The 70577-nt window shown below is 48.2% G+C and overlaps 2 protein-coding genes across 6 annotated transcripts in view; one reads left to right on the top strand and one right to left on the bottom strand.

The window, feature by feature from the left end:
* The first annotated feature begins 389 nt into the window (after positions 1–389).
* On the top strand, positions 390–51226 carry BCL2L1 (BCL2 like 1). 4 transcript variants are annotated; one of them, XM_032858945.1, is made up of 3 exons: positions 390–501; positions 2050–2725; positions 49567–51226. In XM_032858945.1, the coding sequence occupies exons 2-3, from the start codon at positions 2162–2164 to the stop codon at positions 49702–49704; spliced, it is 702 nt and encodes a 233-aa protein (XP_032714836.1). In that variant the 5' UTR covers positions 390–501; positions 2050–2161; the 3' UTR covers positions 49705–51226. The 4 variants fall into 4 exon arrangements, with proteins under 4 accessions (XP_032714836.1, XP_032714835.1, XP_032714837.1 ...); XM_032858944.1 differs by lacking the exon at positions 390–501 and adding an exon at positions 508–615; XM_032858946.1 differs by lacking the exons at positions 390–501; positions 49567–51226 and adding exons at positions 792–1746; positions 12113–12757.
* Positions 51227–66742: 15516 nt separating this feature from the next.
* Positions 66743–70577, bottom strand: part of LOC116868537 — a 6004-nt gene continuing 2169 nt past the window's right edge. For both annotated transcript variants that reach the window (XM_032858947.1, XM_032858948.1), the window contains exons 3-5: positions 70037–70201; positions 68672–68803; positions 66743–66984 (exon numbers count right to left, since the gene is read on the bottom strand). In XM_032858947.1, the coding sequence (XP_032714838.1) occupies positions 66848–66984; positions 68672–68803; positions 70037–70201 (434 nt within the window). In that variant the 3' untranslated portion in view covers positions 66743–66847. The remainder of the gene's footprint in view (positions 66985–68671; positions 68804–70036; positions 70202–70577) is intronic.

A 70577-nucleotide genomic window follows, 5' to 3' on the forward strand; every position in this document is an offset into this window, starting at 1 on the left:
ATGCAACATATACTATGGACCACACACTGTGCTACAGATTTCATAAATAACAACTCTTTCAGTCCTCGCAATAACTGAATGAGGGAGATTGGTTTTTTACCTACTTTACAGTTAGGGAAATTGAGGCACGGAGCCGTTGAGGAACTGGCCCAACTGACAGAGTTGGCATCCAAGACACAAGATTCTTAGCTACAACGCGACGCTTTTTAGATATATAAACTCACAGATGGATAAAATTGATTAAATGAATGAACTCAAGGAAAAATGAATATAAACGTTGGGGTTTTTTTTTTTGCGTCTCCAGAGTCCCCAGATCTGCCGCAAGGGGGCGCTCTCTCCCAGGTCTTGACGCCAGTCCTCAAGGCGCGCACTCCCTTTGCGTCTCGGGCTCGCGCGCGCTGCCGCGGCACCGGAAGTGACTGAGCTTGCAAGTTCCCCCGGTCTCTTCAGGGGAAACTGAGGCCGGCTCGTTCGGAAGAGACAGCGCGAGCCGTCAGCCAGGTAGGCCGGCCCGGGTCCGTGGCGCGGAACTTGGCCACGAAGAGCCCTCGCGTCTGGAAACGACCTGGCCGATGAAGGGGGGATGTGGCCCCCCACGGCTCGCGGGGCTCGCAGGTGAGAGCACCGCCTCCCCTGTGCGTGGCAGGCCCTACGCCCAATGGGAGCCCTCGCCGTCCCGCTTCATTGCCGACTGGGCTCGCTGATTGGCCACGCCGGGGCGGGCCGCCGGGGGCGAGACCCCTCCTCCCTGAAAGGACTAGGGGGCGCCCCTGAGGGAGAGCGGTTGCCTGGCAACGGGGCGGTGGCCCGGCGGGTACCCGGCCTAGTACGCGGGAGAAGCCGCCAGGCCGCAGCCCACCCGCTCCGGGCCCCGGAGAGGTGCAGCCGCCGGCCCCCAAGCCCTCCCGGGGGGCGCCAGGAAGCCGCCTTGGGCCTGTCCTCAGGAAAACGTGGTCTTAGCTGTTGTGGGTGGCGGGGGGGAGGCTCGAACAGGCCTCAGTCCCTCTCCCTGACCCGAGGAGAGGCCCGACGCCTCACCCTCACCCGGTCTTTGTGCAGGGCGCCGGCGGCCATTGTGTCTATGCAGGGAATGGAGGACCCGGCATTTCCCCCCCACCGCCGCCACGTCCAGGGCCGTTGGGGAAGTCAAAGAAAATCAGCGGTGTTTCTGGGGGGTCCCCGGCCGTCAGCTTCCCGGAAAGGCCCGGGGATGGCCTTTCCGAAGTCAGACCGCAGATCCGAGGCAGTTTCCCCCTCCCTCTGTCCCTTCTCGAAACCTTGAGCCCCATTGAGAAGTCCCTTCAGGGTTTCGGAAGCCTTACCCTGAGCTGGTACTTAAATAGAAACAACAACAACAAAAAACCTAAACCCCACAACCAGCCACCTCCGGGAGAGTTCTCCTGGCTCCCAGCAGGAGGCGGAGAGCCAAGGGGCGTGCAAGAGCGAGGGGGCTGGGCTCCCGGGTGGCAGGAGGCCGCTGCCGAGTGGCCGCCCTCGATCCGGGCGATGGAGGAGGAAGCAAGCGAGGGGGCCGGTTCCTGAGCTTCGTAATTCCTGTGTCGCCTTCTGGGCTCCCAGCCTGCCGGGTCGCATGATCCTTCCAGCCGGAGCTCCTTTTTTTTGCCAGCCGCCGTGAGGCCGGCTGACTTGCCGGCATCCCGACTGCCACCTCTTCTCCCGACCTATGTTACAAAAGATCTTCCGGGGGTTGCACCTGCCTGCGGCTGCCTGAGACGGATTTTGAATGTAGGTGGTGCGGAGGTGGGGGTGGAGAGGCAGACTACCCGTGGGGGTGACTTTCTGAGGAAAGCATTTCAGAGAAAAGGGGATGGTTGGGGTGAAAACAAAAAAGCCGGTATAGTGATTCAGAAACAGCCCACGGGTGCTTTCAATTTGACTTCATTGAAGTCTTTTGGAAGCTAGACCCAGACCTTCCTAAGAGCCACAAAGAAACCAGTTCTGGTATCTGAAAGAGGAATAGGATATTGTAGGGTAAAGGGCATGCATATTAATTTTTTTTTTTTCCTAAAACTCTTTCTCTCCCATCAGAACCCTATCTTGGCTTCGGCTCTCAGAAGAGAAGCACTAAGCAGAGACCAGACTCAGTGAGTGAGCAGGTGTTTTGGACAATGGACTGGTGGAGCCCATCCCTATTATAAAGATGTCTCAGAGCAACCGGGAGCTGGTGGTTGACTTTCTCTCCTACAAGCTTTCCCAGAAAGGATACAGCTGGAGTCAGTTTAGTGATGCAGAAGAGAACAGAACTGAGGCCCCAGAAGGGACTGAATCAGACATGGAGACCCCCAGTGCCATCAATGGCAACCCATCCTGGCACTTGGCGGACAGCCCTGCGGTGAATGGAGCCACTGGCCACAGCAGCAGCTTGGATGCCCGGGAGGTGATCCCCATGGCGGCGGTAAAGCAAGCGCTGAGGGAGGCTGGGGATGAGTTTGAACTGAGGTACCGGCGGGCATTCAGCGACCTGACATCTCAGCTTCACATCACCCCGGGGACAGCGTATCAGAGCTTTGAGCAGGTGGTGAACGAACTCTTCCGGGATGGGGTGAACTGGGGTCGCATTGTGGCCTTTTTCTCCTTCGGTGGGGCTCTGTGCGTGGAGAGCGTAGACAAGGAGATGCAGGCATTGGTGAGTCGGATCGCAACTTGGATGGCCACTTACCTGAACGACCACCTAGAGCCTTGGATCCAGGAGAACGGCGGCTGGGTAAGGACCACGCCCCTTGTGTGTACCCTTGGTCTCCCATCCGGGAGATGTCTAACAGCCTCTCCCCCATATCTCTTTCTATTGTGCTGGGTGGTTATTGGAGACTGTTAAGGAGATGTGACCAGCCTCATTGCACTACAAGAGGTTAACTGTTGTCAGACACAGATGACCTAGTTCTTGAAGGACCGGGCATCTTTCATTCTGGTCACCCTCATGACCCCACTCTTTCATACTTGTGCTCCAGTTTCTCATTAGAGGAAAACACAGCCTGTATGTTCATTTGGGCCCAAATCTTTGCAAGTGGGAAGTTATTCCAGGGCTCCCCCTCACCCTGACAAAATGGCTCACCACAGAAAGGGCTGATGAGTGTAATGCCTCTGAACCCCTCCATTCTTACTCCCCCGGGGATGTCAATCTTGTCGTGGGCTTCCCTCCCACAAATCAAGTTCCCTTTATTTCAGAGTTTGCATACATGTTCCTCTCATCTCAGAACAGGGTACGGCCCGGCAGAAGTTCCCTCTGGCTTGGATGGCTGAGGGTTGTCAGATCTTAGGGCAGTGTAAGCTGTGCCAGTGGGCCGGTTGTGTCTGTGCCGCACCCCTCTGTTCATTTGCTCTGAAGGGTGCAACTTTCTGCAACGGTTGGCCTGTTTGTGGAGCTCTTGCTGTGTCACGCATTAAGCCCGGGGACTTTGCACCTCACTGCCTGGGGTCGGTTGGGGAGCTCCAGCTGTTCTGCCTGTTGCTTTCCGGCCAGGGCCCTAGGGCCTCTTCAGGGAGCACTGTTGGCTGGCAAAGCAAGAACCTGGTCTGTGGGGCCCTTTGGGATATGGAGATTCAGTGACAGACTTCAGAAACAAGCTGACATAGGTGTGAGTGCCAGCCCTGTCATCCAACCAGCTGTGTGACCTTGGACAGGCCGGTTTACCTTGAGCCTCAGCCCCCCCTCCCAAAAAAAGGTGGCAAGCCCTCTTTGCCTGGCAGAGCATTGTAAATCTGGGAGCTAATGCGAGCAGTGACTGGAGCTGACTACAGAAACAACAAGTTTCTGTAGTAGTTGTTATTGGTTCCAGACGCAGGAGTCGCGCCGTGCCCCCATTCCTTTCCCAGGGAGGGAGAATTCCCTCGCCCATCACCAACTTAGGAGCAGATAGTGGTGAGAGTTCTTTACCAGTGGTCATTGTAGGCAGTTTTTGCTCTTCTACAGTGTACTCAGTCCTAATTGTCTTGCTGATCTCCCTGCCTAGAGGAGATGCAGGGCTTATGAGACCTATTCGGTCCCCTAAGCACACCCAGAAAATTGAGCAGACTGGGCAAAATAAGTCATCTATTGAAGGAGCCGAGATGGAAGGGGCCTTGCACCACGGACTCAGGAATGTCAAGAATGCAAATTATCCATAGGCGGGCCTAGGGCGTGGCACTTCAGTTTACCTCCGAGCCGGAGACCGCCTAGTTTGCCCTTACCCCTGTCTTATTTCCCATTTCTTTGCAACTTCATTAACTCTTCTTGCTGCCAGTTCTTGTAAAATACAAAGGGGTCAAGTCAGTGGAGGTCAGATGACTGGGGTGGGGTTGGGGGAGGTAAAGGTGGAGAGCTCTCGAGCTAAGGCTGACCGGACTTGAAAGCCGTTCTGTAAATGAACTCCCTGGGGGGATAAATGATTAAATAGTTCCTGTTGGTTTGTGTGATGACCTCGCCTATTCCCTCCTGCTTTGATTCTCTTTGGGGGCAAATATTTGTTCAGCTGATTACAGGAGGGACAGGATTCCAGCACTTCAGACCCAGCCTCTGAGGCATCTGCTAGTAGAGACGTGGGCCTTGTGCCCACCTTGCCTGACTATTGTCCTTGGCTAGGGGTGCTAATACCAGGTGGGTTATTGCCAGCTATTAACAAAAGGCAGTCTGGGAAAGGTGCCTGTTCTGTCCAGCAGCCTCTGCAGAGGGCTGCCTGGATCAGAGACTTCCCAGTCGCCCAGTATTATATCCAGAAAGAGATTTTAGACACAGCGACACTGGGCAAGTTCATTAGATCACCCCTGGATTGAAATTCCATCTTCTGTGTCTTTGCTTAAGAATTTTCAGAGCCCGTTAGACAACATACCATATGTTACTTCCTATTGGTGAACAGAGGGGATGTGTGCAGAAGCCAGTTATATCCGCACCATTTTGGGGCACACATGCTCCTTGAGGCCAGAAGGTAAAGAATATTAAAGTAGAGATCCTTTGGATAGAAGCTACCCACACACATCCCTGTCAAGTACCATCGTGTTTGAGCTGCACTGACTGGCTCCTGCAGTGGCATCTCAAAACCCTCCGGGAGGCTGTGGCAGATCCACGAGTGTAGGACTTGCGGGCCATTACTACCCTGGGATAATGCTTTAAATTTAGCATCCCTGCAGAAAAGGGGAAGGAAATAAGCGTTTACTGAGTACATCCCATGTCTGAGGCCTTGTGTTGGTCCTTTACTCACGTAACCAAAATTGACCGAGCATCTACTCTGAGGCAGGCCCTGTGCTAGGCGCTGGCAGTAAGCCTCACATGATACCTTCCCTCATGGAAATGATGTGTTATTTCATATATCCCACAAAGTAAGTTTTCAAGGTAGGTGCGTTTCTTCCCAGTTTATATGTGAAGCTCCGGGTAGCTCAGTGACTGGCTCCAGGTAGCCCTCAGCCAGTTAAGTGACTTGAGTGGGAATTTACACCTAGGTCGGCCTGAGTCTGAAGCCTAAAGTCTTTTCCATCCACATCAGGTTGTCGTAGGAGTAGTAAAGTGACCCGGATATCCTGGCACAGAAAGGCAGAAATGCTGTTGGGCCACACAGACATGCGCATGGAGGTGCTCGCTCTGGTCTGTGATCATGACATGGTTCAGGAAGCCACAGGTAGAACAGTTCCTTTGTTGGCAGTAGCAGGTTCCCCAAGGTATGTATGTAGTAGGCTCAGATTCTGGCGTTGGTAAAGGCATCAGGGTTTTGCCCAGTCAGAGAGACCTTCTTGTCAGTTCTTTCGTTGTTAAACCCTCTCAGGCCCGGCCAGTAGATAAGAATCATGTGCGTGTGGGGGGAAGGTGGCCTGCTTTGGCTATATCTTTTTGATTGTGGGTGAGCTCCAAGGACTGGAATTCCACATGTAGCCACACCACTGCCTGCCCAGAGTTACCTAGCAAGATGCTGAACCTGTTTGTGTCTCGTCCATCCATCTCTCCTACCTGTAAAATAGAATAATGACAGCCACCTGCCAGAGCTTGACTCTAAGAATCTAGAACAAAAGCCCTTCCTCGGCCTTAATTGTAGGGTGGAAGCACTTCTTTTAATGAGTGGACCATCTGCCTCAGAAGACTGAACTTTGGCCCCAGAGTCTCTCAAGAAACAAAGCCAACTCCTGAGATACTCATCTAGAATGGAATATGATACGATCTTCTATGTAGGGACAGAGTGTTTGGGGGCTTTCCAATGGGAATGTGGACAATTTTAGGGTGAGGACCCAGGTGGCAAGGCATTTTGGGATCGCAGCCCCTGGGAAACCCCTTAGCTTGATGGAAAACCATTGTCGAGAGCAATGAACTGTTGTGTGGAGAGAGGAAACATAATTTGGCCTTTCCCAGGCTGCATGGTTCTGTGGTCTTCTAGATCTTGTAGGTTTCTTCTTTCCTATTCTGGCTTCTTATATGCTGGCTGAAGCACCTCAGTGACCTTTGTAGATCTCAGCAGCTGTTGGCAATTCTGTGGTTTTCTTGGGGAAACCCCATTAGAAACCCCAAACGTGGAAATTTTTAGTAATCTCATTCAGGTCCCAAAGTGAGGTAGAAATGTCTCAGGGACTCCACCTCAAACACTCAGTTCTTCTGCATGTACATTTGAGGTTGCTCTTGAAACTCTGTCACCATCACAGGATTTTCCAAATGTCCTGGGACTAATTTCCCCAGTGGCCCCATAGAGCCCTTCAGCTTCTGGTAGAAAATTACCCAGGTGTTTTTTCAGGGGGTCCCAACAGAACCCAGAGGGTTTTCTTGACTTTTGTGCGGGCAGTCACCAGATTTGTTTGGGCTACAGGAAGCAGTGGTTGTCAGCTGTCCTTTCCCCTGCAGGTATCTGTCCTGAGGCCAGTGGGCTTCAGCATTTTCCAGCGTCCTCAGCCTTCCATCATGGGGCTTTCGTTCAGCAACCGTGGTCTTGTCTGGGTTCGGCATGGATGGATTTAGGAGTAATTCTCAGTGAGCTGCTCTTCAACAGAAGTATAATCTCCTACTACCTTAATTAGCAGGGCCCTCTCCCTCCCCCCACGCCCAACCTAATTCCACAGAGTCCTCCCTAGGGACGCCTCCTTTCTTGTTGAAGGAGTCACTCTGCTCCTGGAGCAGCTTCTGTTCTGTCCCTCTAGCCGACAGTCTTTCTTCCCCATTCCCAGTTGGCAGACCTGAGTCAGACAATCCACTGGGTCTTTTTGTTCAGCCTGGGGAAGAGAAGACTCAAGAGATTAAGATCACCAGTTTCAAATATCTGGAGGAAGAGGGGCTGTGCCTTTTTTATTGGTAGAGAACCCAACAGAACTTGGATAAATGAAAGTAACGTTGGTAGCATGAACTTAGTATAAAGAAGATATTTTTCACACTATTATATCTCTACCAGATTTAGGAATTTCCTGAAGGTGGAGTCCACATTTGTCCACACTTGCTTCCTCAGCACAGAGCAGAGGTCTTGGGCATAGCAGGTACCTAATGAAAGAGATGCCCACCAAATTTCTGAAGAAACAGACAGTTATCACACCAGAATAACAGTAATGGGAATTTTCACTGACCTGATCATTCAGTCATTGAGTCAAACGATATTTTTTGAGTTCCTGTGTCCAGGCTGTCCTAGGTATTAAGGGTACTATTGCCTTAAATAAAATTAAGATTCCGTCCTTGTGAAGCTCACAGTCCAGTGGGGAGAAATAGACAATAAGCATGTAATTACATATATAAAACATCAGGTGATAGTAAGCACTCTGAAGAAAATAAAGTGGGTTAAGGTCATGCCTTGCAAGGGAGGTGGGACTGCAGTTTTGAGAGATGGGTATCACCGGAAGATGGTGTTTGAGCCAAGACCTAAAGAATGTGCAAGAGGAAAAGTGGTTGGGACTGAGAGGGGAGAGGTGGCCAAAGGCCAGATAGCGTAGGGCTTTATAGACCATGCTGAGGACTTGGCTGTGGATGAACAAGAGAGAGGCCTGGAGAGATTGCAGCAGGGGTGAAGTGATCTGAATTCTGCAAGGGCTGCAGCCAGGAGGAACCCGTGGCAAGGCTGGTGCACCTGCCAGGTGAGAAAGAAGAGTGGTTGTAACCAGGAGGCTGAGGTGGAAGTAGTGAGAAGTGACTAGAGAATACAGCCAGGCTTACACATGGTGTATTGATGGAAGCCACATTTTTTAACCACTTAGAGGTTATGAAATCAAGTCTAAATAAGCTAAATGTTCTTTAGGGATAGTTCTCTTGGAATTTGGTATCCTGAATGGTCCTCCATTCTAACAGTAGTTCGGTCTGAGTAACTGCAGCTTGTCAGGCCTAGGTCCTAGCTCACCCACATCTAGCTGTGTGACCTTGGGCAAGCTCCTTGAATTCTCTGAACCTTGGGGCAAATAATACTTGCTTCATCGGGTCATGGCAAAGACCTAATGAGGCATGCCTGTGATGTGTAGAGCCTGGTGTATGTTGGTATCATAATTCTTAACCATCTTCATCACAGAACTCATATCAGAAACTCATTCAACATCCATTCTCCTTTTTTGGACTGCGTGCCCCTCCAACACATCCTCAAGGCAGACAGGTCCTAGCAGTGTTCGTCATGGCAGGAGCTCTTGGTGTTCCTATGTCATAGTGGTACAAGCACTGGTCTTGGGATTCCTGTTCTGCTGTCAGTCTGCTCAGACTCTCTGTCTTGCCTTAGCTGACTCACTTCACCCCCAGGCCAGTTCCTCCATTAAGGCCCAATTTCACATTAGTTACATTTAAGGATGTCTCTTTTCTATCAACAGCTATACTTTAACTACAAAAATTAAATAATCCCAGTGTAAACGTAGGGTGGTTTACTATTACCCTTCAGTAATAGTAAACCACATTTATGTAGTACTTTACAGCTCAGAAAGCACTTTCCTATCCATCATGCCTTTTTTTTTTTTTTTTAATTTTTATGTATTTATTTGACAGACAGAGATCACAAGTATACAGGGAGGCAGGCAGAGAGAGAGGAGGAAGCAGACTCTCCGTGGAGCAGAGAGCCCAATGTGGGGCTCGATCCCAGGACCCTGGGATCATGACCTGAGCCGAAGGCAGAGGCTTCAACCCACTGAGCCACCCAGGCGCCCCTCCATCATGCCTTTTTGATGCCTACAGCCTCCCAGGGAGGTGTGCAGGAGGGAAGGCAGGCTCAGAAAGGTGAAATGGCTCGCCAAGGCCACACATCAGGGGGAAGATGCAGGGCTTGGATTTTCGGATCTGCACTTGATCCCTTTTTTTGCTGTGTGACCTTGGGCAAGTCTTTTAACTTGTAAATGGCCGTCATAATAGTGCCTTGTTCTGAGGACTCGGTGAGTTAATCCATGTCTCAAGGCTTTCAGAACAGTGACTTTGCATATCAGCAGTAAACTGTAGCCCCGTCCTAGGGCTCCTTCTGGCTTCCCGTTTATTACATACTGATTTTTGCAAATAGTGTTTTTGCAGAAAGAAACTGCCTTTGGGACCTTCTGGTACTTGGTTCCATCCCTGATGAGACTCCCAGTCCAAGCTGGAGCCTTACAAGCTAGCTCTAAGCTACAGGGCTTTTTGGGAAGACTCCAGAGCTCCCCTCGGAACTAGAGGTTTTTCTCTCGCTCTTCAGGAAATGCCATTGCAATGACTTCCATGGACTGCTTCCTGTCCCAGCCCTGCAGCCGATTCCTGCTGGCAAGAGTGTAGAAACTGGAAAGTCATGTCCCTAAAGGCTCCCCCCTCCCCACAAACTGCTTTTTTTGGACATGTCCCTCCCTTTCCTCTTGTCAGTTACTTTCTTTCCTCCCTCCCTGTTGACCCTTCACCTAGCTTCTCTCTCCCCTTGATCATCCCTTTAAGATTTGAAAATACATTTCCACTTAATTCTGTCAGGCTTTTCCCCCCCATCCCGTGCTGGGGGGCTGGTCAGAACTCCTGAGCTCTCTTCATGGCTCCATCACTCAGTAGCAGTTTGTCTGGGACTCCCCCTAGAGGAACATTAAGCTTGTCACTTGCAGTGCCTTGTATCATCCATTAACCCTGAGTTCCCTCAGAGGTCCCCACCCCCCCGCACAGGATGGAGACTCCTAAGGGAGATCTTGGAGGTTTGGCACATGTAAATCCTGCCTCTTGGAGACTGTTGACAGAGGATAGAGTGAAGTGGGGCTGCCCCTCCCCCCTTCACCTTTCTGGAGGAAGCTAGAAAGGTTGAAAACCTTGTTGGACAATCATCTGAGGAATGGGAGCTAGCTTGGGAGGGGATTGGAACGCATTCAACTATGCCTCAGATCCTTTGTTCCGCTCTTGAAAGGGAAACATTCCCCTCCCTCCTCCCTGGCCACACACACGTGCCTTTGTTCCCCGGTCAGGCCAGGCGGAGCCAGGAACACAGTGTCCCTTCCAAGGAGCCTGACTTGCCTCCCTAGAGGCTGGCCTCCTGGTCAGCAGGACTGGGATTTTAGCTCAGGAACCCCCCAGTCTCCTGTCCTTTCCATGGAAGAGCCTTTCTCTCAGAGGCTGAAAACTTGCCTACAAACAGCTGTCCAAGCGCTTCCCTGGAATTGCTCCGTGGGATGCCCACATCCCAGGATTAAACAGTCCCTCCCTCTTATTCCACTTGGTGATTAATATTATTGTTAACATTACTATTAATAGTACCTAACATTTATCAAGGGCTTACTCTATGCCAGGCATTGTTCAAAGTGCTTTACATGTATTTATTTATTCCATTCACCTAGCAGCACTTTGAAGTTATCCCCATTTTGCAAATGAGGAAACTGAGGTAGAGGTTAAACAACTTATGCAAGGTAGCACCGTTAGTAAGCGGCATAGCCACTTACAGGCTCCCACTTTCAAATACTGCGCTCTGCCCCTTCCCCTTCACGGTACCAGCTAGGTGATGGTGAGTGTTTATCCAGGGCCACTTACATGACAGGCCTTTTACCAACATGATCTCTGTGTTACCATCCCAACAATTTGATCATTATAGGACACGAGATTTGGAGGGCTTAGTTAGCTGGAGGCAGGGTCAGTATTTGAAACCAAGACTGCCTTACTCCAAAGCCTGTGTTCTTTATCTCTACCCTCCTTTAAAACCTACAAGGTTATCATCATTCTACGGTTGAGAAAACTGAGGCTCAGAGAAAAATGACATGTGCTCAGGGCCTTGTAAGCTAATTAATACCAAGGCAATCTGGGATTCAGATTCAAGATGACACCTTCAACACTTTACTGCCTTAGTCTGTAGCATGATGATAGTAGCTTTTATGTGAGTGTGGACGCCTTTTTATAATTTGCCAGACTCCTTCGTATTCATCATTTCAAGTAGGTGAGGTGGGTACATTCAGTCCCATTTCAGGGAGGAAACTAAGGCGAGCGGGCTTGTCCCACAGTAAATGGCAGAGTCAGACTTAGGATCCGTGTTCTGACTTTGAGCCCAGTGTTATTGACCATGCCTGTCTTCCCTAAGGCTGTTCATCGCTTAGAGCTGTCCTCAAGAGTTGTGTTTCATTTGTTAAATCAGCAAATACTGGTGCAAGCTTTGTATGTGCTAAGTGCTGGGTATACTGTGGATACTGTGGTGAGTGGATCTGGGTCCTGTCCCTCAGTGGTCTGTTTCCATGCCACATACCTTGGGCCTTAGTGGTATCCTTCTGCCATCTGAATCAGGCTATGTGTGTCACCCCTCCACTCCCTCTGTTGCAAGACACACCAGGCAAGGTTCATTATGGTTGGTGTGTATTGATCGCCTTCCATACACCCATGGGTAAAAGTCTGGACTCAGATTTGAAGTTTAGCTTGTTTGCTTGCTTGTGGTGTAGTACTAGGCATATCAGCTTCAAATTCTCACCCTTAAATGAGAGAAGAATATCAGCCCATCAGCGTAAACAAGAAAGTGAAATGCAGAAGTATTTTCTAGTAATGATAACAGATACTGTGTGTTGAGTGTTTGCTTTGTGCCAAGTGCTGTGTTTATGCCCTTGACAGAATCATCTTGTTTGATCCTCACAGCTGTGTCAAGACAGAGAATCCAGAGCTTCCAGAGGCTCTCTAACATGTCTACACTAACATACCTTACAAGAGGCAGGTCTGGGTCTTGCACTCAGATGTATTTGGTGCCAAAGCCTAACCTCAAGCCACTGTGTCATTGCTTCTTCGCAGGTCCGGACTGGCTTATTTTACCCCGAGTTCCTGGCACACTGCCTGAGGTTGGGTAAGGGCTCAGCCTGCATCTGCTCAATGAACATGAAGGGTTATTATTAGATGCAGGTTAGGTAACAAAAATGTCTCTGTCCCTAAGGAAGCAGACTCATTTGCAGCAGGAGGAATAGACCTGAAACACTCCAGGCAAACTGTGCCATGTCTGTGGTGTAGTTTCCAGAAGTAAGAAGACAGACGTGCTGGCTGCATCCCACAGGTGCCCTGGACCTCTGCCAAACCAGCCCACTTCCACCATCAGCTCTCCAGTTGATGACTCTGTCTCAAGGCCTCTGTCTCAGGCTGCATCGTCAGTATGCACCTTCTCCCCTGCCAACTGCATCACCAGCCCAGATACTTTTCTGTGCCAGTAGTGGAAAGTGTCAGGAAAGGGAAAGATCACCAAAGGCTTGAATAATAGCTTTCTCAGCAGTGTAGCTTTGTGCAGTTCACACTGAGTCCTTAGTTTCCCCATCTGTAAAAGGAAGATAATAGTCATCCCTTAACAAAGATGATAGTGATCTCTTTCTCATAGGCATGCTGTGTTTCTTCAGCCTGGATCACTGTTCTCTAGATTTGATCAGGACCGTCATCTTACCATTTAGGTCTCAATTTAAGTATCACCTCTCGGGGTGCCTGACTGGGTCAGTGGATTGGGCCTCTGCCTTCAGCTCAGGTCATGATCTCAGGGTCCTGGGATCCAGCCCTGCCTCAGGCTCTCTGCTCCGTGGGGAGCCTGCTTCTCCCCACCCCCTCTGCCTACTTGTGATCTCTGTCTGTCAAATAAATAAAATCTTTTTTAAAATAAATAAATAAATATCACCTCTCAAGAGGCCACCCATGTTTACATGTTTACTGTCTGTCTCCTCTAGTAAAATCTAAGCTCCCAGAGTATAGGGGTTTTGTCTCATTTTTTCCTTCATCCCTAGCATCTAGCAGAGTGCTTGGCACATAGGAGACACATAGGAGCAAATATTGAATGAATGAGAGAGTGACCCTGTAGCCCACCTAGCACAGTGCCTGATACAGTATACTCAGTCAGCGTTAGGCATCAGTATTATTAGGAAGATATGGACCATTGGAAGGTTTTCGGTAGGTAGAAAGAGTGTGACAAGGGCAGCCTCGGGAGGTAAGAACCACCCAGGCAGATCTGGTGGGTAGGAAGTGTATGATGCATTAGGAGGTAGTGAGAAGGCAGACTGGCTGAAAAGGGTCTGAGTTGTCAGTAATGCTGGTCAGGAAAAAGGGCGCAGTGACTAATGGTAGAGGCTTCAGGGCAGAGGGATGGGGATAGATGACAGTACAGGTGGGGCCAGTGAGGAGAGGCCCAACTCTGGAGGGATGCCTCCAGGTCTCCCGTAACTTCTGGGAAAGAGAATCCCTTTCCAGCTGGGGCACAGCAGGCAGAACAGCATGGAGATAAAAGCCAGAGGCACCTGCGACCTGGGGATCAGGTAGACTGCCCTGGTTGTTATTTTGGGGCTCTGGGCCAGGTGCAGATTCAAAGGCTTGATTGAAGCCTTTTGGCAAGTCTTGTCTCAGCAGGGTAAACATCACCTGTCTCCTGCCACCTGTGGCAACAATGCCAGGAAGGTACCCTAGGCAGGCCCAAAGGGGCCCAACTTTCTTGCTGCCCTCATGGAGCAAGAAATACCACCAGGAGAGGCCACTCCTTTCCTGTCCTACAGCTCCCTTTCTGGAGGGCTCAGGTGGCAATAAGATACCTCCCGTCCAAGCGGCCCCTGTGGTTCTGGCCCAGGGAAGGCAGGGGCAGGGCTTTGGGAACCGTTGACAGCTGGGCCCAGCTGGGGGAAGGGGTCAGTTTGGAAGCAGGTGCAGATTTCAGAGGGGGCGGGGCCTGAAGGGAAGTAGGGATCTTGGTAGACTACAAAATTTCCCTCCCCATCCCCCAGCCACAGCTGGCTTCTCTAGGAACCTGATGACCTAGTTACAGTGCTTAGAAATTGTTAGCTTAGCGTGCAGTTTAGGGCTGTACTGGTCTCTTCTCTCTGAGGCTTCCTGGGTCCAAAAGGTGTCCTGGCATTCCCCCACGTGGGTTCCATGTGAAGGACATGTACCATATCACATGTACAGGCTTCTTGCCCAGTCAGGCTTCTCCCTTGTTCTCTGATGTGCCCCTCACCTACCCAGTCCCAGGCAGAAAAGAGTGCCCCGCCCCCATCCATGCCTACCTCTGTCTGTCTGGGGGGGGGCGGGGGTTGATGGGTGACAAATAGAGGTCACAGACTTCTTCCCTGGAGGTTTAGTGGGGAGAGAGAGAAAACTCCTATTGTCTTAGAAATAGCTTGAGGATACCTACCCATTTCCTCTTTACCTTCTCATCTGTATGATCTTCAGACTTGATAGAAGGCAGTGAGGAAGAATCTTTTTGGGGGCTCTGGAGGCTCCAGCCCTTCCAGAGAGTAGCTGTTCCTGGTATTCCTGGTGTCTGCCTCTTCATGGCCTCCCTAGGATAAATTCCATCAGTTAAGAGTTAGGTACAAAATTTGCCAAACCAATTACTGAATCCTACTTGCTCTGTAGTTATCCTTGGACAAATTACTTAGTCTCCCCTAGCCTTAGTTTCCTCTTCTATAAAAAAGAGATAATATTGTGTGTGTGTGTGTGTGTGTGTGTGTGTGTGTGTGTGTGTGTGTAAAGGTGGTTTTATTAAAGCCCTGGGACAGGGCCCATAGGCAGAAAAGGCTGTCTTTCGTTCTTTTCTTGAAAGATTCTTGGGAGCATGAAAGTAACTGGTAGGATATATGTAACACTTAGCATGGAGCCTGGTATATAGTAGTTACTCAGTAGATGGCTACTATTACTGCTGTTGTTATCAGTGTCTTCACAGGTGACCAAGTTGCTGTGATAGCTATTGGAGCTACTCTCTAAGAGCAAACTTTTAGGCTCAGAGAGTATGCGGATACCCTTTGAACCAAGAGCTTGGAGATTTTAGGATTCCTGAAGCTGAGCCCTGTGGCCCATAACCTTGTCCTCCACCTCCTCCACAAGTGCCCCAAGTCATGCTTTGTACACAGTGAGTGTTGCTGACCCGGCCTTTGGCAATAGGGCATATTTTCTTCGATCTTTGCCAAGTGCCTCCAAGAAGGCAGAGATGATCTCCTCTGCTTTATTTACTGCTGTGTCCCTAGAACCTGCCACAGAACCTGGAACATACAAAGCACTCAGTCATTATTGTCAACTAACTGGAAGACTGAGTGAGTTGAACATTAAAACACACGACTTGGGGCGCCTGGCTGGCTTAGTTGGTAGAGCATGTGATTCTTCATCTCAGGGTTGTAAGTTCGATCCCCGTGTTGGATGTAGAGATTACTTAAAAATAAAATCTTTAGGGGGTGCCTGGGTGGCACAGTCAGTTAAGTATCCGACTCTTGGTTTCGGCTCTGGTCATGATCTCATGGTCATGAGATTGAGCCCCACATCAGGCTGTGATGAGTTCAGCGCGGAGGCTACTTGAGATTTCTTTCTTCTCCCCCCCCCCTCCTCCCCCTGCTCTGTCTGTCTCTGTCTCTCTCACACACACACAAATAAAATCTTTAAAAAAATAAAATAAAATCTTTAAAAAATAATAAAAATAAAGTACATGGGAGCACAGCTACACTTAGTAGGTGCATGCCACGTGCTTGAATGATTAAACGAGGTATTCTGAGGACTGAGTTTCTCCGGAATGGCTTCACTCCTTGTTTGCTGTGTGGCCATAAGCCTCTTGCCCAAGCTCTGCCTGTTGCCTCATCTGTTGTAGAAAGATAACACCCGCCTTGCCTCCCTCGTGGGCTAGCTGTGAGACTCAGGGAGATGATAGATGAAAAAGCACTTTGAGAACTATAAATATTTGGTTTTGTTGCAGCTCCTTGACTGAGGAGGTCACAGTCATAGCTGTGTCATTCATTCATTCATTCATTCATTCAACCAACATTTTTTGAGTGGAAGTGATAGGTAGTTCTCTCACTTATCTGGCTTCATGAATTTGGACAGTTACTTTAGTTTTTTAAGTCTCAACATCTGTCAAATGGAAATAATATTCTTTTCACAGAATTGTTGGGAGAAGGACTAAAGTAAGGTACTCTGAGCTTATTGAGGCTGAAAACTGTCTCATTCACTGTTATCAACTACTGTTCAGCCTCACAGTTGGTGGCTGAGTGTTAAGTGACATTAAGCCATTGGTTGCCTTCAGTAGTCAAATTACCAGACAAGGCCAGAATTCTGAGTGTGATTCAGATGGGAAGTAGAAATGAGTATTAATTAACTCCTAATCTCAGATGTCCTTGCCGACCTAGGCTGGACTGCTGAGTGGGAAGCCTGACCCAGCTAGGATGAGCGCTGCCTCAACATAAAACTGTGAGGCACAGCGGGCCTCACCCCACGCTCACCTCTGATTCAGAACAAGAACAACACCCCTTCCTTGTTCAACCCACTCTCCGTCTGCTACTCAGCTAGAAAAATTTCCCTTTGCTCATAGCACCCACATTCACATGGAATCCTGGGGGTTACCATATCAAAGAAATCTTCAGGGAGTCATCAGAAATGGCCCTTTGGGGCAAGGTCAAGGGAGGGAGCCCGAGTCTAAGGCTCAGGGTCTCCTGGGACCAGGTCAGTCAGCAGGTGCAGGCATGAGGCCCCAGGCTGGTGGCTAAGTGATGAAACTGAGAGATGTATAGGGCCAGACAAGAAGTCAACTCAGAGGAAACTGCCTGCCTGTCCACACAGGTGTCTGGGCACCTGGGGGCAGTTTCTGGTCTGATTTAGTGGTGGAAGTTGGCATTCCAAATTAGTACCCCAAGCCTCAGTGAGGAAACCCATGGAACTCCAGAGCAAAGCCTGTAGTTCACACCCAGGTTAGTATCTTTGAACACCCAGCAGACCCCCTTCAGGTTGAAAGAAGCCCTAACTCTGGGCTCCACAGCACTCCTACTGGAAAATTTCCAAGGGCAATGTAATAATAGTCATAGCTCCTTTATGGGGCCCCTGCTGTGGGTTGAGCACTATGGTGGGAGCTTTTTAAGAAAATGAGATCATTTTGTTATTGGAAGTATGGGCTATGGAGTCACAGCTGAGTTTGAATCTGGGCTCCATCATGTACCAGCTGTTTGATCTTGGGCACCTTCCCCTCCCCCCCCTTCTTTGAGCCTCTGAAAAATGGAGACAGTAATATGTGCCTCATAGGGTTTCCTCATACATGTGATACTCAGCACAGATGTTAGCGTAACTTTAACAACAGTTAACATTTCTTGTGCAATTACACTTAAAGTGTTTCATATATATTAATTCTTTGAATTCTCAAAACAATACTATTGAGGTAGGTACTCTTTTTTTTTTTTTAAGCTTTTTTTTTTTTTTTAAGATTTTATTTATTTGACACAGAGAGAGAGATTACAAGTAGGCAGAGAGGCAGGCAGAGAGAGAGGCGGAAGCAGGCTCCCTGCCCAGCAGAGAGCCCGATGCGGGGCCCGATCCCAGGACCCCGAGATCATGACCTGAGCCGAAGGCAGAGGACTAACCCACTGAGCCACCCAGGCGCCCCGAGGTAGGTACTCTTAATGTTCTCATTTTACAGAGGAGAAAGGGGAGGCATAGGGAAGTTTAAGGGATTTGCCGAAAGATGCACAGCTACTAATTGGTGAAGTTGTGATTTGAGCCCAGGCCTGCCAGCTCCAAAGCCCCCACGTTCCCCTGCTGCATGAGGACCCAGTAAATGTTGCTGCTGTTACTCTTGTATCCAACATTGTAGCTATCTGTGGTTTTTGGTCTGTCTACTGAATTCTGACCTCACTGAAGGCCAGAAACCCATCTTAATCACTTTGCCTCCCCAAAGACCAACATAGAACTCATTAATATTTGCTTAATGGCCGAGAATATTCCCTGTCTTCATTAATCAATCAGTAGCTCTTTATCGACCATTTCCTGTAGGGTAGATTTGAGCTAAATCCTGGGAGGAATGCAAAGTACAACTGTGCCTCTGTAAACGGAAGACTGGGTGTGTGTATGGTTGGGGGGGGGGCATTCCAGAGCTCTGTGTCATTGGCAGAAACTTCCACAGAGGAGGCAGAAACAATACAGGTGGCTTGGGGATGTTTTCCAAACTGGGATTCCCACCCATCCCTCACTGGGCCACTCCCTCCATCTCCTGCAGAACAAGGTGGTACAGGTTCCCTACTTCTGCCCTAGGCAGAAACCACTCGTCTTCGTGCCCTCTGGAGTAAGTAGGGTGCATCTTTCTTGATCTTGGAACCGGTTTGTGGGTGCCTGGAATGAAGGGAAGGAATCAGAAGTTGGAGCTGGGAAGGGACCTTAAAAAATCACTACTGCCCCAGCACTGCAGCCAAAGTGGTCTTTTAAAAACCAGGTTCATGGGGTACCTGGGTGGCTAAGTCAGTTAAGCGTCTGCCTTTGGCTCAGGTCACGATCCCAGGGTCCTGGGATTGAACCCTCCATCGGGCTCCTGCAAGGAGATGGCTTCTCCCTCTCCTCCCTGCTCATTCTCTCTCTCACTATCTCTGTCTGTCTGTCTCTCTCAAATAAATAAGATCTTAAAAAAAATTAAAAAATAAAATAAAAACCAGGTTCAGATCTTACCACATTTTTGCTTACAGCTCTCCACCCACTTGGAATAAAACCCTGAGTCCTTACCAAGTCCTTTAAGGCCTGCGTGATCTGGTCCTGGCTGCCTCTCCATCCTCCATCCACTCTACCGCTCCTCCTCTGTACTCTGGCAGGGGCTTCTGCTGTTCTGGTTTCTGTGACACTTGTCCCTGCCTGAGGGCCTTTGTAGTTGGTGTTCCCACTACCTAGAATGCTCGCCCTGTTGTATGCCTTGCTGATTCTTTCCCTTGAGCTCTCAGGTCACCTCCTCTGAGAGGTTCTGTTTGACCTTTGGTCTAACGTAGCTGAGCTACTTTTAAATCATTCTCTAGTCATTTGCCTGCTTGTATTTTTTGTCATAGCACTGACCTCTATCTGACATGTTCCTTTTGTGTGTTTACTTGATTTTTGTCTATCTCTTCTACTGGAATACAAGCCTCATGATTATAAGGACTTTGGTTTGTTCATCATTTTATCTGTAGTTCCTAAAATTATTCCTTGCAGGTAGTAAATACTATTCAGCGCATGATTTTGGAATGCATGATTGAATAAATGAATAAACCTGAGATATTGTTTTCATTTTACATATGAAAAAACTGAGGCCCAGAGAAATGAAGCCATTAAGAATTGAGTGTTGTTTCAGTTCACTTTTTGAATTGTCACTACGTGCCAAGCACTGTATTCAGTGATTCACATGCATTATTTTTGTCACTTATCTTTAATTGGTATAATGAGTTGTTTGGAACACCATTTTTTGTATACCACTGCAGCATTTATTTATTCATTTGTTTACTGCTATTTATTATTATTATTCATTTATTTGACAGTGAGACAGCAAGAGAGGGAACACAAGCAGGGGGAGTAGGAGAGGGAGAAGCAGGCTTCCTGAGGAACAGGGAGCCTGTCACGGGGCTCTATCCCAGGCATGACCTGAGCAGAAGGCACACATTTAATGACTGAGCCACCCAGACGCCACCCTGCCACATTGTAGCATTTAAAAGAGAACTAAACCAACTCTTATTTTTTATTGGAACCTCATTCTGTTCTACAGAGCTGGAGGCAACTGAAGAAAATTCATGTAACTAGAAGGATTTAGCTAGGGGTCTCAGGTGAAAGAAAAGTGTAGGTAAGAAAACAAGATCCAGAACTAAAATAAGTCCACAAGAATGGATACATGAGTCATTTTGAACTGAGCAGAGTTTTTCTACTATTGCTATGCTTGATAACTAAATTATGTCCAGATTCTTGAAAATGTTTTTTGTCCCTTTTTTAAAAATCTAACCACAGGGTGCCTGGCTGGCTCAGTTGGTGGAGATGCAGCCCTTGATCTTGGGGTTGTGAGTTCAAGCCCCACTTTGGGGGTGGAGCCTACTTAAAATAATAATAAAATAAAATCCAAGCACACACATGACCTTGGGGTTGTCCCAGACTGCATATAATAGTCCAGGGTTTGTTGGCTCCCTCACCACCTCATCAGCTGGGCTCCTGGACTAAGGCAGCATGATCTCTTCTTTCTCATTTACTAAAAGAGCCAGTCCAGTAGGGAGCCTGGCTCTTGCCCCAACCCCTCAATGGACCCAGCCAACTTTGTTTCAGAGAGCCTCTTCCCCAGAAGATTTATTCACTGAGATATTGCCATTGAAGACCCATTTCTTCTCTCAAGACACTTTGAACTGAATTAGAAAGCTACAACATAATGCACATGAAAAGAGATCTTGTGAAACCCACCAATAAATGCTAAATGCCAAGTAAGAGAAACACATCACAGCAGAGGGACCATTAGAGCTGGGGCTTAGCATAGTCCGAGAAAAGGAGGGCTGGTGCACCCAGCAAGGGGTCCATATTAGCTAAGATGCGCCAGCTGAGATGGACTCTGAAAAAGAGACCCAGAAGCAGCAGTGGTCCAGTTTGGAGTATGTGTGGAAGGGCCCCTCTTGGGTGATAAAGCCAGAAAGGTCAACTGGAGCCAGATCTGCGGGAGCCTTGAGTGCCAAGGAAAGATTCCGAGGCCCTCCTCGGCAGCCCTGGTATCCCAGGAGATGAGTCATCGCCCGACATGGATGCCCATCCTGACCACCTGTTGGTCCACTGATTCCCAGGTAGCAGTGCCAGCATCTGAGATGGGAGCCAGGACCTTGAACTGACAGCAGAAGAGTAAGTGTGGGGCATTTGTCAGTTCAGACTTTGGCCATCCCATGTGCATTCATTCATTTTGGTGATTCAGCAAATGTTTATTGGGCACCATTTACATGCCAAGGCCTTGTGCTAAGTGCTGGGGGTGCTGTGATGAATAAGACAGTCACGGACACTGCTGTCACAGAACTCTTACATTAGTGGGGGAGATAGCTAGCCTGAAAAACAAGATGATTTTAAACAGAAGCTTAAACAATGTAAAGAAAATGAGACTGAGTAATGGAGTATCTAGGGAAACAACTTTATATAGGGAGATCAAGGAAAGCCTCTCCAAGGAGGTGACATTTGACCTGAGAGTAGATTAAGGAGAAAAAGCCAGCCTGGGAAGATTTGAAGCAAAGATTTTGCAAACCGAAAAAGCAAGGCAGGGTTGAACTTGGCTTGTCCAAGCTTTGGGCCAATACAGATACTTAGCTCTGACACTGGCAAGCCAGTCTGGGCCTTTGTTTTCCCTTGGAAATGTTGGAGATGAAGATGATAACTTCCATTTACTGGCGCACGTAGCCCATGTCAGGTACGCTATGCATTTTCTCATTTTATTCTCCTACCCAGCCTATGTGGTAAGTGGTCTGTTGGCCCCAGTTTTTTTTTCCAGTGAGGAAGTGAGTTTGGAGTGGTGAAGTTCTGTGCCCAGGATCCTGCAGCTTGTACACAGGAGAATCTGGATTCACATCCATATTGGTCTGACTCTAAAACTAGAATTCTTTCCGTTGCCCCACCTTTAGAATAAATGAAGCATTGTTAGTTCAGGATGTACAGAAAGTTGCTTAGCAAAAGGAGAGTTGGGGAAGCATCTTGGAATAAGGGTCTTAAAAGATACTAACACTATCCTTGCCAACTGAGAAGACTCTCTTAGCTTATCTTCAGGAGGATGCCCCCAAAGCCTGGGGTTACTTTCGGCCTTTGCCAGAGGCATGTTTGGACTTAACCAGCTGAGTATCCCCCAGTTTCCTGCTTTTACCATCTCAGCTGCTGGTCAGGAGGTTTGGGAAGGTGACATCATCTAGCTGAATCAGCTGCCGCTTCTAGACACATTAACAGGAACTGAAAGTCATTGCCCCTTCCTTTTGGCTCTGCAAGTCTCCCCAGAATGAACATGGAGTACAGGTGGTCCACCTGTCCGCAGGAGCTTGGCTGGAACAGTGCTCCCTACTTCTAGAGAGCTGGAAGGCTCATCTTCTTGGGGAAAGCTGTCTGGAGAGCTGCTCAAGCGAAAGGATCAGAGGGTCCTTAAGAGAGAGGGATTCACAGGAGAGCCCCAGTGCCTCTCTTCCACCTTCATTTAGCCCTGTGACCTCGGCAAGAACTCCTGACCCTTCTGATCTCTTCTGCTTAAGTCTGAGGCCCAGGCCCAGCACTATAGGATGAGTAAACAGAAATGTTATTTGTGGACTTTGGCCTTATGGCATTTAGAGTCTGGTCAAGGGGACAAAAAAAAACTTAGATTTCCATGCAGAGCATCCACCACACTGTGCTCTATTGGATACCAGCCTCTGCCCTGTGACCCAGTGACCGTAAAGGAAAAAAATAAATGAAATACATTTAAAAAAATCAGAAGAAAATAATAAAAAAAGATGGCTCAGTGCCAAGTGAGTAGGACAACAGATGGCTTATTTGCTCTGTGACTCTGCTTCTCTCAGCTTCACTGTTTTCACAGGTAAAACGGATTTCACCAGGGCAATGGCTCCCTGGGTCATTAGAATATTACATAACACACTAGAGCATTTGGCAGCCGGGGAGTGTTCAATAAATGGTAGCCCTATAGATAGGCTCTCAAAAGAAGGCCAGGCCATTGGATAAGGTTAGGGAGGGCTTCCTGGAAAAGGTGGGCTTGGAACTGGACTTTGGAGCCTGGATACACTGTGGATAGATGCTAATAGTCTGCTGTGTAATCTTTGACAGCTGACTTCACTTCTCATAACCTCGGTTTTCTCTGTAAAATGTGGGTCCTGTTAGAACCCACTTCACAGGGCTACTGAGGGGGTTAATAAGGTGCTATATTAATAACGGAAACCACTGGGGTGCCTGGGTGACTCAGTGGGTTAAGCCTCTGCCTTCAGCACAGGTCATGATCTCAGGGTCCTGGGATCGAGCCCCACATTGGGCTCTCTGCTCGGCGGGGAGCCTGCTTCCCTCTCTCTCTCTGCCTGCCTTTCTGCCTGCTTGAGATCTGTCAAATAAATAAATAAAATCTTTAAAAAATAATAATAATGGAAACTACTGAATAGAGCCCCTCTCCAGCATGTGCTATTGTTGTTTCTTAATTTGGCAGGGGAACTAGCCTGGGTAAAGCCTGAAAGTGGGATGTGGAAAGGCCTAGCTGTTGCTTATTCCTTCTCTACGTCTTGATCAGCTCTCTCTGTTTCTTTCAACCCTTGCCCGCCTCTAATCTCTTACCCATGTAGCAACCAGTGATCTTTGTAAAACAGAAGTTAGATCCTGTCTTTCTTCAGTTCAAGACCCTCCAGTGACTCATCATTCGCAGCAATAAAAGTGGATACAGTGCAGAGACAGATGGAGGACAGTTCCCTAGAAATAAGTGCCCTAGGCTTATGCCTTCTCAGAAGCCGCCCGGCTCCCATGTCCCTGTGTGTGTGCATGTGTGCAGGCACAAGTGGATGACACAGTGATGATGCTGTGTACCCAGGACATTTCACAATACGGAAGGACATTGATCACTGCCTTGGGACTGTTGAAGGTCATCAGGGCTAAGAAAGCCGAGGGCACTCAGGAAGGCCTTCCTCCCCTCTGTATCTGAGTCATTTCCTGAAAAATATTGGTCATTCATTCATTTGTTCATTAACCAATATTAAGTGCCTGCCATGCATTAGGCACTGCACTATAGGTTGGGCATACAGTGTGAACTAACCAAAGCCCCTGTTTTCACTGTACAAGTGAGGGCAGAAGCAGGCCACGTAAAAAAAAAAAAAAAAAAAAAAAAAATTGGGTGGGTAAGCAAGGGCAGGAGCAAGAGACCAGTAAGAAGCTGGGCAGGTCGGGGCGCCTGGGTGGCTCAGTGGTTAAAGCCTCTGCCTTCGGCTCAAGTCATGATCCCAGGGTCCTGGGATCGAGCCTCACATCGGGCTCTCTGCTCAGCAGGGAGCCTGCTTCCTCCTTCTCCTCCTCCTCCTCTCTCTCTGCCTGCCTCTCTGCCTACTTGTGATCTGTCTGTCAAATAAATAAAAATCTTTAAGAACCTTGAAGTTCAAAAGAAAAAAAGAAGAAGAAGAAGCTGGGCGGGTGATAGTGCTAGTTTGTATCAGGGTGGAGGTGTGGCAGAAGTGGGGAGCAGTGGTCAGAGCTTCGATACAATTTAAAGGTTGGGCTAACTGGGTTTGCTGATGGCTAACTGGGTTTGCTGATGATTGGATAAGAGGTGTGAGACAGGAGTCCCCAGATTTTTGGCCTGAGCAACTGGAAGGAGCTTCCTTCCATTTAATGAGAATGGGAAGATGTCATGACCAGTAGTAGTTTCCTGAAAGGACTATGGAGTCAGATTGCCTGCATTCAAGTCCTAGTTTGGTTGCTGTTTGACTTACGGCAAGTGTTTGATTTCTCCAAACCTCAGTTTCCTCAAATGTAAACCTACTTTCTGGGCCACTGGCATTTAGGTGCTGTGAAAACTAAATGGGGCTGATTTTTCTGAAGGGCTTAGGACACTGCCTGGCATATACTACGTCCTCAGTAAGAGTTAGCTCTTATTGTTATTGTAGAAGGCAGGGAATCCCATGACCAAGCAGGGAGCAGGTCCCACCCCACCTCCACCACCCTCTCAAGGAGCCCACCCTCCAAGAGGCAGCTCAGACACCATCTGTCCAGCAGAGAAAAGCCACAGGGAGACAGCTTTCAGGGGGCATTAGATAGATGAGCCCTTCCCAAGAAACTTAATCTCATTCTCAGCAGGTGCTAATCCCAGCAGCCTCCCTTGGTATCTGAGCCTAGCCCACCCAGTTCCTTTTCCGTCCCCACCATGAGTCCCAGACCCTCTTCCCCCTCTCACCAGCTCCAGCTGTCACCAGCACACTTCCTTACCAGATGGAGAAGCTCCAAAAGGAGGAAGCTGCCATCTATCTATCTGACTGAGCGGAGTCCCTCCCATGTATCAGGTCACCAAGGGCTTCAGGTGCCACCTGTCCAGAGCCCCACCATCCCCCAGGTGCCAGTTCCTGGGCGTGGTGCTTGATCCAGGCAGATCCAGGCTGGAGCCAGCTGGAGCCTGGAGCCAGCTGGAGCCGGGGACTCCCTTTGTGCCCCAGCTGCTGCCTGCCCTCCCACCCACAGGCAGAGAAACAGGCTTAACCCTTTGGATACCACACATGTAGCCAGAGTTAGTGGTTGCAGTTCGGACTCTGAGTATTGCAGTATCCCAGCACACTGTTTTTAAGAAAGTTATTATAAATACAACAATATGTAATGCATGTATAAAGTTTTAGGAATGGGAAAAATTATCACCTGTAAACTTACCACCCAGTTTAAGAAATCAAACATTTATGAATACCTTCAACTCCTGTGTGCCCCTGTCTAGTCACAGCCATCCCCCACCCATCCTCCTGAGATTTGTTTATTGTTCCCTTGCCTTTTAATTTATTTTTTATTTTTTTAAAAGATTTTCTTTATTCATTTAGAAAGAATCTCAAACTCACTCCCTGCTGAGCACAGAGCCCCATGCAGGGCTCAATCCTACAACCCTGAGATCATGACCTGGGCCGAAATCAAGAGTCAGATGCTCAACCTTCTGAGCCACCCAGGTGCCCCTCCCTTGCCTTTTAAAAATAGTAGTTTTCTGGGGCGCCTGGGTGACTCAGTTAGTTAAGCAGCTGCCTTTGGCTCAGGTCTTGATCTCAGGGTCCTGAGATCGAGCCCCACATTAAGTTCCTTCCTCAGCAGGGATCCTGCTTCTGCCTCTCCCTCTGCCTGCTGTTCACCTGCTTATAAGCTCGCTCGCTCTCTGTCAAATAAATAAAAAATAAAATTGTTGAAAAATAATAATAGTTATCCTATAAGTAAAGAGTATTCTCTGGGCTTTTCAGTTTCATTTAAGTATCACACTGTGTATTCATCTGTAATTTCCCTTTTTTTATTCATCAGTGTTAAGTGTATAGCTTTAGTTTGTTCATTTTCATATCCCCTTGTATGATTATGTCTCAGTTTATGCATCATTCCACTGTCAGTAGTTACTTGGGTTGTTCCCTTGTTTTTGCTTTTTTTTTATATATTTTTTTTTATCTGTCAGAGCACAAGCAGGGGGAACAACAGGCAGAGGGAGAAGCAGGCTCCCTGCTGAGCAGGAGCCCGATTCGGGCCTCAATCCCAGGATCCTGGGATCATGACCTGAGCCGAAGGCAGGCGCTTAACTGACTGAGCCGCCCAAGTGTCCCTGTTCTTGGCTATCCAGATGTAGTTTTGAACATTCTGTGTATGTCTCCTCCACATGCTCGTGTTCTCTAGCACAGTGGTTCAGAGCCTAGATTGCCTATCAGAATCACCTGGAGGGCTGGTTTTTCTGGTGTTTTTGTTTTTGTTTTTAAGTAATCTCTGTATCCAATATGGGGCTCAAACTTAAAACCCTGTGATCAAGAGTTGCATGCTCTACCAACTGAGCCAGCCGGGCGCCCAGTGAGAATCATTGCTGTAGGGTGTACACCCAGGAATGGAATTGCTTGATGGAAGGTAATGCCTGGATTGCTTTCCTGTGTGTTTTTAAGAGTTTACGCTGTCACCAGCTGCGTATGAGTTTCCATTGCTTTACATCTTTGATAATACTTGCTAAGGCCAGACTTTAAAATTTTTATAGAGCTGGTAGGTGTGAGATGGTGTCTTGTGGTTTTAATTTGCATTTCTCAGATTACAAATCGGGTGGAGAATCTTTCCTTACTTCTATTGACCATTCAGTGTTTTGTCTTTTGTAAAATACTTGTTCAGGTCATTGCTGTTTCTTTTGATTGGCTTTTTCTTAGGAATTTGTAGAAATTCTTTATATATTCTGAATACTGATCTTTTGTCTTCATGTGTTAACAAATACAGGCTCTCAGTTTATAGATTGTCTTTCCACTTTCTATATGTGTCTTTTCACGCCTAGATTTCTTAACTTATTCTAGTTAAGTGTTTTCTTCTATGATTTATACTTTTTTTTTTTTTTTAAGATTTTGTTTATTTATTTGATGGGCTGGGGAGCACAAGAAGGGGAAGGAGGGAGAGGGAGAAGCAGCTGGATGCAGGGCTCAATCCCAGGACCTAGGGGTCATGACCTGAGCCCAAGGCAGATGGAGGCTTAACCAAGCCACCCACCACTCCCTGATTTATACCTTTTATGTTTTGTTGACGAAATCTTCCCCGAACCTGTGGTCCTAAAGACATTTGCCTATATTTTCTTCAAAAAGTTTTTAAGATTTTACTTTTTACATTTAAATCCTTAATCTGGAATTGACTCATGTCACCTTACTGTTTTTGTTGGTGGGATACCTTTATTTCAGTAGGTTTTAAACATCTACAGACCTGAATTATTTATACCTTGGTTGCAGCTAGAGCTTATTATGTACACTGCATTAAAATTTCATATTGAACAAAGGTGCCCTCTTTGGGAAAGAGTTGTGATCACATTTAAAGCCCTTCTAAGATTTTTTTAGATTTTTTTTTTTTCAGATTTTAGAAATGATCATGGTATTGTGGTTATTTTTCTTCTATTTAGTATTCCTTATTTTTAGATACATATACTGAACTATATCTGGAATTTGCTGCAAAATAATACAAGGTTGAGAGAGTGGGAACACATGAAATCAGATTGGTACTGAATTGATCATTGAAGCTGAATGATAGGTACATAATGGTTCGTTTTTATCATTCTACTTTTGTACATGTTAAGTATTCTTATAATAAGTGTAAAATATCCAGGGACTATTTCCAGAGTTACTTATGAGATAAAGCATCTTTTCTTTTTCTTTTAAGATTTATTTATTTATTTTGAAAAAGAGCAGAGCACACATGCATGGTGCTTGGGAGCCGGGGAAGGAGCAGAGGGAGAGGGAGAGAGAATCTGAGGCAGATTCCCCGCTCAGTGTAGAGCCCAACATGGGGCTCAGTCGCATGATCCTGAGATCAAGACCTGAGCCAAAACCAAGAGTCCAATGCTCAACCAACCGAGCTACCCAGGTGCCCTTAAAGCACCTTTTCTTATACTTTATTAGCCATTTGTATTTATTTCAGAGCCAGTGGTCTCTGTCTACTTCCAGGAGTCCCCAGTAGAGTGTTCTGAGCAGGCAAACAGGAGATTAATTGTTGAGGAAAACAGGAGGGGCTCAGGGGAGGAAAGATGGGATGTGCCATTATCATCAGGCAATAGCCAGGCCACCGCCACTCCTTCTAGGACTAAGTTCATTCCCACCTTTCCTTCCTCCCCCGCCCCCACCCCAGAACTATTAAGGATAATTTTTATTTTAACCAGAGCCGCCTTTCCCTGTTATTCTACCTGGACACCCTTAACCCAGAAGATAGTGGAGCCTCATTATGGATTCTGGTCTTCCCCCATCTTAACAGCATCCTGGGACAAAGGGTCAGAGATGATGGTAACCCTAGTGCAATTAATCACATGGTAGTGGTGTTATTTTGGCTTCACAGCATGCAAACACCAGAGTTGTCATTTTTCTTCTCACAGTGTAATAACTGGCCAGAGCATCAGTCTCTGGGGAGTCCCAAATGCTTCTCATGGGAGAGTCAAACTCCTTCTCTCTTGCTCTTAAATTTTGATATATTTTCTTAGAATTGGTAATATATTCATGTGGTTCAAAATTCAAAAGGTCTCTCTCCCACCTGTGTCTGCTAGCTACAGTTCCCTCCCTGGGAAAATAGCCTTGGTAGACACAAGCAAACACCTGTATGTTTCATCCAGTTTTTACACAGATAGTCATGTACTAATGCACACAGTTTGGTGCCTTGATTTTTCTCACTTGACAGTGTCTCAGATCATTCAGTATCAGTCCATCAAGAGGTTTCTCATGCTTTTTGATAGCTGCATATTATTCCATACATGGTACTGTCCTGTATTTAACCAGGTCCCATGGGTGGGCCCTTCTTTTGCAGTCTCTCGCAGTTATAATAGTGATAGTCAGTGAATAGCCCTGTCGTATTTGTCATTTGGCCCATGTGTGAGTACAGGGTGCTCGTGGGGGATAAATTCCTAGAAGTGGAATTTCAGGGCCAAAGGATGTGTGCACTTAATGATTTTGGTAGATATTGTTAACCTGGGCATGTGGCAGTGAGGCCACTTTACAGGAGCATCTTTTCTCTCTGTACCTCTTGCACTGGGGCTGAGTTTGATTCAAAACATTTATTGAGTGCCTTCCAGTGCCAAGCACTGGGTACAAAAGATAACACTTTCACGTATCAAGTAAAATTGTTACTGTATGTCAAGCAAGCACAAGCACGGTTATCTGGCAATACCACAAGGAACCCAACAAGGAAGGTTTTTAGATGAGAAAACTAAAGCTCAGAAAGGTTAAATAGTGTGCTGTGGCCACTGACCCAAACTAGTAAGTGGCAGAGCATTATTTAACTGCAGATTTGAATCCTCTTAACACCTGGGCTCTTAAAGGACACCCTTGAGGGGCGCCTGGGTGGCTCAGTGGGTTAAAGCCTCTGACTTCGGCTCAGGTCATGATCCCAGGGTCCTGGGATCGAGCCCCGAATCGGGCTCTCTGCTTGGTGGGGAGCCTGCTTCCTCTTCTCTCTCTGCCTGCTTCTCTGCCTACTTGTGACCTCCATCTCTCAAGTAAATAAAATCTTAAAAAAAAAAAGAAGAAGAAGAAGAAGACCCTTGACTGCCTCTCAGGAGAAATAGCATAGGGTCTCAGAGTCTAACACAGGTGAGGAATCAGGCTCAGAGAGAACTAACTGTCCAAAAGAACACACAGCCATAAAGTTCTGGAGTCCCCAGGGGAGACCCGCATATGTCCATTTAAGGCCTATGGTATGTACTCAGCTGCCTCCCTTCGATGGAAAGAATGTCCAGATCTCATTAGGATTCTGTTAAGAGAACTTTACTCATCCAGAGTTCCACTTGCTTTGCAGAGCCATAAGTCACTGGTTCTATGCTCACCTGTTAGAGGTGCACATAGACAAAACCCATCTAAGATAAATAATACTAATGACAGTATAGTTGCTGCGATTTGTTGAGTACCTACCATGTGTAAGATGCTTTGTAAAAGGCCAGGGAAACATACTGTTGTTCCCATTGTCCAGATTAAAAAAGTGGGAATAAAACAAGTTAAATGATAGTCCCAAGGTCAGATGCTAATAAGAACAGAATCCAAATCCAGTCTCTTAGGCTCACAAGCCCTCACTCACTCACTCACTCTGGTGTCCGTGGGTTTCCCTTGGCTCTCTCTGCCTCTTCTAATTGTCCATATTGTTTGGTGCCCTCTCCAGAAGGTGACTCTGGCTTCTCCAGTTCACACTGAAAGCTTTAGAGGAAACGGCCCTTTAGCTTCCATTTACTCCATATCGCCCACCCCTACCGCCAGTGCTTAGCACAAGGTAACCAAAGAGTAGGCTGCCATGTGATGCTTCAGGGTTGGTGATGGCCCCCACTGATACTACCTCAGAAAGGACTCATCTCCCAATTGTGTAACACGTGTTCTTTGAACACCTGTCATGTGCTCACTGCTTCAGTGAGAGAGGAGTATAAAGTACAGGCCTAGCTCTCAATAATTCAGATGATGAGACCACAAATACCAAAGTAAATGGAAAAAACTAAAAGGATCAGAAGAGTTCATAGGAGAGAGGATAAGTCTTCTGCCCATTTTATAAACATGGACTCTGAGACTCAGAGTTTGAGTGATTAGCCCAGAGTTGTATAGCAAATAAATGTCAGAACAAGGACTCTGAGCCCTAAACGGCCTCAGAGGGCAGAGCACTATGTGCTCTATGCCAGGTGACCTAGGGTCTCCAGGTAAAGGGAGTCTGGAAGGATGGGCCTCATATGGATAAGAAGGGAGGTCAAGATGTAGGATAAAAGGCTAAGATGTGGAGCTGTAATATTCCTAAAATACTATGGCTTGCACTTTAAGCTCCCCTTTTGAATGTGGGGAAACCCAGGCTTGGGTCATAAAGTAATAGCACAGGATCATTAAGGTTTGTCTAGTACTACTTTGTATCCACACGTTATCTCATTGAGCCTCCGACTATGCTAGGAAGCAGAGAGTCTTCTTACCATTGAGGGAACTGGGGTCTTCTAACTTTAAATCCCAAGCCCTTTCCACCATCCATGCCATCCTCCACATCTCTATATTGGGAGAACAGTCTCTGCAGATAGACCTGGGTTTGAACCCCCTACCTCCTCCATTTTGTGTCTCTGAGATCTTAAGGTTTGCAAAACTGGGGCTATTCCAAGTAAAGAACAAGCACTTTGGGAAGCAAGCATATGCTAAGGGATGAATGACATAAGGGAGACGTAATAACACCAGAGGTCCTGTGCTGCTTTTCTTCAGTGCACTTTCAAGTCCTTGGTTTACATAGGAAGAAAGTGAAGTGACTTGCCCAAGATCACATAGTAAGTTAATAAAAGGCAACCCTGCGATTATAACTTGAGTCTCTTGTCTCCTAAGAGAGGGTTTTCCTTACACAACACTGAACCCCTGAGAGGGCTCAGAACGAAGGCCTAGGAATAGGATCTCAGCCCTTTGGAGTCAGAGAGATCATCTGGTCCTTTGTCTATACTTGGCAGATGAGGAAAGTGAGGCCAAGGGTCCTCAGATGACATGTCTGCAGCCAAATGGAACCACCACAGAGTGAGAGTAAGAGTCATGTGTCCTGACTCCGAATACCCAGGGCCTTTTTATGCTGCCATGCAAAACTTCCCAATTGCTTATTTTCCGTGCAGATCTAAAAAGCCTCACTCTAGTGCCAATAATTTACAATTGGAACAACTGTTTAGTTTGGGGAGTTTTTTTCCCAAATAGAATCTCGTATTCTCTCTCTCCTTCTCTTTTTTTTCCTCAAATCTTAGGGCAATATACTAGAAGAGGAGGGGGAAGAAGCTTCAGTGGAAGACCTTGGTAGAAAAAAGATAAACATTTGATAGTCTCTGAAATCTAAAGAGGCCCTCAGAGCCAGAAAATAATTTAGAAGCCAGCCATCTCCTCTCTCCCAGCCCGCTCACTATTTGTCCTGCCCTGCTCACAGCCGGCCTTCAGAAGGCCCACCTTCCCTGGCAGCTGCAGCCGGTGAACACCAACGGAAATCCCTGGTATTTTTCTTTGCATGCAACCAACCGTGGAGATGTAGGTCAGGCATTGCTGGCCTGGCAGTTACAACAGCAGTAGCTTTACGCCCTGCACCTGCAGCCATGTTTGCTAAGCCCCATGAGAATAGGAAAAGGATGTTCCCCTCCAAACAGGGATTGAATCCTCAAGGGCCCATGTGGGTGGAGCTGGCTGGACTTCAGTGGGTACTGAAGAAGACCATCTGGAATGTGGGGACTAGGAGGGTAGCTCTCTGTCTCTTCCGCCTAAACGTCTGCTGTCAGCTGTGACTAGTGGCACGATTGGCAGTGTCTCTGCTCCACTCAGCTTAGAGTCATCATCACTGACAGAGGAGGGTGGGAAGGTCCCATCCAACCCCCTGAGCTCAGCTGGGCCTCAGTCCTGCACCTGAACCCCCATGCCTGTCTGGTGTTTACGGGATTGAAGCTGCTACCCTTTGGGACCCAGCCTGTTTTCATTTCTGCTCTCAGCTGTCTGGTCTCCATGGACCTCACCTACAGGTTTGTGCGTGCCCGTCCCCCACAGTGCAGCCCCATGAGACTCCTCCAGCCTGGCAGACTCCTCTTTGGCCTTTGTTCTCTCCAACAGAACCTCCAGTTCTATGCCTGGCCCGGAGAAGAGCTTTCCTGGCCTCTCTCTCAGGCTCTGTTGGTTCAACCTACTGTACCCTTCCCAAGAACTTAGTCACTTTGTGTACGCTTTGGGGGAAGGGGGCTGTGGTTTCAAGACACTGAGGGGTTACTTGCGTGGCTACTCTGGACTGACCTCCAGCTGGCTGGCTGCTTCTGTCCTGAGCTTTTTCCTTCCCTGGACCTCATGTGTCTCTTTTGTAAAAGTGTTGGGACCAAGATCAAAACATGTACCATTGACCTTCAAGGTAACTTATAGGTGATATGCAAACAGACATTTTTCTTTTTTCTTTTTTTTATTTTTTTATTCACATATAATACTTTATTTGCCCCAGGAGTACAGGTCTGTGAATCGTCAGGCTTACACGCTTCACAGCAGTCACCATAGCACATAACCCTCCCCAATGTCCATAACCCAACCACCCTCTCCCTACCCACCTCCCCCCAGCAACCCTCAGTTTGTTTTGTGAGATTAAGAGTCTCTTATGGTTTGTCTCCCTCCTGATCCCATCTTGTTTCATTTTTTCCTTCCCTACCCCCGAAACCCCCCACGTTGCTTCTCAGATTCCTCATATCAGGGAGATCATATGATAACTGCAAATAGACATTTTTCTAATAGTCAGTGTTTTTATTTTATGTTGATTTCCATATGTGGCAAATGATACTGGTGTTCTAGTTACAGTGGCAATAACATATGTTGCCTTTTCATTTCATTTATTCATTTAGCAAATATTTACTAAGTATCTTACTCCATGCCATGCACCATTCTAGCTACTGTGAATATCTGCCTTCCTGAAGTTTATAGTCTAAAAAGATTGAGTGGTCATGGGGAATGGACAGTGGCGAGGCACCATTTGGGGGCGGGGGCGGTGTGTGTTTCATTTCTTTTTTCTTTTCTTTTTTATTTATTTTTAGAGATTTTATTTATTTGTCAGAGAGAACACGAGCACGGGGAGCAGCAGGCAGAGGGAGAAGCAGGCTCTCCACCAAGCAAGGAACCTGATGCAGGACTTGATCCCAGGACCCCGGGATCATGACTTGAGCAGAGGGAAGATGCTCAACTGACTAAAGCCACCCAGGCGTCCCTTTTGTTTCTTGTTTTAAATAAAGAGTGATTGGGAGGGGCTTTCCTGAGGAGGAGGCACGTGTGCAGAGATCTACATGATCTGAGGGAATAAACCATGTTATCAGTCTGCGGTAAGAATATTCCAGACAGAGGGAACAACTACAGAGGCCCCAAGCTAAGAAGGATGAGCTTGGCAAGTTTGAGGAAGAGCAGAGGAGGTGAGTGTGGCTAGAACAGAGTGAACAGAGGAGAACGTGGTAGAAGGTGAAGGTTTATGTGAGCCATGGTGGGACGCTGCCTCCTCCTTGGGGTGAAATGGGAGGGCAGTGGAGTATTTTGATTAGACAGAATGTGGCTGCTCTGGTGAAGGACCATAGTGGGAGGTGAGAAGCTGGGAGGCCAGGAAGGAGGTTGTTGTAACAATGTGGGCAGAAGATGGCATTGGCTTGAACCAAATGTCTGTGGTGGAGGTGGTGAGAAGTGGTGAGATTCTGGATAAACTCAAAGGAATTTGCTAACAGACCAGAACCAGGAAGGATTTAGCGATGACTCCAAGGTGTTCCAGGCTTCAGCACCTGAAAGGGTGAAACTACCACCATTTGCTAAAAGGGGGAAAGATTGCAATGGCACCCGGCTGGCTCAGTCAGTGCAGCATGAAGCTTTGATCTCAGGGTTGTGAGTTTGAGCCCCACATTGGGTGTAGAAATTTAAAATAAAAATTTAATAAATAATAAATAAAAGGGAAAAGATTACAGAAAAGGTTCTTTTGGGAGTGGAGACAGGGGGTTGAGAATTTTCAGTACATTTATTTACATATTTTTAATTGAATCAATTGGTAGGAAAATGTTAATAAGAACAGTGATGTATGGATAAGGCCAAAACCGTGATGGCTGAAATTGTGGAGAGAGTGGACCAGATGTGTCAGTGCTTCCTTTCAGCCCTAAAAGGCTGCTTTGGTGATTGCAGACTGGGCAGTCATCTGTTCATGAAGCATGGGAACTGGAGCCTCAGCGTACAATGTGATCAATGCAGAAGGAATGAGAGGAGATGAATCCCTTGGGTCAGGCTTACCCCTTGGAACGACTTGGGAAGCTCTTGCACACATCCTGGCCTGCAGGCACTGCCTCATTCACTCCCTCACCCACTGGGCACCTTCTGCCTTGTAGGCCCTGGACACGGCATAGCTCTGATGCCCCTGATCTCTTAACATAAAGCAAAGTAGCTTTACCTCCATCCCCACCCAGGCCTGGCAGCCCCTGCCCTTCCTTTGTTTCTGGGCAGCCCCTGCCTTCCTCCTCTCCTTGCCATCCACCCTTTAGGGCCTGGAGAGCAAATGGCTTTGCTTCCATGGGAGAAATGATTTTTGTCTCTCTTCATCCTGAAGAGTTCCCATAGTTATCAATATGGAAAAAAAAAGAAATTCCTTAGAGGCCTTTTGCCTTGCCTTTGGTAGGTGAGAAACAAGGTCAGAGAATCTAGCAATTCTCCTAGCCCACAACCAGTCCATCAGCAGATCCTTTCAGCTCTACTTCTTTCTTTTTTATTCTTTCTTTTTTTAAAGTAAGCTATATACCCAAGTGGGGCTTGAACTCATGACCTTGAGATCAAGAACCATATGCTCTACCAACCTCAGCTCTTTTTTTTTTTTAAGATTTTATTTATTCATTCATTTATTTATTTGAGAGCATGAGCAGGGGAGAGAGAGAGAGAACATGAAGTAGGAAAAGGGAGAGGGAGAAGCAGACTCCCTGCCGAGCAGGGAGCCTGATGCTGGGCTCAATTCTAGAGCCCTGAGATCATGACCTGAGCCAAAGGCAGGTGCTTAACCAGCTGAGCCACCTAGGCACCCCTCTACTTTTAAAAATAAATACTGAATCTGACTGCTTCTCATCAGTTTCCCTGGCACCATCCTGGCTAAATTGCTATCATATTTTTCTTGGATGACTATATCACCTTCTCACAGACTTCTTGCTTCCACCCTTGACCCTGGAGGTCTCCACCCAGCAGCCAGAGGAAACCTGTTAAAACCAAAGTGGGACGCCTTGGTGGCTCAGTCGGTTAAGCATCTGCCTTGGGTTCAGGTCATGATCCCAGAGTTCTAGTCCCACATGCGGCACCTTGCTTGGCAGGGAGTCTGCTTCTGCCTTTGCCTGCTGCTCCCCCTGCTCATGCTCACTCTCTCTCTCTGACAAATAAAATCTTTAAAAAAAAAACAACGTTAGAGCATGTCGCCTGTTGTGTTCCCATGTCATTCAAAGGACAAAACTAAGTTCTTAAATGGCATTCAGGGCCCTGCATAGTCCCTTCGCTACTGCCAGATCGCATTGCCACCATTCGCTTCACTGTAGTCACACTGGCATTCCTGGAGGGCCTGTGTTCCTGCCTTGGGGCCTTTGCAGTTGTTCTTCCCACTGCTTTTCCTCAGATCATTGTGAGCCTGTACACTCACTTCATTCAGGGCTCTGATAGGATGTCACCTCCTCAAGAAGCTTTCCCTGACTAGAGTTATAATCCTCCCCTCTTCCATGTTTCTGTCTAACCCTTTTCTCTCATTTATTTTTCTTTTTAGCACGTATCACCATCTGACACATTTATTGCCTATCTCCTCCCATTAAATTATAAACTCTGCAGGTGGGAAATTTCATCTTAGTCACTGCTTTATCCCCAGTACTTAGCATAGTGCCTGGCATTTAGTGGGTACTTTAAAGACTCATGGAATGAATGAGTGCCCTGAGCTAGCAGGGCAGATTGTCTGGTCCTTCCTGCAACCTCACAGCTCAGCCCACAAAGGGGTCCTGATCTGTCTTAGAAAACTCAGATAAGAGCTCCACCAGAGCTGCTTGACATCACTTTCATTTCCAAGATAATGGCAGATAAAGGGAGAGACTGGCCCTACAGAGGCTGGGTTGGGGGCAGCTCTGAGCAGCCACAGCACACCTCTCCCTTTCCCACCCACAAAGCACCCAGGGACCCAGGGAGCATGCCTCTTCTCTTCCCTGTCCTCAGAATTATCTCTGACTTCAGGGCCCCAAAATAGCAGATCCTCATGAAATAGTGGGCAGGTGCAAGGATGAAAGGGGGAAGGATAGAAGAGCTTTGGTAACACCGCTCTGCATCTGTCCTATTGCACTGGCAAATTCAACGCGTTCTGGGGTCAGACCCCTTCACTCAGTAGCTGGTCATCTTAGGCAAAATCTCATCACCTTTCTGAGTCTTAGCTTCCTAGTTAGTAAAATGGGGACAACGGTTACTTGTAAGGTTTTGAGAATTCAAGCAGGAGCTTGGTAGGTATTAGCTGTGTTACGTGTTTGTTTGTAGCTGTAAAAATTGAGATGCGCCATTGGAACCACAAATGAGGCCACTCAGCCTTTATTGAGTTCTGTGAACCATTTACTTCTTGCTGCCAAGCCTGTGACTGTAAGCACAGTGCTCTTGCTTTATTTATTTATTTGGGGGGGGGCTAAGATTTTATTTATTTATTTACTTATGTGAGAAAAAGAATGTGCACGTGGTGGCTGCGGGTGGGATGGGGGTGTGGCGGGTGGGATGGGGGTGTGGCGGAGGGAGAGGGAGAGAGTCTGAAGCAGACTCCCTGCTGAGCACAGAGCCTGATGCAGGCTCCAACTCCTGACTCTGAGGTCACGACCAGAGCCAAAATCGAGAGTCCAGAGCTCAACCGACTGAGCCACCCATGTGCCCCATGGTGCTGTCACTTTACAGCCAGGAATTCTGGCCTGGGGAGGTAAAGAAAGGGTCTTGCCCAGGTCCGTCAAATAGGCAGTCATAGAGCTGAGGCCAAAGCCCATCCTCCAGGAGGCAGAAGGCCTTGCAGAGGAGTCTCTTTCCCTCCTGTGGGTCTCAGTTTCCCATCTGTTTAGGGAAGGAGTTGAGCTAGGTAGAACCACAGGATCATGACCCATGAATTCTTGAGTGATCCAAATGTCGCATCAGGTGGGACAGCAAGTTGCTTTGGGGCCTCCTGGTGGTGATCTTTTGCAGTTAGGGGTGCTCTGGGTATTGACTGAACAGCAGACCTCCTGCTGGCCCCCACCCCTGCATCACCCTGCTGCAGATAGTCCGGCTGGCTCTAGCACCATCTCGGGCATCTTGCTATTCTGTACCTTGAGGCGACTGATGGACTTGGGTGGGGATGAACTGAGAAGACTAGAAGGAACCAGAATGGAGGAAATGCAACCCAGCAGGAACCTTCAGTTCTGAGTTCTTGGTTACTGGGGGTGTGTGTGTGCGCGCACATTCATATGTATAGAGGGGAGGGAAGGGTGTTACAGGGATTTGCTCCCTTCCTCAAATCCTCCAGAACTGTTGCCTTCTGCTGTGGAATTCCAAACATTTCCGATCAGATAAAGGTGGCTGAAAATACCCGGGACTTGTTTGAACTAGTTGGAGGTGGTGCTGGGGTGAAGAGGTTGAGGCCTCAGGGGATCTGGCCTCTCTGAGGAGCTTGCCCTGGGTCACAGATGTACCCATTGCTCTTTCCCTTAGAATCCTACAGGTTTGAGGGCAAGACTTAGCAGGCCTCGAGGCGGAGAAGGATCACACTCCTGTTATGGCAACACATCCTTCACTCCACAGTGTTGCCTCTCACGGTCCGCGCTACCTGCCGGGTCTGCTGGATACCCTTCAGAGACAGAGCTGGGTAGTCGCTCAGCCGCCCGCGTGTGAGCCACTTAACATCCTCTTCGTGCCGCAGCACTAGTAGGAGTGCTTAGGATGATCCCCTTCATTTTACAGCTGGGGGAAGTCCCAGACTTTCCTCTTATCCCAGGTAGGAAAACAGACTCAACATAAGCAAGCCAGTGATAGTGCTGGGACACGAAACCACATCTGCTGACTCTCTGCCTAGTGTTCCCTTTTTAACAGCATGCAGCATCGTTCACAGCACCAGATGAGGTGGTGGGGATAGTTTTGGGTGGAAATGAGAAGCACATGGCTCCTTTGGATCATGGAGTACTTGGAGGCGTAGACCCCAGAAGGAAACAGATTTAGGAAGAGGGTTGGCCCTAGAGACCAAGTCCCTATTCTTTGTAGGTTGCTGACCCCAGTGCCTTCTGCCTGTTGCCTCAGCATAATGCAGAAGATGCCTTTTCCAGAACCTTTCCATAAACTTCTGTCCCCCTCCCTGAACCTGGAAGAACTTGGTATCTGGGGAGTCCTGGTCACCCTTCCCAATCACCTGGTATCTTGGGGCCGCCCCCTAGTTTTGCCAGGCAGTGAGGATGGGGATGAAGAGAGAGGGAACTGGCCTTTTTTCCCTACCCTTCTCGCTATCTGCATAGTCAGCTATCCTCATCAGCACCTTCTCTGGGCCCAGCACTGGGCTAGGCCTGAGAGACAGAGCTCATGGTCAAAAATGAACAGCTCAAAGCAAAATAAGTCCGAGAAAAATACCATATGATTTCACTCATGTATGGAATTTAAGAAACAAATGATCATAGAGGAAAGAGAGAGAGGCAAACCAAGAAACATACAGAGAACTGAAGGTTGGGTGGGGGGTGGAACAGGAGACTTGTTAAGGAGTACACTTGTCATGAGGAGCACAGGGTGATATATGGAAGTGCTGAAACCCTATATTGTACACCTGAAACTAATATTACATTGTATGTTAACCAGAATGTAAACAAAAACACTTAAAAAATGAACAGCTCAACAAACTGGCAAGAGAGCTCAAGGAGCCCGGGAGGCGGAAAGCAGGAGTCCTCCTTGAAGAATGACCTGGAGGTGAAGACTTTTTTTTTTTTTTTTTTTAAAGATTTCATCTATATATTTGTCAGAGAGAGAGAGGGAGAGAGAGCGAGCACAGGCAGAGGGAGAAGCAGGCTCCCCGACGAGCAAGGAGCCCGACGCGGGACTCGATCCCAGGACGCCGGGACCATGACCTGAGCCGAAGGCAGCTGCCCAACCAACTGAGCCACCCAGGTGTCCCAAGACTTAAGAGATAAATAGGAGAGACCTTGGCAGAGAGATCAGCATGGCCTAAGGTCCTGAGGCTGAAGAGAACATGATACATGAGGAATGAAGCAGTCTGGCCCTAGACAAAGCTGAGGAAATCCTGCAGGGTCTTATAGACCCTGGAGAAAGCTCTTAAGATGAAATTTGGGCCCTGGTCTAATAATAAGAACAGTAATAATAGCCAACATTTATTCAGAGTCTGCTCTGTGCCCTGCAGAGTTGTAAGAGCCTATCGTGTATTACTGTTGAATCCTCATGGTGTTCTTGTGAAATAAGCACATCTTTAATCTCCATTTTATAGATGATGTCCAAACCAACACATTGTAAGTCTCGTTGCAAGACTTACTGGGTATCTGCCTACTCTTTGCTCTGGCAGCCCAGCTCAGTAGAGAAATAGAAGTTAATTTGTCACCAGCCTTGGCTTTATCCAGGTAGCCCTGGCACTTTACCAGTGAGGAAGTTCTGCTGGGAGAGGAGCACAACCTGGTCCAGGTGTAGAGGAAGGCCGGCAAAGCTTCCTCTGACTTCTTGAGCAGCCCTTGGGACAGAGTTGGAGGAAAGCGGCAGAGAAAGAGGACCAAACTTGATGCCAGCCAGTGGGGGGAGGTAGAGTGAAAGAGGCCAATGTTTTCTCAGAGAGCTGTCCACGATTGAAGTGCTTTGCAAGTGTGCAAGCAGAGATGCCCTAGAGATGACTGTGAACTCCCATGAGTATGGACCATCTGGAGTGAAACAGAACTACTACATGACCTTGGCACTCCACCTTTCCGAACCCTGTCTAGGAAATGAGGATGTTAGGAATGAGCTTGTGCATCACGTGGGAAGTTGGATGATTATGTTATAAGATCACTTTGTCTCTCTGACTCTTCTTAAGTGTGAGCCTTGGTCCTCACCCAGGACACTGGGAGAAGAATGAAAGGCCGTGGCCATCTACTCATGAGTAAATACAGCATCATCAGGGGTGAGAGGAGAGAGTTGAGATGCGGGAGACCTCGGAATCCCAGAGAATGCATGCATATGAGCATGTAGCTGCCTCCCAGGAGCCATTAAGTGCTGTGCTCTGGAGCCAGACTGCCACATACAAATCCCAGCTCTGCCATTTATGAACTATAATGACCTTGGGAGGGTCCCTTGACCTCTCTGCCCATGTTTCCTCATCTGAAACATGGAAAATAACAACACTTCGTGGGTTATCCCATGGATTAAGTAAATTCGTATCTAGAACTAAGCTCTTAGCACCATGCCTGGTTCATGGTAAGTGCTCAGTAAATATCAGTCATCACTCCCAGGGAAAGAGGTTGTGCATCCCTACATAAGCATCTGTGCCCCCCAGTAAATGCTTTTCTGAATTGTCTCTCTCTGCCCGTAATACTGGCACCCTGGCTCTGAGCTGAGGAGGTGGAGAGCCCACACGTACTGCTGGGCCTGATAGCTTTCTCAATTCCCCAGCGGAGGTGTTATCTCCTCCCGGCACAACCACTTCCTTTTCTGAGAAATGAGCACATCTGTCAGGCTTAGCTTCTGAGAACTAATGGTGAGGGAGGAGGCGGGGGGAGGAGAAGCTAGCAGCTGACAGGGGCAGAGTTGGAAAATGATTAACTTGAAGTTTGCTGTGAGGATGTCTCCAAATATTCCCTAAAGCCCAAATGGCTTGAGCCCCACCCCCACCCCCATGACACCCACTTCAGCCAGTAACACGGAGGTCACCCTGCTTTACTAAGTGCTTTCATCTCCTGATCTTACCACCACTGCCTTGGGGGGTCAGTAGGAGAAACTGAGGCTCCAAAGTCGAGAGGCTTGCTGTGGTGCCCACAGCCGGGCTAGATGGACTGGCGTTGCCCTAGCACAGTGTGGTCACCCATCTCTGCCTCTGCTCTAACTGGGCTGTCTCTCTAAATTGCCCACATCCAAATCCGCCACCACCCCCGGTGGAGGAGAGAGGGCTGTGTTCTTTCACATTGCTGAGGCCAACAGCTCCCCCCGGGAAAGCCAAGGGAAGTGGATTCCAACCACAAACCTCACTTCTTCCGAGAGTCTCCACCTGCACCTCCCTGCCAAGAGAGTGATAAGGCCTCTCCACTTGCCCCATCCCCCCTTCCTGCCATATCCCAGGGATCTCCTAACAAGGCCTCATTTATCTATCCAGCAGGCATATATCAGCCTCTCCCTCAGGGAAACTGAGGCTAGCAGCAGAAAGTGACTCTGCAAGTGACTCATGGCCTGCCCGTGGGCCATGACAAGGTCAAGGCAAGGTACAGAGCTGATGTACAACGCTGGCACTTTCCCCGGGCTGCAAGGAGCCCCTTCCTCTTCTCCACCTACCTCTTTCCCAAAATAACCAAGCAGGAAGGAAGTGGTGGGCCTGGGCCATCCAGAGTCACCCTAGAGGAAGGAAGGGCCCGTCTGGCACAAGCACTTGTTCCCCCCACTGAAGCCAGGACGGAAGGGTTTCACTTTCCCTCCTGGTCTTCGTCACATCCTTTTCCTGTGGCACCCAGTTCCTCTCAGCTGGCTGGGGGCCAGAACTCATTCATTCAGCTAGTGGCCTCGGGCAACCTTCCCCCTCCTAGAGGAACTCAGGCTGTAGCCCTGGCCGGGAATATGGGGTTCGCTGCTGCATATACTGGACTTTGCAGCTGACTTCCCTACATACTCTCTTTGAGCAGGTCTCTTGGTATCTCTGAGCGTCAGTTTTTACCCGGGTGTTGTAGGCTGGGGTCCTCCAGTATAAGAAGTGCATGCACCTGGCCCACCATGGGGCCTTGAAAAGTATCGTCCTTTTGAAAGTGAACACAGTCCTTTTTGGAGGTTGGAAGCCGACACTGGAGCCAGACTGCTGGTGCAGGCAACCCTGTAACTGTGTGACCTCAGGCAAGTCACAGATGATCTGAGGGCTGCAGGTCCATGATGGGTTAACAGCAGTGCCCACTGCCCAGCAGTGCGAGACACTTCAATGAACTGATCTTCCGAAAGGGCTGAGAAGAAGAGTGCTTTCCTTGCAGGGTAAGTGCTCAGGAAGCATCTGCTGCCACTGCCACTGTGTAGGTTAGGTTCTCTGTGGGTAGGGACAGCAGGGACTGAGATGGCAGGATCAGACATCAGAATGAGCAAGAGGTCAGAACTCAGACAAATCCCAGTCCTACCATTTCCTAGATAGAGGGTGGGTGACCTCGGAAACGTCCATCTTCACATCTGTAGAACAAGGCCACTGATAAATGTTAGGGGGTTAAATGAAAATAGTCCTTCATTTAAACGTTCATCTAAAACAGATTCATTTAGGGGCGCCTGGGTGGCTCAGTTGGTTGATCGTCTGACTCTTGATTTCAGTTCAGGTCAGGATCTCAGGGTTGTGAGATGGAGCTCCGCAGCCCAGCATCGGGCTCTGTGCTCAGCAGGGACTGGGCTTGAAATTCTCTCCCTCTGCACCGCCACCCCTTCCCCCACTCCCACTCTATTTGTGTGCACTAGCATGCTCTCTCAAGTAAATAAATTTCCACAAAAAAAATTTTAGGGGTGCCTGGGTGGCTCAGTTGGTTAGGCGACTGCCTTCGGCTCAGGTCATGATCCTGGAATCCCGAGATCAAGTCCTACATTGGGCTCCCTGCTCTGCTTCTCCCTCTTCCCTTCACCCCACTCTGCTCTCTCTTCCTCTCTCTCTCTAGTAAATAAATAAAATATTTAAATAAATAAATTATAAAAAATAAAATAGATTTATTTAGGGGGTACCTGGCTGGCTCAGTCTGTAGAGCATGCGACTCTTGATCTTGGGGCTGTGAGTTCAGGCCCCATGTTGGGCATAGAGCTTACTTAAAAATTACAGGGGCACCTGGCTGGCTCAGTAGGTGGAACGTGTGACTCCTGACTTCAAGGTTGTGAGTTCGAGTTCCATGTCGGGTGTGAGATTACTTAAAAATAAAATCCTTTTTAAAAGTTATAAAATAGATTCATTAAGAATGGCACCTGCTATGCTCCAGGTACAGCATCAGGTTCTAGAGATACAAGGGGCAAAACCAGACACAGTCTAGTGGGGGAGATAGGACAAAAAAATCACTCAAATGAATGTGGTTATACATGGAATCGGGGACTATGGCCTAGTCAAGGTAAAGTGCTTTAGCTCAGTGCTCAGCACAACTAAAGCATTCAAGTGTGTAATGAAGGTTAGTTGCCATAATAGCACTTGTTATTATATTATTATTTAGCAAGTGAGGATACTGGGCTGCTCAAGGTCACATTAGGAAGCAGCATGGAAACCGAGGTGAGAGAGAAGGGTGGGCATCAGAGGACTGATCAGACTCAAGTAAGCACTGTGCTTCAGCCCCTGGCAGGTGGGGGGGGGGGCTGCCTTAGGGGAATTGTTGTGGCCTGCATTCTTCAGTTGGCCTCTGGGCAGAGATCTAACTGTAGTCCGCCTGTGCCTGTCTGGATGGGCCTGGCTTTAGACATGGGTCAGACTTGGTCCCTGCCTACACTGAGCCCCCAGACCGAGGAGGGGAAACCGACACACCAATTGGCCTCAGTTCAGGGACACTCTGCCTCCCACTCTCACCTCAGGGCCTTTGTACTTGTTGCTACTGCGAAACATGCTCTTTTTTACCCAAGATTTTTGATCCTCCCTTAGCCACTGCCACCTTGACTTTCAGCTCTCACTCCGCTCAAACCTCACTTCCCTGGAGAGACCTTTTCGGACCACTCCTCCCGTATCAGTCCGTCGGAGGTGTTCTCTATCACCTCCCGGTGACTTACGATCTTCAAACCCCATCATCTCTGAAATTGTCTTGTTCCGTATTCTCTCTGCTTCCCACTAGGACAGTGTTTCTCAACCTGGTTTTCTTATCCCCACCCCACCCCCAGGGCATCTTTTTCTACATTCTTGTCCTAATTGCCTTCCCATGACACTTGAATACCACAGCTGTACTCTGTATCTCTTTATGTGCTGTGGCCCCATGGAACACCGCAAGCCACTGTAGTGTCCAGGAATTTTTTGCTTTGCCCCACTGGAGGAGATCGCCCTCCGTGGAGAGCGTGCAGACTGGAGCGTAGCTCTGAAAAAGCAAATCTTTTTCTTTTTTTTTTTAAGATTTTATTTATTTGACAGAGATCACAAGTAGGCGGAGAGGCTGGCAGAGAGAGAGGAGGAAGCAGGCTCCGCACTGAGCAGAGAGCCCGATGCGGGACTCGATCCCAGGACGCTGAGATCATGACCTGAGTCGAAGGCAGCGGCTTAACCCGCTGAGCCACCCAGGCGCCCCTGAAAAAGCAAATCTTGTTCGTCTTGTTCACTGCTGTGTCTTCAGTGCTGGGCTCGGAGCAGGGTTTGCACTCCAGAAATATTTATGGTGTGAGTGAGAGTCCAAAACCCTGCAAGCACAAAGGAGACACTCATTGTAGAGTCTCATAAGCTGAGGAGGGGTTGGTACCGAGGAAGATGATGTGGGGAGGGTGACCAGTTACAGGACACACAGGGGTGAGGAACACTTTGGAGTATGTCATGTCAGTCCGTTCCGTGTATGTGGCCAGGACTCTTTGTTGGAGGCAGGACCTTGAGAGTGGTCCCACCCTAGGTTTTTCGTGGGGACCCTGGTTCTTGGCTCCCCCCGCCCCACCCTGAGGGGCCCTTATGTCAAGTCAGAAGGCAGTTCCGAGTCCAAGCTCAACCACAGTTCAGCTGTGTGAAACTATAGAATAGACAGGTGGGTTGGCCTTAATAACTTGTGGGGTCTGCCTGACTGGGGGTCCCTGATCCTGCCATGGAGGTCATTAGCCATTGTTTCCAGTGGCCCTGAAAACCCCTGCATGGATCATCCCATGTCAGCAGTCACAGCCTCAGCCTAGGTCTCCTGAAAGCCTCTCTCACATCAGAGACTTTCCTGCAACCCACCCTTAGGATCTCACCCCCCTGCCCACCATGCCAGCTCTGACTGAAACTAGTGGGAACCATTGAAGAGCACTGGGGCTTATCTCTGCTTTTCCAGAACCGGGCTGCCCTGTAATGCTGTTTATTTATCCAGGGCAACTGCCCACTGAGAAAATGGCTGTGTTTGTTTCCAAGTGTGTCGTGTGAACCTTGAGCTAAATATACCCACACCACTGGGTCCCCAGCACCCGCCCCGGAATAACACACCCCATTTTGCTCATGTTCTGTCTGCAAAAGTAGTCCCCAGAATCCACAGCCTCTGGAAACTGTACTCCCCTCTTCCCCAGGAGGAGGAGCTCCTGAAGAGGAGATGAAGTTTGTCCTGGCCAGGAATGCTGGGCAGGTCAGAGTCTTGTTCTCTATGACACCGAATTGAGAATGTTCCCTCCACCCTGGAATGACTGTTCCTGGACAGTGAGTGCTTTGTGCCCTTGCAGGGACAGGGCCTGTTTACTCCAACCCAGCCCCAGAGAGGAAAGTTTCCTGTGGCTGCCAGCTCTCTACTTTAGGAAAGTTCCCATCGAGGGAGCCAGGCCTCTCCCACTTTGGCTGCAACCCCAGTGTCCCTGGTTTCTTGTGAGACATTGGGCCCCTTGGGATAGCCAGGTCTTTCTGGCCTTGGTCTCACTTCTCCCATGCTCCCAGTAGTCCAGGACTTGCCCCCATTATGGATCCATCTTTTTTGTTATTCCATTTGGGCCTACTTTACTTAGGACCAGAAAAAATTGTAACTCTTAGAAGAATTTTCTTACGGTGTCCGCCAGCACCCAGGCTAGCCAGGATGAAGGGGGAAAGATAGGGAATCTTATCCACACCAGCGGCACCTGGGCAGCAACAAGCCCAAAGAGTTAGGTGGCCGGCTGCTGCCACACCCCTGCCCTTTTCTCCCTAGACCCAAGGCTCCCTCTCATCCCCACCCCACATCCCTCTACCTAGAATCCATTTTATTTTTCTTAAGATTATTTTTATTTATTTGACAGAGAGAGACACAGCAAGAGAGGGAACACATGCAGGGGCAGAGGGAGGGGGGGAAGCAGGCTCCCCACTGAAAAGGGAGCCCGATGCGGGTCTCATCCCAGGATCCTGGGATCATGACCTGAGCCGAAGGGAGACGCTTAACTTAACGACTGAGCCACCCAGGTGTCCCCCTAGAATCCATTTTAGCCCTTTTGACAGGACAGATCATCCCAGCCCCACCACATAGGGAAGTGTCCTGCTATAGCATACATCCTTTGGAACAGAGCAGCCCTGGGTTCTGATCCCAGCTCTGCTGCCTATTAGCTGGGGGACTGGTCTTCCCTATGCAGTGTGACAGTGGGGCTCAGATCTACCTGGTGAAGGTGATGGGTAACTGCCTGGCACTTGGCAGACTTGCAGTACCTTCACTCGACTCGTATGTTTGTTGAGCACCAGCATGTGCCAGACACTGTTCCAAGCACGGAGCATACAGAGACAAGACAGGATCTCTGCGCTTGTCAAGCCACGCCTAGTGCAGGAGACAAAACAAAAACAAAGTGTCGAATGTGGTTATAAAAAGTGCTGGGAAGAAAAATAAAGCAAGGTAGAGAGAGATGAGGATGGGTATCATTTTAGAAGAGGTGACCAAAGCAGGCCTCCCGCGGAGATGACATTTGAGCAGATTCAGGAGCGAAATGGGGGAGAGTGAGTGAAGCAGGTGGTGATCTGGGGTCAAGTGCACCAGGGAGCAAGAACAGCGAGCTCCTGAGCAGATGTTCGAGGAAAAGCAAGGAGGCCGGTGTGATGAGTGTGCAGTGGGGAAGGAGGGGACAGGTCCCTCTTGACCTCGCTGGCCATGGTCAGGAATGGGGACTTCATTCAACGTGTGGTGGGAAGCCTGGGGAAGGCTGAGAGCGTGGGATGAGATGGGAAGGAGAGATGTGGTCGGAATGGAGGGGCTTTTTCTGGTGTTTCTTTCCACAATACCTGGTAAACATTCTGGTAAGGGCTCTAGCTTACTGCTGCTGCCTCCCTAATGGCTTAATAAATATTGCGGAGTGTTTGAGTCATCGTGGCCGTTCAGTGCGCATGGCATTCTGCTAGGTACCAGGGATGTGAGCAGAAATGACACCGGCTTTCTAAGTGCAAGGCAAAGCTGTTGGAGGACTTTTAAGCCCAGGCGTGCCGTGGTCTGATCTATGGACTTTAAAAATCCTCCATGTGGAGCGTGAACTGAGTGGGTTAATAAGACCAAAAGCAGGGCCAGGCAGGTCTCACAGTGAGCAGACTGGCCTCGTGGAACTTGGAAACAACTGGAGATGGCAGGTGTTGTCTGAGGGAACAGGCACCCCTCAGCCAGTTGGGACCAGGTGGAAATGAGGACGCATGGGCTCTGTGTTCATTCATCTGTGATCCATTCACACTCTAGACACACACGCTCCCTAGGCCCAGGGGTTCCTGGTCTGTAAATGGGGAGAGACGGCCTGCACTGCAGCATTGTTGGGAGAACTAAAGGACAAATGGGGTGTGAAGCTTACCCATTAAAGGGTGCCGCAGCCCTCCTCTCCCTGCCCCACAGGCTGGCTCCTCCCTAGGCTGCGTAGTTTAAGCTGCAGCCCCACCTTCCCCATATCATGTGCTTCGCTCCTGACTGTCCTCAGGGCTGAGGGCTGTTGCTCACCACCTTCTGGGCCCCAAGTCACACCTGGGTGGAGGGGGTGGGGGGGGCAGGGACTTGGCCTCACAAACCCCATCCCATCCCAGTCCTGCATCAGAATAGCTGTCCCTCTACTCTGCCCTCTCTGTGTACCCATCAACCGGCCCTCCATTCTTCAGGGGGAGAAGGAGCCGCAGGCCAGTAGTGTCCAGACCTGGCCTGCCCTTGAATCGTTGGGAATTTAGCCCTGTCCCCTCTCCCTCCCTGCCTCAGTCCCATCACAGGAAGGCTAAGGCTTAATGGTTCTACACTATGCACAGACTCAATTCCGTGCTCTCGGCTTCCAGACCACACATGGGTCAGCTCTCGCTAACCTAACCTCCTGTCGCTTCCCTTCCCCAGCCTCTTTCCCACTGCAGGTTCTCCAGTAGCACTTTTTAGCTTGCTCACCTTGGACAAAGCCCTTCCCAGCTTTGCACCGTTACCTCAGCAATAATGCACATTGACCGTCCCCAGGAGGGTGGCGGGAACGAGGGTGGCCTTGAACCCTTTATCAGAGTGGGCATAGATGGCTTTAGTTTTTCAGATTACCACTGCAGGGACACTTGGGTGGCTCTATTGGTTAAGCCTCTGCCTTCAACTCAGGTCATGATCCCAGGGTCCTGGGTCCCTGCTGGGCAGAGAAGCCTGCTTCTCCCACTCCCCCTGTCTCTCTCACTGTCTCTCTCTCTCTCAAATAAATAAAATCAATCTTTTTTTTTTTAATTTTTATTAACATAAAATGTATTATTTGGGGGCGCCTGGGTGGCTCAGTGGGTTAAGGCCTCTGCCTTCGGCTCAGTTCATGATCCCAGGATCCTGGGATCGAGCCCCGCATCGGGCTCTCTGCTCAGCGGGGAGCCTGCTTCCTCCTCTTTCTCTGCCTGCTTCTCTGCCTACTTGTGATCTCTGTCAAATAAATAAAAAAATAAAAATCTTTAAAAAAAAAAAAAAAGTATTATTTGACTCAAGGGTATAGGTCTGTGAATCACCTAAAATCAGTCTTTAAATAAATAAATAAAAATAAAAATCTTCAAATCACCATTGCATGCAGGTGGCCGGGCCCCTTCTCCCAACCACCCACATTACTGACAAGAGGACTCAAACAGCACCCTCCTTTCTCTTCTCTCCACTGCAGGACACTTTCGTGGAACTCTATGGGAACAATGCAGCAGCTGAGAGCCGGAAGGGCCAGGAGCGCTTCAACCGCTGGTTCCTGACAGGCATGACTGTGGCTGGCGTGGTTCTGCTGGGCTCACTCTTCAGTCGGAAATGACCAGACACTGACCACCCACTTACCCTCCCACCCTTGTCCTGCCCCCACCACATCCCTTTGTCCAGCCACCATTGCCACCAGGAGAACCACTACATGCCATCTATGGCCACCTACCCATAACAGGGTTGGGCCTAGACCTGGTCCCCTGCAGTTAGTTTTCTAGAATCTACCATGCTTCTGTGAGAGCTGCCTTCCCTACACGTCAGTTCTCCTGGCCTCAGAACCCACAAGATTTCCCCAAAATCTGCCCCATCGAAGCTGGCAGGTGTGGGGGTGTTTGTAGCTGGGAGCTGGGGGGCCCTGCCTGATTGGTGGAAGCCCCCGACCCCTTAGCCTCCCTAAGAATTCTTTCCTGCCAGGGAGCTGGTGAGTTTTCTGACCTTTTTCCCCAGAAGGAGAGACTAGATTGCCTTCGTTTTGATGTTTGTGGCCTCAGAATTGATCATTCCCTTCCCCTCCCAGGACCTAGGCACCCCTCCCTTTTATCCCCACTTTCCCAAGAGCCACTTAGGGGCCACTTCTGACTAATTAGGGATTCAAGCTGCTTGGAATAAAGAAATAAGGACCAGGACCCCCTCCCCACCTCTGGCCTGGCCAGAGTCCCTGACCCCAACCCCCATGTCCTCCAGAAGCCTCTGGCTAGAGGCCAGCCCCACCCGGGAAGGAGGGTGCTATAGCTGCAGGAAGTGCCCCATGCCAAAGCTGGGGTGGCCCTTGCAGTTTAGCACCACCCCACTTCCTTTCCCTTTCCCCTTCCTTGGCTCCCATGACCGTGACTGAGGGACCAACTGGGCCCAAGGCAGGTGCCTCAGAGCTGTTGATGGCCTCAGCTGCCTCACTTCCTGCAAGAAGATCAGCCTGTGGCATCTTTGCCTTGGGCTGTCACCCATGGAGTCTAGGGATTTGGGGGGCCTTGGCCCAGAGGTGAAGGGGAGCTACAGGGAGCAGCTGCGGAAGCCCTAGAGTCTTCCCTACCTCAGGCAGGAAGGGCAGGAGGGAGACCCTGATGCACAGGATGAAGGTGAGGGTGGCAGGAGGGGCCAGTCCTACCTGGCCGGATGTGTGCTCCACCCCCATTCAGCCTGGGCTGCAGGGCTGCCAAGGTCAGAGTGCCTGGCCCGGTGTCCTTCAGGCCTCCCTCTCCTCTACTCCACCCATGGCCGCCTGTCTCATCCCTGGGGGTCCCGGCCTACCCCTGGCCATCCGGGCTCTCTGCTGTACATATTTGAGACTAGTTTTTATTCCTTGTGAAGATGATATACTATTTTTGTTAAGCGTGTCTGTATTTATGTGTGAGGAGCTGCTGGCTTGCTGTGCGTGTGCACGTGGAGAGCTGGTGCCCGGAGACTGAACGGCCCGATGCTCCCTCCCCTGCCCTGGTCTGGGGAAGCCAGCTGGGGGTCCTGGCTCCTGAGGGGCACCTGTCCCCCCCAGCCCCCACCCCACACTTGTTCCAGCTCTTTGAAATAGTCTGTGTGAAGGTGAAAGTGCAGTTCGGTAATAAACTGTGTTGACTCAGTGAGCAAAGGGCCTGGGCTCTTGTGTGCCCCGGGCTGGGGAAGGAGGGGCTGTGCGGCCGGCTGCACGTGCTGCGGGGGAGCTGGGCACCACTGCTGGCTCTGCTGCCCTCAGGAGAGGCCTTGGACAAGTCCCTTCTTCAGTCTGGGCCTGAAGTTCTCCCACCTGCTCACTGATGGGGTATTTTTGAGCACCTGCTGTGTGCTGAGCACTGGGGCGTGTGTGAACAGGATGGACACAGCCCCTGCCCTTCGGAACTGACATTCTGGGGGAACAGCCCCTTGGCAAGTGTTTACTGAGCCCTGCTCTGCCCAGGCACACTCCTAGGGACTGGTGACCCTGCAGTGAACAAAGCTCTTCTTTATGGAACTCCCATTCTTGGGGAGACACACAAATACAAGGATGGGTCTAGCCGTTGGAGGGCAAAGGTGGAAGCCGGGTGACCATGAGGAAAGAATGGCAAGACTGACGGAGGACTTAGTGGGAAGGAGGTAGGAAGGAGTCAGACTTGAGGTAACTTTTTTTTTTTTTTAAAGATGTATTTATGGGGGCACCTGGGTGGCTCAGTCCATTAAGCATCTACCTTCAGCTCAGATCATGACCCCAGGGTCCTAGGATCGAGCCCTGCATTGGGCTCCCTGCTCAGCAGGAGAGTCTGCTTCTCCTTCCTTCTGCCCCTTGTCCCCACTCATGCTCTTTCTGTCTCTCTCACTCACTGTCTCTCTCAAATAAATAAATAAAAATCTTAAAAATTTAAAAAAAGATTGATTTAAGAGCGAGCATGAGCAGGACGGGCAGAGGGAGAGAGAATCTCAAGCAGACTCCACACTGAACGGGGAGCCTGACGCGGGGCTCCATCTCATGACTCTAGTCTTAACCTGAGTTGAAACCAAGAGTCACCACTCCACCGATTGTGCCACCTGGGCACCTCCAGACTTGAGGTAAATCCCACAAGATTTACTGATGGATTAGAGGTAGTTGAAGAAAGAAAGAGGAATCAAAGGTGATTGGAGTTTTGGGGATGTGACACCATTATAATTAGAAAGGTGTAACACGTGTCTGAGGCCAGTACAACCCAAAAGGCTCATAGTGAATGCCCAACAGTATTTAACAGGGGAACCTGAGCTTGTCTAGGCTCCCTAGAAAAAGTGGTGAGTTAGGGCGGGAAGAGTGTATGAGTTAACTAAAAGAAAGGGGTAAGGCAGAAGAGTGGTTCAGGTCAAGAAGCAGCAAGTGCACAGAATGAGTAAGAGTGTTCTTCAGGCAGAAGGAAAGGATAGCTGGTGTGTGGAGTTGAGAAGAGGCTCCTGGGTCAAGACTGTGCCAGAGAGGTGGGGTGAGGGGAGTGAACTTGATCCTGAGGCCAGTGAGAGCCAAAGGGAAGTTGTAAGTCAGGGAGTGATATACCCCGTTAGAGCCCCCAAAACAGAAACACCCTATGTGGAGAAGGTCTAGAAGGGAGCCCAGTGGAAACCTGGAGACCAGTGAAGAAGCCATGGTTTGATTAAGGCTCTGGTTCTCAGGGTGGGCAGGGCCAGGTGTATTTCCTAGGTACCATTCCTGGGCTTTTGACTTTGGGTAAGTTACCTACCCTCTCTATGCTCCCACTTTATCCTCTCTAAATGGGATTAATGGCAGTACCCATCTCACACGATTGTGGTCAAGACTAAAATAACGCAACAGAGCTTGGCAGGGGACTGCATGGGGAGGCGCAGCAGCGATAACTCCATGCAGCGGGTGGTCCCGGAGTGGTCTGGGAAAAAGATCGAGGATTTCGGGGGCGGGGTTGGAGGCGGGGGCCTGCTTCGGATGCTCCGCCCCGCCCGCTTTCAGGAGCGGGCTTGGCTGCCCTCTGGTGGCCGAGGGGGTGGGTGTGGGGGGGGGTGAGACCTGAAGCCACGCCTACTGCAGCTGCCCTTCCGCGGCGCCCCAGACCCCTCTCTCCAGCCGGCCAGATTTCTCTGGTGTCTCCTCCGTCCTGGTCGCCAGAGGGATCTCTACACCCCACTCTTGGGGTACCGTATTCAGAGCTTCACAGGGCTTTCCTAGGACTCAAGGTCATCCTCCGTAGTTCAACACCAAAGTCTCCAGTACTGCTTTCCCCCCCACCCCTACCCCCACAATGAGTCCCTTGCGCCTGCCCTTTTATCTTAGGCACTCAGGCCCCCTCTTCAGATTTTTGAGCCTCTGGAAACATCTTTTCACATACAGGCAAATACATAGATACAAATATATTTTGATCCTCACGCACCACCACCCCCCGCCTTTTTTTACACAAATGATAGCAGATACACACTGCTTTGCCTTTTCCCCCAAATAAGGTATCTTACAGAAGTTTCCATATTCATACATGAATCCCTGTGTACTCATCCTGCAGCTTCAAGTTATCAACCCTCATGACAGCTTCATTATTTTTTCTAGCTGTGTAGTGTTTTACCCAGACCTCAAACTCGGTGATTTCCAACCTTGTACATGCCATAGCACATGCATAAAATACTAGAATTGCACACTGAGGGAAAGTTGGGAGGGGTTTCAGACTGTGGGTCCTAAAGGAAAGTCCATTTCATTTCTATATACTATTTTTATGAGGAGGAAAATGAAATATATTTCATAGAAGTATTAACTTAGATTGAAACAATGAATACATTATTTATTTTATATTAACTTTTATAATCAAAATGGTTCACACAATTCCTGATCAAGGCTTATTAATAATGATCTCTGATTCAAATTCTTGGTAGTCAGCATCAACAAGAGACTTCATAGCCCCAAGTAGGTGATAAAAATTTTAACCATCCAAAACTTGAAATTATATTTGAATGTTGCACAGTTCTTCCCATTACTTAATTGACAAGTATAATGCTGTATTCAAGTGAATTTCAAATCAAAATGAACTTTTTCATTTCAGGTATTTTAAATTAATGATAAGTTCCAGAACACAGGAAATGATATAAAGCTTCAAATCCCTTTTTTTTTTTTTTTTTGGAGAAAATTATAACTGTTACTAAACCTGGGCAAGGCCAAATAGCGCACAGAGAGGAAAGGAGGAAGAGAAAGAGTACGAAAGGAGGGAAAGAAGAAAGGGACAGACTGTGTACTGAGACCATTTAAATTTCATAAGAATTCACAAGGCTTTTTACATGAAATTATTTAAGCTAATCATGCGTGAACCTACTGAAATGAGGTGGTTTAAATAATTTAGGAGGTAATTAATACTAAATATGACCAGAATTCTAACATTAGTACATGGACATTTATTAAAAAATCAAATAAGACATAAATTTATTGAGATCATATTTGTCAATCTTAAAGTTCGAGGAAGTCCTCCTTTTTTTATGTAAGCTCCACACCCAGTGCGAGGCTTGAACTCATGACCCTGAGATCAAGAGTTGCATGCCCTACCCACAGCCAGCCAGGTGCTAAGGAAGTCACTCTTAAAACACTGTAGTACCAAGGGCACCTGGCTGGCTGTCAGTAGAACATGAGATTTGATCTTGGGGTTGTGAGTTTCGGCCCCACTTTGGGTGTAGAGAATACTTAAATAAAGAGGAATATGAACAATGTAGTGGCTAGCCAACAAGATAGTTTGTAAATTTGTTGCTGAGCAGGGAAATGACCAGTCCCCACATCAGGAAGGCTTGGCTCAAATTGCAGTGCTGCTGTGAAAAACAGTGCCCCCACCCCCTGCCAAAAAAAAAAAAACAAAACAAAAAAACCTGTTCCCTGTCCTATTGCCTTGTAAAAATAATAGCAATAAATGAAAATAATGATAAAGGCTTTATTTGCGAACCATTTATGTGGCGGGCATCTCTCTGCAGCTGTTGGCCATCCCTTTTAGGCACATCAGTCTCACCTGGGCTTCATGCCAAGCTCGTTGGGCACCTGGAAAACAAACTCCTCCATGGTTCCACAGACTTTGTGGAGGGTCCTTGTGGAGCTGGCTGGCCACGTGCTTTGTGGCTGACCCCTGCAGTAGATGTCCAGGAAGAGCCCAACCTTGGCCATGGTCCACTCTATCCTGGTGGACCAATGAGGGCCAGAGGGGAGAGAGGCTGTGTAGTGGTTGGGAGCAGGGCTCCAAAACTATACTTCCTGGGATAGCTGGATGCCCTTGGACAAGTGTCTTGACATCTCTATGCCAGAGTTTCTTCACCTGTAAAATGGAGATGATAGTAATGAGTGGCTATGCAGATTAAATGCAGGTTTTATGTTTAAGTGCTTAAGAATGACATCGGCCCCATAAATGTGTTATTAGGCTATGCTGTCAGACCATTCCCACACCCACCACCACTGCTCTTCAGACCCCTGAGGGGACTAGTCTTGGGGCTCTGACTGCCCCAAGCTCTGCGTCTTATTGCAGATCCCCTGAAAGCAAAGTCTGAAAGTAAGGATTCAGGTTTAAGTAGTTTAAGTGGGAAGGACAGGAAGCCAAGACAGGGCGCAATGACGCATGGCCACCTCAGACAACGGGGCTCCTTCCAAGGGGATCCTTTGAAAGACCTGTGGAATATTCTAGGGACAAGACCTTTGAGGTATTTCTCCACCAATTCCCATCTCTCTTTGCTTGAGGGCTACTCCTGTGTGATTTCTCCTAAGCATTTGGCTCGTCCTGCCTGCCCCATGCTTGCACCGAGCACAAAGGAGCCTATAGTCTCAAAGACAAGGTGACTGTTTCTTTGAATGAGAACCGTCACCAAAGTTGCACAGGCCTGAGGATGGGCTGAGGGCTCGTGGCTGGGGCAGCAACACATCTGCCACAACTTGTGAAGCTGTGTAGCAAGTACGCCGGCTGGGACACTCGCCTTGAGGGAGGGACAATTTCCTAGTTCCTTCTCTAATCCAGACAGTACTGCAATCAACAACCTGGCGTGTCCATCCTTTTGCACACATACGTGTATACCCATGGGCTGTTCATAGAAGCAGAATTGCTGAGCCAAAAGATCTGTGCTTTTGTTGTGTCGATGGAGACAGCCGAAGCTGTCATCCCACGGAACTGCTTGTCTCCTGCACCCTCGCCAGCATCCCTGTTCACACTCTTTGATCTTTGTCAGTCTGGCGGATGAAAAAATAGTATCCCATGCTTTAAAATTTAATTTGCAAAACTCTAATTGAGGTTGGCATCTTTTAATAATATAAAAGCCATCTGTATCCCTGATCAGTTAATGAATCCGCACAAGGGCCGACAAAGGCTGCAAATGGCGGGCAAAAACGCTCAGCATCGTGAGCCTCCTGGCCGAGGAACACAGCACACCTGGGATATATTCGTGTCCAAAAGTCAGATCTAAATGTAACCAAAGCCTCTAAATGTAACCAGCATAGATGGAAAATGCAGGGGATGGAGGGGCACAATAAGTTACATAGGAATGTAATCAGTAAAATGCAGACCGGGTTGGGGGGGTTGCTGGTCAAGTGACCCTACTTCTCTACTCACTCTTCCAAGAAGATAGAGCAGATCTTTCTTTTCTTTGTCCTGCTAACTAAAAACCCTGGACACTGTATATCAAACAAGCATAAGAGGGGCACCTGGGTGGCTGAGTTGGTTAAGCGGCTGCCTTCGGCTCAGGTCATTATCCCAGGGTCCCGGGATCGAGCCCCGCATCAGACTCCCTGCTTAGCAGAGAGCCTGCTTCTCTCACTCTGCCTGCTGCTCTGCTTGCTTGTGCTCTCTCTCTATCTCTCTGTCAAATAAATAAATAAAATCTTAAAAAAAAAAAAAGTGTCAGAAAACTCTGAAAGGTGATGAGAAGGCGAACCAGCCAGGGACCTCAGGTCCCCAGGAATGACACGGTGTCGAGTTCCGTGGGTTTTCTTTTCGCCTCAGAGATCCCAGACTTGGAGCCAAAGAAGCCGGAGCTGGCTACCCAAAAAAGCCAGTGGGTACAGAAAAGATAAAACAGCCCCCAAAACCTGCTTTTTCTAGTCAAAGGATTAGGAAAGAAACAAGCCAGCAGGACAGAACTTTTAGACAGCTCCAAGCTCTACTCCAGCCAAACACCACTGCAAAAACTGTGGCCCTCCCTATGCACATCAGCAAAGGCCAAGCGGGGATTTGGTGACTTCCATCTACCTTCATGAGTCAGGGTGCCCCGACACCCCCACCATTGTGGGAGATGAGGCCCAGGGAGCCAGGACTTTCATGTCTGCTGGCCAGTAAGGAGCCCGCTCTTGCACAATGTTGACCAAGGCCACACTGGGAGCCCACAACTCCACACCCCACCTGGCAGCAATGAAAGTGGGTAAAGGGGTGTAAAGAGGGTAAGGTTTCTACACTTCATGAAAATCGGGAAATGGTGGTTCCGGCAGACTGTGGTAAGGTACGTGCACATAACATAATACCAACAGCAACCACTAAAAAGCTATGCAAAAAGACACTCAAAAACACTATGGATAAAAAAAAAATGGAATTGTAAAAAAATGTCCACATTCTTCCACAAAAAGCCAGAAAAATAAAACAGGAAATAAATAACAGAGAGAACACACGGAGGTGGGGGGAGGGAAGATATGTCTTAGCACAGCTGTAATTATTTCAAGTGTGATGGTCTAAATACACCAATGAAAAGATACTGGGAAAGGGGCACCTGGCTGGCTCAGTCTGCAGAGCACGCGACTCCTGATACTGGGTTGCGAGTTCAAGCCCCGTGTTAGGTATAGAGCTTACTTAAAAAATAAAAATGGGGCGCCTGGGTGGCTCAGTGGGTTAAAGCCTCTGCCTTCGGCTCGGGTCATGATCCCAGGATCCTCGGATGGAGCCCCACATCGGGCTCTCTGCTCAGCGGGGAGCCTGCTTCCTCCTCTCTCTCTACCTACTTGTGATCTCTGTCAAATAAATAAATAAAATCTTTTTTAAAAAATTAAAAAAATATATATTGGCGGAGTGAATTTTAAAAACCAACTATGTGCTACCTATAAGAAACACTTCAAATATAGAAGCAGCTGGGGGAAGAAGGATAGAAAAGATACATTATGCAAGCAGCATAAACTGATCTGTCTAAAGAGAGAAACGGACAAATCCACGATTAATAATACACTTCTCTCAACCACTGAGGTAACAACTAGACAGAAAATCACCAACAATGCAGAAGAACTCAATAGCACCATCAGACAGTGGAAACCAGTGGACATTTATAGAATGCTGAATTCAACAGCAGCAGGATATACAGTCCCTCCAAGTGCCCACTGACTATATCCCAATACAGACCATGTTCTGGGCCATAAAACACACCTCGACAAATGAAAAAGCATTTGAAATCACACAGTGTGTTCTCAGGGAAATCAAACTAGAAATCAACAAGAGAAAGATAATCTGAAACTCTCCGAGCACTGGGAAACTAAACAACACTTTTTAAAAATGATTCACGGGTCAAAGAGGAAAACTCTAGGGAAATAAAAATATATATATTTCATTGAATGAGATGAAGACACAACATGTCAAAATTTGCAGGACACAGTGAGGGCAGTGCTGAGAGGTAAGTGTGTGTAATAAAAGCTCACACAAGAAAAAAAGAAGTCTCAATTCAATAATCTAAGCTCAGGAAACTAGGAAAAGAAGACTGAAGTAAACTCCAAGCAGACGGAAGGAAATAATAAGGAAAAGAGTGGACGGAAATCAGAGAAATTTGAAGACATATAAAGAAATAAAGAACTCTGATAAAGGTAACTACATAGAAAAATATAAAATTGTATATTGGGGTTGTAACTCTGTTTCCTACATGATTGACTGACTGATTGATTTGAAAGCCAGATATAGGGAGAGGGAGGGGGAGGGAGAGGGAGAGGTGGGGGGAGAGAGAGAGAGACTGACTAATGAACAGGAAGAAGGGAGAGAAGCAGACTCCCCACTGAGCCTGATCTGGACCTGAGCTGAACCCAGACACTTGGCCATGGAGACACCCAGGCGTCCCTCCTACATGATTTAAAATACAAAAGCATTAAAGGGTCACCTGGCCGGCTCTGTTGGAGGAGCATGTGACTCTTGATCTCAGGGTCAGGGGTTTGAGCCCCCCATTGGATGCAGAGATTACTTAAATATTTTTTAACTGCAAATGCATAAAAAAATTAGAAATCTGTGTTAATAGACACATAATGTATAAAGATACAATTTGTGACAAAATTTTGCTATAGAAAGGAGGAGGGTGGAGCCATATAGGAGCAGTTTTTATGTTGCTCAACTTAAATTGCTATCGATGCAAGATTATTGTCAATTTAAAATGTTAATTGTGGGACACCTGGGTAGCTCACTTGGTTAATTGTCTGCCTTTGGCTCAGGTCCTGTATTGGAGTCCTGCATTGGGCTCCCTGCTCAATGGGGAGTCTGCTTCTCCCTCTGCCTCTGCTGCTATCCCTCTTGTGTGCTCGCGCGCGCTCTCTCTAGCAAATAAATAAATAATTTTTAAAAGATGTTAATTGTAATCCCCATGGTGACATGATACTTATGAAAATATCTTGGGAGCTCCTGAGTGGCTCAGTGGGTTGAGCCTCCGCCTTCTGCTAGGGTCATGATCTCAGGATCCTGGGATTGAGCCCCACAATGGGCTCTCTGCTCAGCGGGGAGCCTGCTTCCCCCTCTCTCTCTGCCTGCCTCTCTGCCTGCTTGTGATCTCTCTCTCTCTGTCAAATAAATGGATAAAATCTTAAAAAAAAATCTTAAAAATACACACAAAAGGAAATGAGAAAAAATCAAGAATTTAAGCATCGCTATAAACCAACTAGCCCCAGGCGCCTAGGTGGCTCGGTAGGTTAAGCCTCTGACTTTGGCTCAGGTCATGATCCTAAGGTCCTGGCATCGAGCCCCACATTGGGCTCCCAGCTCAGTGGGGAGCCTGCTTCTCCCTCTCCCTCTGCCATTCCCCCGGCTTGTGCTCTCTGGCTCTCTCTATCTCTCTGTCAAACAAATAAATAAACATCTTAAATACAAACCAGAAACCCAGCTAGCCCTACCAGACATCTATAGGATACCGCACCCAATAAAAGCAGGATACACATTCTTTGGTGCACATGAAATGTTCTCCAGGATACCTGTGTGTTAAACCACAAAAAAAAAAAAAAAAAAAAAAAAAAGCCTCAACAAATTTATTTCATTTATTTATTTTTAAATAGAATCCACACCCAATGTGGGGCTTGAAGTCATGACCCTGAAATCATGAGTTACAGGCTCTTGGGACTGAGCCAACCGGGTGCTGCTCAGTGAACTTAAAAGATTGAAATCATATAATGTATCTTCTCCAACCACAGTGGAATGAAGCTAGAAATCGGTAACAGAAAACTGGGGAATTCACAAATATATGGAAATTTTTAAAACAAACTGTTAACCAATAAATCAAAGAAGATATCACAAAGGAAATTAGAAAAAACTTAGAGATAAATGAAAACACAAAACACCAAAACTTCTGGGATACAGTGAAAGCCGGGCTTAGAGGGAGCTACCACAATTCACCCAATGTAAAATAGGTTATTTGAATAACCCTGTAACAATCACGGATATTGATTCAGTAATTTAAATACCCACCCACCCTACCACCTGCAATGATTTCACCGAGAATTCATCCAAATGTGTAAAGAATGAACGCTATTTCTACACAATCTCTTCCAGAAAATAAAGAAAAAGGAAGGGAATTACACTGTTAGCAAAACCAAAGACGTAGATGATCCAACTGCAATCTTCAGCGTTAAGGTGGACCCTTGTTCTTGGGGTGCCTGGGAGGCTCAGTCGGCTAAGCATCTGACTGCTTGATTGTAGCTCGGGTCATGATCTCAGTTTCCTGATCTCAGGCTCCTGAAATCAAGCCCTTCAAGGAGCCCAGTGCAGAGCCGGCTTAAGATTCTGTCTCTCCCTCTGCCCTCCCCACTCTTAAAAATAGAAGAGGGGGCGGGGATCCTCATTCCAAAAAAATTCACATAAATATAACTTTTATGAGGCAACTAGAGAAATGTGCATACCTACTGGCTATTTGATATTAAGGAAATATTGTTAAAACTTGTATGTACATTAATAGTATCGGAGTTGTATACATTAAATAGTCCTTATTATTTAGAGACACGCACTGGAGGGGCCTCTGGGTGGCTCCGTGGCTTAAAGCCTCTGCCTTCGGCTCAGGTCATGATCCCAGAGTCTTGGGATCGAGCCCCACATTGGGTTCTCTGCTCGGCAGGGAGCCTACTTCCTCCTCTCTCTCTGCCTGCCTTTCTGCCTACTTGCGATCTCTGTCAAATAAATAAATAAATAAATTTTTTTTAAAGATTTTATTTATTTATTTGACAGACAGAGATCACAAGTAGGCAGAGAGAGAGAGGAAGGGAAGCAGGCTCCCTGCCGAGCAGAGAGCCCGACGCGGGGCTCGATCCCAGGATACTGGGATCATGAGCTGAGCTGACGGCAGCGGCTTTAACCCACTGAGCCACCCAGGCGCCCCAATAAATAAAATCTTAAAAAAAAAAAAAAAACTCCCTTTCCCTCTGGATCGTGGGTGTTCGTGCTTGCGTGCTCTCTCTCTCCTCCTCCTCCTCTAAATAAAACCAAAAACAAAACTTTAAAAAATTAATTAATTAAAATAAATTAAAAATAAATAATTCAGGGGTAGAGATGGGGCAGTGAGTCAGCCAAGAACAGATAAAACAGATAATTGTGGTAATTGTGGGTGTCAGGGAGGTACGTGGAGGTTGTTAGATTAGTCTTTCCTGTGTGTTTAAAATTTTCCATAAGAACTTTGGAGGACTCTTTCTTTCTTTCTCTCTCTTTCTTTCTCTCTCTCTCGCAGATTTTATTTATTCACTTGAGAGAGAGAGAGAGAGAGAACAAGCAGGGGGACAGGCAGAGGGCAAAGGAGAAGCAGACCGCCTCCTGCACCCCCAGCCCAGCCGAGAGCCCCATGTGGGGCTCGATCTCAGGATCCCAGGATCATGACCTGAGCCGAAGGCAGATCCTTAATCAACTGAGCCACCCAGGCGCCCCAGGACACTTTTCTTCTTCTGTAATCTTCCTGGTCATGACTTTTGCAACACTTTCTAGTGCATTTATCTTTTCCTTACTGATTTGTTAGACAGGTTGTTGGTTTTGTTGTTTTGGGTTTTTTTAGCATATTAAGGAAACTAGTCCTTTTTTGCCTTTTTACTTCCTTGTCTTTCCAGTTTCTTTCTCTCTCTCTCTCTCTCTTTTTTTTTTTTTTTTTACAGAGAATTTTACTATTACAGAACGTTTTGACCCAAATGTTTTCTCATGGATATGTTTATCCCAAGCCTATTTTGACTGTGAGCTTTAATCCAAATATTTTTATCAGAATTACTCTAATTCTTCTTTTCTTTTCTTTTCTTTTTTTTTCCTTAAGATTTTGTTTTTAGGAGTGCCTGGGTGGCTCAGTGGGTTAAAGCCTCTGCCTTCGGCTCAGGTCATCCCAGCATGCTGGGATCGAGCCCCACATCGGGCTCTCTGCTCCGCAGGGAGCCTGCTTCCTCCTCCTCTCTCTCTCTGACTGCCTCTTTGCCTACTTGTGATCTCTGTCTGTCAAATAAATAAAATCTTAAAAAAAAAAAAAAAAAGATTTTGTTTTTAGAGGCGCCTGGGTGGCTCACTTGGTTGAGCATCCGACTCTTGATTTCAGCTCAGGTCATGATCTCAGGGTTGTGAGATTGAGCCCTGAGCTCTGTGCTCAGTGGGGAATCTGGGGAATCTGCCTGGGATTCTCTGCCCCTCTGCTCCTCACTACACTCATGCACTCTCTCTATAAAATGAATAAATAAATCTTTAAAAAAAAAAAAGATTTTATTTTTAAGTAATCTCTACACCCTATCTGGGGCTTAAACTTACAACTCCAAGATCAAGAGTCACGTGCTCCACTGACTGAGCCAGGTGCCCCAGAATTACATGAATTTTAATACAGCAATAAAGTGCTTTTTTTTTTTTTTTTTCCCTAGAGAAAGCACTTTCTTGGGGCACCTGGGTGGCTCAGTGGGTTAAAGCTCTGCCTTTGGCTCAGGTCATGATCCTGGGGTCCTGGGATGGAGCCCCACATAGGGCTCTCTGCTCAGCGGGGAGCTTGTTTCCTTCTCTCTCTCTCTGCCTGCCTCTCTGCCTACTTGTGATCTCTGTCAGTCAAATAAATAAATAAAATCTTTTTTTTTAAAAAAAAAAGCACTTTCTTGAGCAAGCTGCATGAAGTCAATTTTATTCTTCTTCAGTCTATTGTTTTATAACGAAAGTTAAATTCTTTCTGATGTTTGCTATTATAAATTTAATTTTACAAAATTATTTCTTCATTGCAATCAACTTGGCTTCATGGAGTGAATGCCACCATGAGCGTGTGATTCTTCTCTCAGTCATGTTTATCCACATCTGATTTCTCCGGTTTTCTGCCATCGTGCATTATCGGCTGTTGTCCATTATTTCCATCTGGCCCGATTTTTCAGGTCGAACCGCATGATCTAAATGTCAAAATGTTATTGTCTGTTTGAATTGTAGTCAATATTCAATTAAACGTGGTCAGTTTTAGCCTCTACCGACATAATTTTATGTTGGTTGGTTGTTTTTTTTTTTTTTTAAGATTTTATTTATTTATTTATTTGACAGAGAGAGAACGCGCGCGCACAAGCAGGGACAGCAACAAGCAGGATGGGGAGAAGCAGACTCCCTGCTTAGCAGGGAGTCTGAGGCAGGGCTCAATCCCAGGACCCTGGGATCATGACCTGAGCCAAAGGCAGATGCTTAACGACTGAGCCACCCAGGATCCCCTGTGTTGATTATTTCTACCCCATCAGTGATGGGGTGTAGCATTCGCTCACAATTCTGCCTTTCCCCCCACTCCACATTCATCATGTGTACTCAGATGGAGGATATTTCTCTGCCCACTGATGTTGGGCTTGGCTGTGGGTGGGCAGACTGTATTTTCCAAAGACGGCCACAACAGCATCTCCCATCTCATATGCATCTTACATCTCTCATTGTGACCATCACTCCAGGAAATCTATGCCCTCTCCCTCTTGAACGTGGGAACTTGGTGAGTGCCTGGACCAACAGCATTCAGCAGAAGTGATGCTATGTGTCTTCTGAGGCTAGATCATGAAGATGCAGTACGCTTCCTTCTTGTTCTCTTGGAATTCTTACTCTTGGAACCCATCCTCCATGTTCCAAGGTAGTGCAAACTAGCCCACACAGAGAGACCACCTGCGGAAGCCACAAAATAAGGATGTCAGGTTGACAGCGCCAACTGAGCTGTCTGGCTCAGGTTAATGCTCAGCCAGCATCAACCACCAGAGTGAAAACACCTCCAGAAGATTCTGTCCACTGCCTTTTGAGTGTTTCCAGCTGAGACCTCAAACATTCTAGAACAGAAGCAAAGAGTAATTTGCACTGACTGGATTCCTGACCTACAGAATTGGTGAGCATAATACAATGGCTGTTTTATGCCACTAAGTTTTGGGGTAGTTTGTAAGGTAGCACTAGTAACCGGAACACCATAGGACTTGCTTTGACCAGTGGAACGTGGTGCTGATTCTGTGTGTGCTAGATCTGAGCCCGGCCATTAAGAGCATCCTGGGTCTCTAGTCATCCCCCTGCCCCCTCAGGGGTCTTTGACTTCCGCCAAGCGGAGAAAATGCCATAGGTGCCTGATGCTCCCAGAACAAGGAGACAATGGAATAATTTTGAACCCAACTGTTACGGGCTGAGTCATGTCTCCTGCAAATCCATACACTTAAGACTTAAGTCCTAACCTCCAGAACCTCAGCATGTAGTGGTTTGGGGGGATAGGGTCTTTAAAGAGGCAACGAAAGGCCAACCCAATCGGACGGGCATGTTTATAAGCAGAGGAAATCTGAACGCCAAGAGACACCAGGGACGCGCATATGCACGGAGGAAAGTACCATGAGGATGTAGCAAGAATGTGGCTATTAGCAAGCCAAAGACAGACATCAGAAGCAACCAATCCTGCAAAACCTTGATCTTGGACTTCTAGCCTCCAGAACTGTGAGAAAATACATTTCTGTTGTTTAAGCCACTCAGCCAGTGGTATTTTGTTATGCCAGCCTGTGATAGTGTGATTTATAATAAGAAATACATAAATTTGGTCTTCCTCCGGTTTCTGGCACAGAGCTCTTAATACCCTTGGAATTTGCTAAGTAATCAGAGCAAGGAAGGAGACGCTTCTTATGTTAACAAGGTGACTTTTGGGCTCCACCTAAGGATTTCCCAGAGAACAAACCCTGCGGTTAGAGGGTTGAACTTTGAATCCCACAGCCGCACAACCACCCCTCCCCAAGTCCAGGAAGAGAGAGAGACTGGTGGTTGAATCATTCTGCAAAGGCCAATGATTTAATCAATCATGGTTCTGTAAGGAAGACTACATAAAACCCCCAAAGGACAGGTTTTTTGGAGAGTTCCTGGGTTGGTGAACACGTGGAGATGCAGGGAGAGCAGTGCCTGGAGGGGGCAGGGCAATTCTTTGGTTTTCCCCATGCCTTGCCCTCTGCATTTCTTCCATCTGGCTGTTCCTGAGTTCTATCCTTTTGTAAGAAACTGGTAATCCAGTGAATAATCCTGAGTTCTGAGAGCTGTGTTAGTAAACTAATCAAACCAAGGGAGCAGTTTGTGGAATCCTCTGATTTCTAGCCAGTCAGTCAGAAGCACAGGTAACTTGGGCTGGGGACTGGTGTGGTGTCTAAAAGTCAGGGGCAGGGCTTCTGGTAGGACGGAACCCTTAACCTGTGATGCTATTTCCGAATTGCATGTCGGAATTGAGTTGAATTTTCATACACCCAAGTGGTGTCGGGAGCTGAACATGAAACCCAACACAAGGTTTCCATCCTAAGACCCTGAGGTCATGACCTGAGCCAAACGCAAGAGTCAGACACTTAACCAACTGAGCCACCCAGGCACACCTTAATTCTGTCCCTTTATCCTGCTTTGTTTTGTTTCCTTACAGCACTCATTACATATTCGTTTTTCTGTCTCCCTCCATAAAAGAATGCCCCCTCTATGGGCCCAGAGACTTGGTCTTATTCACTGCTGCATCCCCATGACCTGGCATTGTAGTACCTGGCATACAGCAGGTGCTCAGTAAATATTTGTTAATAATTGAATAAGTCCGTCCCTTTGCTCAAGCCACTCCCTCCACCTGGAATACCTTCCCTTCTCCTTCCTCCCTTTCCTAATGCCGCAGATCCCTTAAGACTAAAACCTAGGGGCGCCTGGGTGGCTCAGTGGGTTAAGCCTCTGCCTCTGCCTCAGGTCATGATCCCTGGGTTCTGGGATCGAGCCCCGCATCGGGCTCTCCGCTCGGCGGGGAGCCTGCTTCCCCCTCTCTCTCTGCCTGCCTCCCTGCCTACTTGTGATCTCTGTCTGTCAAATAAATAAAATCTTTAAAAAAAAAAAAAAGACTAAAACCTAGCTCCTATTCCTCCAGGAAGCCCTCCATGACTGGCTGGGCTCTGGGCCCCTGGAAAGTGGCTTATTCCTGCCCTTCCTTCACCCCAGTACTCAATCTTAGGTATAGTTTAAGGTTCGTGCCAAGTAAAGACTGAGGTGGAGACTGAAGACAGAAGAGATCAGGCCTGCTTTATTGGCATTAAGGAGAGGAAAGGGCCCTCCACAGGCTCTAGGCCGGAGTGGAGCTGCAGGGAGGTCAGCCCTGATGCCGCATCACTTCTTCCACTCCTTCTTCTCATAGTCCCACTGGGAGGCCAGGCCTTGCACGGGGTTGCCCTTCATATCCAGGATACGCTGGAGCTGTTGGGCCTTCCACTCATCCGTCAGGGTGATGGGCTTCTTTGGAAACACTGCAGGGAAGGCATGGGGTGGGGGCAAGGGTGACTCAGGACCCTGCAAGTCCTCCACCCTGTCCCCCTTAGCCAGGGTCTCCAGTCACAGGGTTAGGATGCCTTGCACTGACGACCCCACTTCCACCCTGTCTGTCCCCCCTCCAAACTCCCTGCTAAAGCTTCATTGCAGGGACCTTTGGGTTCTGGTCCCAGCTCTGCCTTTGACTCACTGGGAATTGGGCCAAGCTCCTTCCCCTTTCTGAGCCCACTTCCTTACCTTATGGCCCAATGGAATAGGAGCACTGATTCAAATTACAATTACTGAGTTTGCTCCCACGGACTGGGAAGGGCCCAGGATGAGACGGTTTCTTTCGCTTCCTAAGGGCGTTGGAAGTAGGAGGTGAGGAAGGGGTGTTCACTTTAAAAAATCTGAAGAGGGCAGTTAGTTTGCTAAAAGGCTGGGGTACTCAAGAGGCATTTTAGGTGCCTTGACGTGTGTGTATGAGGGACCGTGGGCCTCCCCACCCAGCTCAGACTTGACTTCCTGGTCCATCTGCTCTAAGGCTGACTCAGCTTGTCAGACCTCCTCACTGGGACTTCCTATCCCACTGGGTAGGAAAGAAGGAAAAGATCTTTATGGCACCTGTCAGCACCAAACACTGGGCTAGACTAGAATTCTTCCCAAAGTCTCCCTCATTTCTTCCTCATGCAAGGCAGGAATTCCCATCACACTCTCACAGAAAAAGAAAGGTGAGGCTGTTGGAGGTGAAAAGCTGGGGCACAGGCTGCCAGCTCTTCCCCCAACATCCCGGTCCCTTCTGGAGCAGTGCTTCCTAAAGCTGAGTGGGCATCAGAATGACTTGGAGAGCTTGTTAAAACACAGATGGCTGGGCTCCCTCTCACAATATCTGACTTAGTAGATCCAGACTGGGGCTGAGAATTTGCATTTCTGAGCATTCCCAAATGATGATGTTGGTCCAGGGACCACACCTGGAGCATCACTCTTCCGTAGTCATAAGCCATTAGCTGGGCATGGGACCAGCTAGCTAAAAACTACATTTCCCAATTTCCTTTGTGGCTAGACATGGTCATGTGATCATTTCTAGCCAACAGGAGGTGAGCAGAAGGGATGTGGGCAACTTCTGGACCTTAAAGAGGAGGGGCATCCCTTGCCCTGTTCTTGGCTGGAAGGTAGACCTTCAAGGCTGGAGCTGAAGTGGCCATCTCATATGGCAAGAAGGAAGCCACACAGCGAGGACAGCTGTGCAACACCACAGAAGGAGCCTTGACATTTCAGTCTCCAAACTCCCTGGCCTTTTTTGTGAGAGGAACAAAACCTATATCTTGTTTAAGCTCTCCTATGTTGGAGACTCTGTGACGGAAAAATTAATGGTTACTAACAGCAATCAGTAATGGCTCCATTCATGATAATGTGCCAGGCACTGGCTTACAGCCATTAAATCCTCAAAAGAACCCTGTGATGTGGGCACTATTATTTTCATTTTACAGATGAAGGAATTGAGACCCAGAGAAGTAAAGCTCCTGCATCCCAGCCCAGGCAGCCATGCTCTGCCCTTCACCCTGGAGGACTTTTCAAAACTCTACAGATGAGTGCCAGGATAGTCGCCCTGTAAGAGCTGGGCTGGTGGCTCTGACCACAAGGGCACAGCCCAGGGCTGTAGCAAGGTGAGGGATTGCCACTCACCATAGACCCGCTGCCACCAAATCATCAGAGCTGTGAATCCAAAAAAGAAGAAGACACAGCCCATCACTGTCTTCCACTCGTTGGAGCGACGGTTCATCTCTGCGAAGGTCTCGTGGAACTGAAGGCGGTACACTGGAGGCAGAGGAGGGGTGGGGAAGGAGGGGCCTCGTGTGTATCCATTCCCAAGACCCTGGGCCAAGTTTTGGCCTCAGGGATCCCCAGCCTCCCCACTCTTGCAGCAGAGGCTGTCCATTCAGCAAATTCTTACGGAGCATCCCCTTTAGGCAAAGCATGGCCAGGAGCAGGCTCCAAATATCAGAGTCATTTAGGGGAACTTCTGGTGGGCAGGACACATCCCTCCCGTTTCCCAGGGTCAGGTCCCCGCCCTCCCACCCACCTTACCTGCCTTTCTGCTCCACCTCCCCACACCACTCAGTGATACCCAAGACAGTCCATGCTTTCCTGCTTCCGTATCTCTCCCCATGCTGTTCCCACTGCCAGGCGACACCCTCCTCCTCACCATTCAAGGCTAACCAGAACATGCCCTCCTCTGCAAGGCCCACCAGGATTCCATCTCTCTCTCTTTCGGGTCCTCACAACCCCCTGGACACACCTCACCCTAGACACAGCCTGTGTTACAGTTTTCCGGGTCTGTGTCCATTCCCTCATTGAACTGGGAGCCTTAGGCCAATGGCAAGAACCATCAAGGTGATTCACTCCTGTGTCCCCAGCATCACCTAGCATCTGGCTGTGCACAAAGAGCTGACTGAATAAAAGAACAAACAAACAGGGGCGCCTGGGTGGCTCAGTGGGTTAAGCCACTGCCTTCAGCTCAGGTCATGATCTCAGGGTCCTGGGATCGAGCCCTGCATCGGGCTCTCTGCTCAGCAGGAAGCCTGCTTCCCTTCCTCTCTCTCTGCCTGCCTCTCTGCCTACTTGTGATCGCTCTCTGTCAAATAAATAAATAAAATCTTTAAATAAAAAAATGAATAAACAAACAAATGATGAACTTCACCCCTCAGATCAAGTATTTGGGGATTTCTGGCTGTCTTGGGTAGCAGTCTTTCTCTCTTTCTTTCTTTCTTTCTTTTTTAAGATTTTATTTATTTATATATTTACTTACTTATTTACTTATTTATTTTAGAGAGAGGTGGGGGAGAGGTAGAGGGGAAGGGAGAGGGAGAGGGAATCTCAAGCAGCTGCAGGGCTCGATCTCACGACCCTAAGATCATGACCTCAGCATGGGAGGCTGTGACCTGTGCCAAAACCAAGAGTCGGACCCTTAAGTGACTAAGCCACCCAGGTGCCCTTTTCAGAGTCACCGCCCAGCCCACTCTGCCTAGCCAGCCCCACCCTGACACCTACAGGCCACCTTCTCGGCGTGGCTCAGCTGGGTCCAGCTGCCCTTCTCCTTCTCCTTCAGGGCCCGCTGCTCAGCGTTGAGCTCTGTGCAGAAGGGCTCATCGGGCATGGGGTAGGAGCGCTGGGCATGGTAGTTGGTGTAGGGCGGCATCTTCCCCTCGCGGTGGGCTGCAGGGGCAATGGAAGAGCTGAATTCAGGCTGCCCCTGGGACATCCCAGCTCTCCCCATAATACTTGGGAGAAAAGAAAAAAAAAAAGGCTGCATTTACTGAGCACTTACAGCGGGCCAGGAGCCGTTCCCAGGCCTTTGGGGGAGTTGACTCATTTACTCCGCATCACTCTGAACCCGGTCAGACCGTTCTCTCTCCGTTTTACAGATGGAGAAACTGAACAGCTAAGTGACTGAAACTCACAGCAACAAGGAGCATGGCCAGAGCCATGATTCAGCCTCTTTGGCTTCAAATCTCATGCTCTCTGGTTGGACTGGATGTGAGGCGGGCATGTCAGGCAAAGGCAGTGGGTGGACAAAGACCGAGTGAGATGA

The sequence above is a fragment of the Lontra canadensis genome, unplaced genomic scaffold (assembly GCF_010015895.1).
Source record: "Lontra canadensis isolate GAN:19392208 unplaced genomic scaffold, GSC_riverotter_1.0 scaffold16, whole genome shotgun sequence".
NCBI lineage: Eukaryota > Metazoa > Chordata > Mammalia > Carnivora > Mustelidae > Lontra > Lontra canadensis.

Excerpts from the sequence above, each read along its gene's own strand:
- BCL2L1 (XM_032858945.1), top strand. The coding sequence starts at position 2,162 with ATGTCTCAGAGCAACCGGGAGCTGGTGGTTGACTTTCTCTCCTACAAG. Across the intron at positions 2,726-49,566 it reads TCCAGGAGAACGGCGGCTGG|GACACTTTCGTGGAACTCTA; the intron begins GTAAGGACCACG and ends TCTCCACTGCAG.